A 71,094-nucleotide genomic window follows, 5' to 3' on the forward strand; every position below is an offset into this window, starting at 1 on the left:
AAAATAAATGGAAACATGTCCTCAACTGATAAAAGGAAATGATTATCTCAATCTAAGGTGGTTTTTTATAAGTATTTTTTTATTTTGGACAAAAAGCATTTTTTATTGAGTAAATATTTTTTTGCATTGACAATTAAAACATAATGAGTATCCAATTTTTGTCCCTTCACCTTTTTTGTTATTGAGCCTTTTTCCTTTATACTTAATTGTGTTTCTTTTAATAATTTTTTATTAGTTCTATTAATATTTTTATCAAGTATTGATAAATTTTATTTTTTAATATAATCGATGATAATTATTTTTTTATATTAATGTTTTAGTTAATTTATTTTTCTCCATTTTCTTCGCTTTTTAATTTTTACAAAAATCAAGGGTGAAAGAGATATTTTCATTAAAAAAAAAAAGAGATGAAAGTACACATTTGCTCCATGAAAGTCACGTACATTACACATACTAATGGAAAATATAACAAAGGATTAACGATTGTAACAAAATAAAAGTTGAGAAAATAATGTGTAATAGTTGAAAATTCATGGGTAAATGTGTAATACCCTCAAAGTTCGGGTGGCGTTTTGTACAATTTTTTTTCTAACAATTAGAAATAAAAATACAACATAAATCACAACCAAAGCTAGAGCTGGATTTAAAACAAAAAAAAGCAACATGAAATATTATAGATAACATCAACCTGACAAACTAAAAAGAATAAGATAGTATTTATCCCAATTTCAAATGACTAACACTGAAGTTAGAAGCATGCAATTTAAACAAAATTAAAGGTTCAACAAACTAAATTTTTTATTTAGGAGAGACAAGAAAAGAAGAAACTCGTTCTACAAAAACTTCATAGTACAATGGCTTCACTTTTATCATTGAATTGAAACTTTGATCGTAAGCATGACAAAACAAGAATAGAATTAGACAGAGATCCAAAAGATTGTTAGAGTAAGGGTGCGCATGACAATGTTTCTATGCCGGGGAACTATTTCTACTCAGAAATGGTTCTTTTTTATTCTGTGCCCGGAAACAATTTCTAAGCATTTGAAGGCGTTTGGTAACTGTCCAAAATTTCTATTCCTGGGATAGAAAAGAACAAAAATACGTTTGGTAACTACACAAAATTTCTTTTTATTAATAATATTTTAATAATATTTTAAATTGTTTAATATTTTTTTTCTTTCTATCGTTCCTTCTTTGGTCATGGCCGGTCGCCGGCGACGGCCAAGCTGAGGCGTGGCGTTGCCCTCGCCGCCGCCCGGCCGCGCCTCGTTCGCCGCCTCGCCGGATCCGGGCGAGGCCGACCTCGCCATGACCTAGGCGAGCCGCCTCGCCTAGGTGGTGAGGGTCCGGCCCTCGCCTCGCCGGCAAGGGGACCTCGCCGGCGGCTGGCGGCGAGGGCCATGACGCCCTCGCGGCCCGGCTGTGGCCGGTCGCCGATCGCGGCGCAGCCACACCTCAAGAAGAGCAACAACACAAAAAGAAGAAAACAAAAAAAAAGAAAAAGAAAAAAAACCGATTCTCAAAATTGTACGAGAAACAAGAAGCAACTTTTTTTACTTCTTGTTTCTCTTCCAAAACTGTTTTCGGGAACAAATTTTTGCAAAAATGTGCCCGGAACAAAAATTTACAAACGCATTTCTGTTCCCTAAATTATTTCTGGGAACAAAAGAACATAAATTTTTACTGTTTGGCACGTTACCAAACGGGCCCTAAGCAAACGAACAAGGCGCAATCAATCAAGTGAACATGCACGGCACAAGCTCTTTTCCCAAGGCAACAACCATCATAATTTGTGGCAGCCCTCCTTTAACTTCAAATTAAATTCTTAAACTAATAAACGAGAGCACCCACCTACCAATAGCAGGAGTTCATTAGGCACGAAATACCCATTTCCGACATTATTATATAATCAATTTCATATTGTCTGCTTAAAATACTGTTTGGTTAGCCTTGTTGGTGCAGTGGGAAAATTACAATACATTTAGAACTTTTTTGGTCATTTTGGTTGGTCCAATTGCAAGACATTCTTCACCAAACAAGAGTCAGTGGGCGGCATATCTGCATCATTATTCACCTTAATCATCATGTCTTCTTGTGAGCATGTGTGTCATTAAAATATGGTCAGTGGATCATACCGAATAAAAAAAAAAATGGTCAGTGGAAAAGCCTTTTGCTCTAATCGGCACTCAAAGCAAATTATGTATAGAAACAGTGTCTATTCTTTTCGGCAGACGTAGACAAAAGAAATTTTGGTTTGACAAAGCAATATTGTAGAATTTTTCATACATACTTACCTATTTATTCATATTTCTGTTTAATAAGATATATGATTGAAGCCACAATTTGCAAGGCATGTTTGGCCATTTTTCCGGTTGGAACACTTGCTTGCTTGGGCGTCAAATTAGGAAATAGCGACACATATACGCCGCATTACGTGTTTTTTTGGGAAAAAAATCAAGGATAAGCTATTTGAGTGTTAATAAAGCGAGATGCGGTGATCTAATCCAAAAGTTACATAGCTACTTGGTATCACTACCACATGTCAAAGGGAATATATCAATTTCAAAAGTTTCTCCTAATTCTAGAAAAAGACAAACACACACACACACACACACACACATATATATATATACATATATATAATGTATTCCATTTTCGCTTGTAGGGTTACCATTTTGTACATACAAAAGAGATGGATGGACGGAATAGATGATTCTATAATTGAGGGAAAAGTGCCAATTCAGTCCTAAATCTTTTGTATTGATGCCAATTTAGTCTTAAACCTTTTTTTGGTGCAAATTCAGTCCTAAACCTTTTGCATTGGTGTCAATTTAGTCATAAACTTTTTTTTGGTACCAATTCAGTCCTAAACCTTATGCATTGATGCCAATTTAGTCCTAAACCTTTTGTCTTTGTTTTGGTCGAATTTTGCTAACTTAGGGTGCGCATGGAATGCATTCCGGAATAAAAATTCTGTTCCGGAATGCGTTCCGGAACAGAATGACGTTTGTTAAAAAATTTCCGGAATGCATTCTGGAGCAATTTTTGCATTCTGGAATAAAAATGCGTTTGTTAAAAATACTTGATTCCAGAATGCATTCTTGATTCCGGAATGCATTTTTGATTCCAGGATGAGTTTTTGGCAAGAAAAAGAGAAGCTACTTTTTATAGCTTCTTGATTCCGGAATGCATTCTCCTTATTTTCTCATAATTTTTTTTTTCAGAAAATGCATAAAAATTGAAAAATTCTAGAAAAAATCATAAAAATTTCCAGAAAATAAAAAAAAGTCAGATTTCGGGAAAATATGAAATTTAATGAATTTTTTTTAAAAAAATAAGAAAAAATCAAAAATTTCAAAACTTCACAGAATAGCTTAAAATACTCGTGGCCACCCACTTTGAGTGAAATTTAAATTTTTTGAGGTGCCCAAAAAAAAAAGAAAAATAATAATAAAATAAAAATTTTCAAAACTTCACAAAATGGCTTAAAATACCTGTGGCCACCCACTTTGAGTGAAATTTAAATTTTTTGAGGTGCCCAAAAAATAATAAAAAATTTCAAAACTTCACAGAATGGCTTAGAATACCTGTGGCCACCCACTTTGAGTGAAATTTAAATTTTTTGAGGTGCCCAAAAAAATAAAAAATAATAATAATAAAAAATTCAAAACTTCACAAGATGGCTTAGAATACCTGTGGCCACTCAATTTGAGTGAAATTTAAATTTTTTTAGATGCCCAAAAAAATTTTAAAAAATCAAAAATTTCAAAACTTTACAGAATGGCTTATAATACCTGTGGCCACCTACTTTGAGTAAAATTTAAATTTTTTTAGGTGCAAAAAAAATCAACAAATCAAAACAGATTTCTGTTCCAGAAATCAATTTCTGGAGCAGAATTAGTCATGTTTTACCAAACAGATTTCTCCTCCAGAAATCAATTTCTGGCAAGAATTTCAGAAATCAATTTCTGGCAAGAATTTGATTTCTGGAGCAGAATGGTTACCATTCGCACCCTTAGACGCCGGCCGGCCGGTCACCAGCGCTGACGTGGACAACTTTAATAATATTTAATATTTTTTTGAATTTTTATTTATTTTTTTCTTCTTTTTTTTTCCCTCCCCTCCCTCCTTCCTCTAGACCAGAGGCTAGCACCAGTGAGGTCAACCTCACTGGCCATTGGCGAGGCTCGCCCTCACCAGTAACGACGAAGGCGAGCCTCGCCATGGCTGGGCGAGGCCCGACCTCACCGGATCTGGCGAGGTTATGCCTCGCCCAGCCGCCGACGAGGCTCGACCTCGCCAGATCCAGCGAGGTCGGGTCTCACCTAGCCATGGCGAGGTCGAGCCTCACTGGCGGTTGGGCGAGGCATGACCTCGCTAGATCCGGTAAGGTTGGGCCTCGCCTAGCCATGGCGAGGTTCGCCTTCGCCGTCATTGGCAAGGCTGCCCTCGCCAGTGGCTGGCGAGGGCGAGCCTCGCCGACCTTTGGCCTCTGGTCGGCTGGACCGCCTTGCTGGCCTCTGGCCTCTAGCCGATCGTTGGTCCGTCGACCTGCTGGAGGAAGGAGGGAGGGGAGGGGGAAAAAAAAGAAAAAAAGAAATAAAAATTCAAAAAAATTAAAATATTATTAAAGTTGTCCACATTAGCGCCGGTGACCGGCCGATTGGCGTCCACGTCAGTAAAATCTAGCCAAAATTGGCACAAAAACAAAGGGTTTAGGATTAAATTGGCACAAATATAAAATGTTTAGAACTGAATTGGCACCATAAAAAGGTTTATGACTGAATTGGCACAAATGCAAAAAATTTAGGACTGAATTGGCACCAAAAAAAGATTTAGGACTAAATTGACACTAATACAAAATGTTTAGGGCTTCTTTGATACTTTTCCCCTATAATTGACGTCACGATCATAACTTACTAGGCGCCAAAATTACGTTAGAAATTTGATTCAAAATGAAGTTATATCCGGACAAATCAAGTAAACAATGAAACGTGAAATATACTTTTACATTTTACGAATTTGCACCTCTATTATTTTTTCCAACAACGAAATCCACGTTATTTTCGTTTATTTTGAATGACTGCTACTTAATTTTTAGTTCCTTAAAATTTTACTCTAAAATATAAATTATTATTTAATGCAAAGCATTTTCAACTTTTTATGTCTTTTATAAAAGTGAAATTTAGAAAGTTTCCACAGCTTTGTTGAGGCGGGGGACGAGTGGCCGTCCATCTCCTTATCTTTGGATCTTTCAAATGATCACTTTGGTCAATGTTGACTTTAACATGATTTGTATTGTAGCTGAATCGTTTTTCTTCTTTTGCTCTCCATGTTAGTTAAACCGTTTTCAACCTTACGGTGTTGACGAAGCAATTCATAACTGTTGGTTCCCAGGTGGATGGTGGTGTGTTCGCCGCCCTAAACTGGGAACCCAATCAGTTTGGTCTGATTCCAGAGTTGACCCGACTGCTCACCCCTTGTCGGCAACAAGATTTTCTCCCAATTCCGCTTTATTCAATTGCTTTGTGACTTGCGATCTTTGTGATGTCATATCATTGTCGCGTATGGCTTTTTAATAATAATTTTTCAACGGGGAAAGGAAAAGGCACTCAAGACCGTTTGGTTCGATTTTCAAACGCAATGGGTGAACGCAAATACCTTTAGGTGAAAGCCACTTAGGAAATGCAAGTGGTGTTTGGTAAAAAATTTTGTGAAGCTACTTTGACCTAAGTAGTGTTTGGTAAATTTTTTTTGCAAAGGGCTTTGGCAATTTTTATTCTTAATATTCCGGTTTTGCTTCTATTATCGTTCATCTTCTTCACCGTGAGGGTGGCCGGCGAGGGCGGATCGGGCGGCGAAGGCCGAGGGGCCGACGAGGGGCCGCGAGGTCGCCCGACCTAGGCGATGGCCGCCTGGGGTTGGGCGACTCCCAGCGCGCCGTCGCTGGGTCGGATCTGGCCGGCCGGAGTCGCGCGACCCGGCGGCGGCCGCTGGGTCGCGCGACCAGGTGGCCGTTGCCTAGAGTCGCGCGACCAAGGCGACCGCCGCTTGGGTCACGCGACTCCAGGCGACCGTCGCCTGGGTCACGCGACTCTAGGCGACCACCGACCCAAGCGACGGCGCTGGGCGGTCGCCCGACCCCAGGCGGCCGTCGCCTGGGTCAGGCTATCTCGCCGGCCAGATCCGCCCTCGCCGGCCCTTCGCCGGCCACCCTTGTCAGCCACTCTCACGGTGAAGAAGATGAGCAGTAACAGGGCAAAACCGGAAAATTGAAATTTGAGTGAGGGCAATTTGGGAAGGGAAAAATGGAAACTGGTTTTCATTTGTGGAATGTTTAGCCAAAGGCTGGTCCGGGACACGGCTTTGGGATTCGGCATTCAAGCGGCATTTCAAATGTCGCTGGCTTTCGGCTCCGAAGTCGGGAAAAGCCGAGCTCAAACGATTCAGCATTTTGGGAAGGGGCTTTTGAGGCCGAAAGCCCCTTCCCAAAGCTGAACCAAACGGGGCCTAACTTGTGCAATGGAAGTGGGTGGCTTAGAGAGTCCTTGATTCACACTTGCTTTTGGCCTTGATCACAATTAGACTGATTTCATTGGCGAGCTTAGGGACATACATATAACCAGTCTAGATGTTTAATTAACAGTTTTTACTTAGAAAATGAGGACCCTTCTTTGATAGTTTAGTTGGCAGCAAGAATTCCTAACGATTTCGCTTTATTCGATATGACTTAAAGGGTTTTGGTGATATGATACCATTATCGATTATCATTTAATTATGACAATTCTCCAATAACAAGAAGTAAAAAAAAAAAAATTGAGACCACCTTTTACGACCACGTCGACGTGCTTCATGGCATCGACAAGGCTCTTCATGTCCGAGAACGATAGATGTTACATATAACTTTGCACTAGCAAGATTCATAGTGCTTTTGTCTTTTCAATTTTCGGGCCGAAATAGCAAGAACCATCGTTGATTTCATCCCAAAATTAGCACCATAGCTATTTGTTTGTCACAAGGGCAATTCTCTCAGCCAGCTTTTCACAACTACAGAAATGGCCTTTTTAATTAAAAGGAGCTTGTTCTAAAAGCTCAAAGTAATTTTTCTTTTTCAAATCACTCTGTCAATTATTCCAAGAGGTTAATCGGCGGGCAGTTTCGCACATTATCTGTCGATCGATGCTGCATTGATGATCAAGATGATTGACAAAATCGATGTTTAAAATAGTGTCGCACATTCTGCATCGCGTCAAACTAATGCTAGTAAGATTCTGCATCAAATGACACCTTCAAAGAGCATGGCCATATATATATAAAACAGAACTTCTATTTTTTCATCTTAAAAATCAGTCAAACCGTCACTCTCATTGCTACAGTAAAAAATAAAACTGATGTTCTGCTTCGTGTGAACGAATGGACAATACTACCTTCAATTTCAAAACAAAGCAACCAATCTCACCAGCACCTGACAGTGGCCCCAAGTCTTCCTCCCAAGCTAAACCCAACAAAAGGAAAAACAAAGAAACTCTCGCTTGTATAAATGCCCACTAAAGTTGGCTTCTCTCCCCACCACGAGAGAGAGAGAGAGAGAGAGAGAGAGAGAGAGAGAGAGAGAGAGAGAGAGAGATGGGGAAGATCAAAGTCCTGATAATTGGTGGAACAGGCTACCTGGGAAAGAGATTGGTGGACGCGAGCTTGAAGCTAGGGCACGAGACGTACGTTCTGCACAGGCCGGAGATCAGTGTGGACATAGAGAAAGTGCAGATGCTGCTGTCGTTCAAGGGACGAGGCGCGAAACTTGTTCCGGGCTCTTTCGGCGATTACCGGAGCCTCGTCGACACGGTTAAGCTGGTGGATGTGGTTGTGTGCGCAATCTCCGGCGTGCACATCCGGAGCCACCGCATTCTTCTTCAGCTCAAGCTTGTTGATGCCATCAAAGAGGCCGGAAATGTTATGGTAATACAGCTGCACCATCACTGTTCCAAGAGTGACGGTGCAGTCTCCAGCACACTTTTGGAAATCAAGAATCCCTCTTCTAAGATTACATTCCTATCTTTCTTTTTCCTTTTCTTGTGGCTTTCTATTCCTTTATCTCTTCTTCTCTTTTATTTTCTGCTAGATCCTTTTCTCTTTTTCGTATAGAGCCTCTTATTCGATTTGAGATATGGTGATTTTAGTTGGTCATCTCTAAACCAGCCAAAAGAAATTAATGGGACATTTTCCACTTAAATTCAATCATCCTAGCTTTGGCAAAGAAAATGGTTATTTTTTATTATCCAAAACTGAACCGAATTGGTTTTTTGGTTTAGTTCATATTCGGTTTGAGTCGAGGTTCGGTTAAAAAACTAGACCGAGCCAAACTGTTGGCATCACTAGTAGCTCATATGAAAAAAAGAAGAAGAAAAAATCAAATTTTGTGAATTTACGATGTTAGGATGTTATCTAGTATATATATATATATATATATTACGATATTCTATAAAGATTTATTAAGTTTGACGTAATAAGGTCCATATGATGTCATAAAATGCACTTTTTTTATGTTGCACCACTGTTGACGATTTTTGTCTTTTACCAAGTGCAACATATTATACAGTATGAAAGAATATCATTTTTTTAATATTACGATTATGATAGTATACAAAAAGTTTTGGACGTTACGTCATAAGCGCAAAACTTTATAGAATGGTAATTGTTTCTTATTTAGATCATTACTTAGTTTTATTGTAACTCAGTGAATGTCATAAGTTTCTTGTTTTATTCTTTGAGATATAGAGATTGCGACATTTACCAAGAGTAAAACGTTGTACAGTGTGAATATTCTTATTTTATGAGCGTAATGATGTTTCATAATAACAAAACACTGAGTCATAAAAAAAGAACATCATGCTGCAAAGTCGATCATAGAGGAGAGATGGGATGAAGATTGAGATTCAAGACCAGTAGTTAGAAAGAACAAACAAAGGTTCTTAATATTCATTTTCTTTTCAAGGAGTTGTTTTAATTTTATGAAAAGGATCAAGCATCCTATAAACTTCCAGTAGCCAGTTGTTCTTGGAATGAAAATTGTGGTCAACATGGCCCATTATAAACCCAGTCTAACGGCACCATTATGCTAGCAAGATTCTTACTTAGAACAAGTAGGTTATAAAGGTCGTGACTATGTGTAAATAATAACTCTGAGGAAGAAATTAGGAAAAGATCAGTACGAGAAGTGAAATTATTCTTAGCCCTTTTAAGTAATCAATTGAATTTAGCAGTGAATCTTTGATCAAAATCATTGGACGAAAGTCTTCCTATGGGATGTCAAATGCACAAATTAAAGGTGATCGAGACCCCGGTGCAGCCAATGCATATATACTTTGATGAACTGAACAAGTCCACCAAAACTCCAAAACAGAAACCTCCTGTAGTTCGACGAGTATACATCACATTCGATGAAGAAGGCATACGATCTCATACTCGGAAAAATCTTGCAGAGGTTCTTGCCATCTGAATTCGGAACTGATCCCGCGACAATGGACAATGCAATGGAACCTGGAAGGGTGACATTCGACGACAAAATGGTGGTGAGAAGAGCGATCGAGGACGCCGGGATTCCGCACACGTACGTTTCAGCGAATTGCTTCGCTGGCTACTTCCTCGGCGGTCTATGCCAACCGGGGAAGATCCTCCCATCTACAGACTCTGTGGTGTTGTTAGGAGATGGTGACAAAAAAGGTATCAATCTGTCGCAAAAGTTGCCTATTTCACTGCAATGTTAACCCTTATTGTATAGTTTTCGGGTCTCTGCAATTGCTTATTTTTGACACTCCAATTTAGTTTCAAGGTTACACTGGTAAAGAAAAGTTAGTTCACTATTTTCTGCTAAAGGTTTATGATCAATGTACGTGTGTCGACCGTATGGCGCAGCAATATACGTTGACGAAGACGACATCGCCATGTACACCATGAAAAGCATAGACGACCCTCGGACTCTCAACAAGACTGTGTATCTCAGGCCACCTAAGAACATCCTGTCTCAGCTCGAAGTTGTCGGGATCTGGGAGAAACTCATTGGGAAAGATCTGCAGAAGTCTTCCATCTCAGCTCAAGATTTTCTGGCTTCAATGAAAGGTAAAGTTAACTTCACAGGAGGTCTAGTCTTGCTACAAGCAGCTTGTGGAAAGCTTTCCTTGCACTCTGCATATTTTTTTTTTGTACATAGCAAACGCATGTGCATGTAGATGTACTATGATCGACTCATTAATGGGTGTTTATCTTCTAAATGAAGAGCAAAACTACGCGGAACAAGTCGGGTTGACGCATTACTACCATGTGTGCTACGAGGGATGCCTCACGAATTTCGAGATCGGAGAAGATGGCGTTGAAGCATCCGAGCTCTATCTGGACATAAAATATGTCACGGTCGAAGAGTACATGCGGCGCTATTTGTAGCCGGGAATTCACTGTCATCTGCTGCGTCAGAACTATTCATCGATCATACAATAATCATGTTGATTTACGATACTTGCATTCTTTCTCATGAAAGCAAAATGTAAAATCACATAACTCTGATATAATAAAGTGATTTGTCATGTCTCTTCTAGAAATCAAATTACCCACTTCAAATTTTAATACATGTTTCTTTGGATTCAATACGTATTTAGATGATAAAGATCACGTTGTTTCAAATAACATAAGCGTCATAAATAGGATATTTCGACGTATAAATTCGTTAAATTTGTTTGCGATCGGTCGGAAGAAACCTGATATTAATATGTATGAACAATAATTACCTTATTGTATCTTGAAATTGCTTATTTATGCACATACCCTTATTTTCCTAAGTATATCTTTATGATTTGTATAACGAAATTCAATTCTTATCTTCATATCCGGTATTGAAATGACCAACTTCATGACGTTCGCCTGGACTACTTATTAATAAGCCTCACGACCACTTCCTCCATGCTGGGCCCAGGTGGTCCTGTTGTCACATTTCCGGATGAAATTTCAGACACACGTTCTTGGTTCATCCATGTCGCTTTGGCTTCGATGGGCTGACTTCTCTCTCGTCAAACGTACGTCCTCTCGTTTCGCTGTGTCCTGAGAGTCCAGGAGGAGAGGTCGGAAAATGCCGTTATCCAGTGCTCCTGGAGCTGGAGTTGCATCGCTCTTTCCGCTCCAAAAATCTCATGTTTCAGATAGAGAGGTGAGAGACTCGGTGATCATGGAGTGAACCAGATTTTTTCGTTTGTAGTTATGTCTCTGATTGCAATTCATAGGAAACAGCTTCGGTTCTTGATCCTTTGGCACAGTTGATGCATTGCGCGTCTGGTTTTTGAATAAATTCTTGGGGAGTCTTCTTCTGAGGAAGAGGGTGATTCCCATTTGCAGACTCCTGATCCTTGCTGAATAATTGCATAAAGACCCAAATGGGCCAATGTTTATGGGCGATAGAAATTGTTGTAGATCATTAATTTTGGAACCATTAAGGGCCAAACGTTTGAACAATACTAGAATTATCCGAAGGTCTTACTTCAGCAACCAAGTTCTGATTGAAATTTCTCTACTATGAAGCTCATAGAACCCGCTTTGGTGGGTTGTTCAGTGTTTGAATCACCATTTTTTCCTACCGAATCAGCAAAAACGAGTTATGTCTGGGAAGTTCCAACTTTCTAGGTTTACATGTCTTGGAGAAGAGCTCTGTAGCTGTCCAACATGTCTGCTTCCAAAAGTGTCTGCCTTTTTAATGTCCTGCGCTTCTGGTGTTTATTGGTTAATAATTTCCATGGGGATGTAGCTGGTTAGGTGCTTGAAGTCGTGGAGAAAGAACAGTAAGATTGTTAGAAGGGATTTCAGACCTTTGAGGTGTTCAATATCCGGTGAAAGTCGTTCCTCTGTTGAGGTAGATGTGCCGTTTCCGAGGGACTATGATGAATTGCTTGAACAAGTAAGCATGTTACTGAAATTGTGTCGATCTATGTATTTTTTTCGGTAACTAGCAATGAAGTGTATATGTTATGATGTATTCCTTTTGAATTCTGCTCTTTTATACAGTGTGTTTTAGAAGTCCCTTTATCTTTGCAAGTGTTTGGAATATGTGCTAGCATCGTTTCAACCAACATCGTTTCACTCTGCATGCTTTTGAAGAATGTATGTTTTGATCTTCCTTTGGATGGTTGAAGATGTGATTTTTCTTGTCTGTGGAACATTTGTTGAAGAGCAAACTTCACAACAAATGTTCAACTGTGTGTGTGCACGCGGGGCCTGATGGCCAGTGTTTAGCGGCTACAGCAATATATCTCCACATCTTTTTAAAGAATACCAGTGACATAATTTCTTTTCTTATCAATTGACAGGCTAAAAGGGCGACTGAGTTGGCCGTCAGCGACAACAGACAGTTAATGGTGTGTTTCCTTTGTCATTTTCTTCTGTTATGGCTAGAAGCAGGAAAGAGAAGCTGTAAACCTGAGTTGAGCGTAAATGGATTTTGATTGTAGGAGATTGAATTTCCAACCTCAGGACTAGATTCTGTTCCGGGTTAGCACCTCAGCCTTGAGTTCCCCTTCACTCGTATCTTTGTGTTTGTGCGTGTTTATTTGTTGAAAACTGCTCTTTCTAATTGAAGTCTCTGCCACCGAAGGCAGTTCTTTTCTTTGTTATGCACTACCTAGCATGTAATGACTTGTTAATATCACTCATAATGGGTATTAAGCATTTAGGAGGTGAAAATTTTCAAAGAGAATATCCTCTGTGGTTTAAGGGTGATGACTCTCTCTCTCTCTCTCTCTCTCTCTCTCGTGCATGGGTACGAATACTAAACGAGCAGAAAATGCCTTTTCTGTTTGGCTGAGCGTCCTTGAACACTATATGATCAATGTTTCATTGACTATGGTTTCACTCTATGAGATTATGTCAGGTGATGGTGAAGGAGGAATAGAGATGACAGGAAGCATGCAGTTGATTCGTGAATTTTGCGACCAGTTGGTTGATTCTGAGAAGGTTACACGAACCAGAATTGTGAGTATGTATTTATACTCCTATAACATTCATATAGGGAGATAACAACTTCCTTTCTTCGATTGTTGATTTAGTTTGCTTTGGAGCTTATGTTGGTGAAGGATGGGTCAACATGAAAGACATATATACAAGGAAATACAGTGATGCAATCAAAACAGGGTCATTGATCTTCAAATAGGATTCTTGCTCTATGCCATATGTCTCTTACTCTCATCCTGCTCTTAAAGAGTCTATTGACTTCCAAGTGCCATTTCAACTTTCAGTTTTTTCCTGAGGCCAATGAAGTCAAATTCGCAAGAAAATCAGCTTTCGAAGGAGCTTCATTCAAGTTGGACTACCTAACAAAACCGTCCTTTTTTGAAGATTTCGGCTTTACTGAGAAAGTGAAAATGACAGACCGCGTGAGACCAGAAGACGAGCTATTTCTCGTCGCCTATCCCTATTTTAACGTCAATGGTAGCTCCACATATCCTGTCTTCTTGTTGATATTGGCGTAAGTAAGTTCTATGTCAGGAGATTATTGTCCAATTCAGAAATGCTTGTCGTGGAAGAGCTTTACAGAGAAGCTGTCGTGAACACAGCCAGAAAGCTTATTATATTCAATGGAGAACTTGACCGCATAAGGTCTGGATGTATCCTTTTGCCAGCTTGTTTTTTGCATTTCTTCTACCTTTTCAAATCACACGACTTACAGATGTTCGATCCACTCACAGCGTCCATTTGGACAACTATATTTGCTGAATTCATGACCACCTTTTTGGTTTTGGTTTCGGTTTCTTGAACAGTGTCATTTAGTTACTGAGTTGAACAGTTATCGTGTAGTTACTGATCTAGCTTTAGAGCCGATGACTAGACCATTGGTTACAAATACTTAAATGTGTCCCAACCATTACCGGAGATTAATGTGTTTATCTGGCGTTCTTTGGACCTTCTTAAGGAAGGTGCTATCTCTTCTGCTATCATATGAACAGAGAGCGAACTTTTCACTATGGCCCGTATGTTATGGAAGTTTCGCCCTTGTGCCCTCCCGGATTTTATCCTTAACAGTAGCAAGACTATCCTGCATTTTTCTATCCGAAGCTGGCAGCCCTTACAAAGACCCTTTTCCCAAAAATGGAGACTGTGTACTACATTCACAACTTTAAAGGAACGAAAGGAGGAACACTCTTCAGGTTTGTGAATGCCGATCTATTCATTAAGAATTTTCCTTTTTTATGAAAAAGTTCCATCTCATGGCCCTAACGGCAGTATTTCTCTCTTTTCTTTTCCTTCTCTTTTGTAATGTCATGTAGATGCTATCCTGGCCCATGGAAGGTTCTCAGAAGAGTCGGAAACCGGTACATGACTTTGCACCAGCAGGAAGCGATGCCCTCACTCAAGGAAGTTGCCTTGAACATTCTGCCCTCATCTTGAACACTCAGCACATTGTATGTAACAGATATTACCGATGCTTGAACGCTTGATCCCGAGTCCGAACATGCTAATTGTGTGTTGAGCAGAGTTTGTAAATGTAAGACAGATCTTCTTTGTTCACTGTGCAGTATACTTGGAACAATCCAATTGTATTCCCTATGTAAAGGGTGATGAGCGTGGATCCATATGAACAGGATAGAATTTTACTCCCTTCACAGGTAAAATTCACTTCGCATTCGGTAAAAAAGAAGAAGGAAAAAGGCAAAACCCTCTTCACACATTGGTACAGGAGGAAGCACAAACGCAAGTATTCATCACCCATCAAACTGAACCCTTCAGCTTAGTCTCACATGAAAGCGATTCAGATTTGCAGAGCAAATGTTTGGAGGAGGGTGAATCGGGTGATTCCCCTGCTGTTTTCCTTGCTGTGCAAGTTTAAGGTACAGTTACTGTAACGAGAAGTCCAAACGCGAGTTGAATGTCGACGGACGTCCTCTTCAATACATGCGAGTCATTTGCGTGTCGAACAACCGAGAGAAGGCACGTTGACGCGTCGCATGGATGCTGTGTCCTGCATGTTTGACTCTCCCTTTGATGTGGATGAAAGGAACGAATGCATACTTCCTCATCTTTTGTCAACAACACAACCTACCTAACACAACAAGACGCAACAAACGGTCAAACTCTTCCATGACGGGACCCTCAAAGTCCCTTCCTTTCCCGTTAAGTCTATCTCTCTCCGCCCTTCTTCTTACTTCTTCCTTCTGTAAAGACCACATCTTGCGCACTGAAACCGCAAGAAGACCAAGATCAAGAACCTACCCAAGTCCGAGGGAAGATCTGCAGACATGTCGTCATCGTCGCCGTCGCCGCCGCCTGAGATCCTGGTAGTGCCCTTCTTCGGCCAGGGCCACCTCCTCCCTTGCACGGAGCTCTGCAAGCACCTCGCCGCCCGCAACCTGAAGGCCACCCTCGTCATCTCCTCCAACCTCTCCTCCTCCATCCCCTCCTCCCTCCGCGGCCACCACCCCCTCCTCCGGATCGCCGAGATACCCTCCTCGCCGCCCCCTCCGGCCGAGCCGGGATCCGATCCCATGGAGGCTCACCGGGCTCACCACGCCCAGCTGGCTCAGGGGCTCGAGGACATGCTCGCGCCCCGGCCCGGCGATCCCAGCGCGGCCCGGCCCGCCTGCGCGGTCCTCGACGTCATGATGGGGTGGAGCGGCGAGATCTTCGCCAAGCACCGGATCCCGACGGTCGGGTTCTTCACCTCCGGCGCGTGCTCGTCGGCGATGGAGGTCGCGGTCTGGAAGGCCAAGGTCGAGGATCTCAAGCCGGGCGAGACCCGCCAGCTCCCGGGCCTCCCCGAAGACTTGGCGCTCACGGCGTCAGACTTCAAGCGCCGGCCCCACGGCCCGCCGCACCTCCGCGGCGGCGGCGGCGGCAGAGGCGGCAGAGGGCCTCCGAATCGGGGATCCGGACCCCCCCGCCCGATGGGTGTCCCGGGTCCGAAGTTCATGGGCCCGCCCGGACCGGGCCAGCAGCCACCGTGGGTCGAGGAGTCCGGCGGCTGGATCGCGATGCTGTTCCACACGTGCGCCGAACTCGAGGGCCTATTCCTCGGCTACCTCGCCGGCCAGGTCAGCAAGCCGGTCTGGGGCGTCGGGCCGCTGCTGCCGGAGCAGTACTGGAAGTTGGCCGGCTCGCTCCTGCACGACCGGGAGATCCGGTCGAACCGGCCGTCCACCGTGACCGAGGACGAGGTCATCCAGTGGCTGGACTCCAAGCCGCACGGCTCGGTACTGTACGTCGCGTTCGGGTCCGAGGTGGGGCCCACGGCGGAGGAGTACCCGGAGCTGGCGGCCGCGCTGGAGGAGTCGACCCGGCCTTTCATATGGGCGATCCAATACGGGGCGGGGCGTCGGGGCCCGCCCAAGACGTTCCTGGGCGGGTCGCCCGGCTCGGACGAGGACGAGGACGAGGGCTACTTCCCTCACGGGCTGGACAAGAAGGTTGGAGAGCGGGGCCTGATTGTGCGCGGGTGGGCCCCGCAGCTGCTGATACTCAGCCACCCGTCGACGGGCGGGTTCCTGTCGCACTGCGGGTGGAACTCGACGGTCGAGGCAATCGGGCGCGGCGTCCCGTTCCTGACGTGGCCCATCAGGGGCGACCAGTACTACAACTCCAAGCTCGTGGTGGACCATCTCAAGATCGGGCACGTGGTGTCCGAGGACATGTCGAAGAACTTCGCGAGGGACGACATAGCCAAGGGGATCGAGAGGCTGATGTCCGACGAGGGCGCGCGGGAGAGAGCCGCGCGCATCCGGGCCGTGTTCGAGCACGGCTTCCCGGCCAGCTCGGTGGCCGCTTTGGACGCGTTGAAGGACTTCATCATCAGCAAGACGGCGGCGTCGTCGTGAGCAGCCGCGCGCTTCCCCTAGTCCATTTGAGGAGTGAAGGGGAATTATGTTATGTTGGGCTTGTAATTTCACGATCAGAACAATGTATCACCAGTTGTATACACTCGTCACTGTAGAGAATCTGCGCCTTTACTTACATTGCGCCTTCCATATAACTTGAATTTCTTTTCCCTATTTCACTCGATGATTTTGATTTGAATATAACCTTTTTACGAGCCTCGGTTGAAAATGACATCTTGAATAAGTTAGTAACAAAAAAGAAAATAAAAGATAAGTATATTGAAAGTCTCACAACTTGTCACGAAAGTATAATTGAGTACTAAAATTTTCAAAAAGTGCAATTAAGTCCTAAAATTTATTAAATTAGTCCAATCAAATCTTTTCGTTGATTGTACTTTTTGAAAATTTTAAGACTCGATCGCACTTTCATGACTAATTTTGAGATTTTTAGTGCACTTATCCTTAAAAAATAATAATAAAGTGATAGTTACATATAATCAAGTCAACTAACCTTGCGACATCTCCTCCAAATATAACCTATCCAAAGAAGCATAATCACTACCTAAGCAAGCGTAAGCGATTACGTTCTCATCTCCATTCATTCGATGTATTAGCCTTGATAAAAGTAAAGAACTCCCCGACCTCCTAGTCGAAGAAAGCTCCTGCCATTGCCACGCTCACACCTGTGAGTCAACAGCTTCTCTTGTATATAGGGTGTTCAAATTTTCTATCTTTCGCATAGCACAAGCGATAACAGAGACACCCCCCACCGGAAAATCAATGGCCGGAGGTGAGATTTGGGTCCTCTCGTCTTTCGGGCAAGGCCATCTCTTCCCCTGCATCGAGCTGTGCAAGCTCGTCGCCTCCCAAAACTACAAGGCCACCCTCGTCGTCTTCTCCTATCTCTCTTCCTCTGTCCCCTCCTCCTTCCGCGACCACCCTCTCACGGACGTCCTCGTCGTCCCGGCCCATCCGCCGCGTCCCGGCAGCGACGGGATTCACCAGCAGATGGAACGTAGCAAGGCCCAGCTTGCCGGCTTCCTCGAGGAGCTCCTCACGGCCCGGTCGGGGAGCTCGACCCGGCCCATCTGCGCCATCATTGATGTTCTCTTCATATTGGGCTGGGCGGCTGAAGTGTTCGGCAAGTTTGGAGTTCGGACGGTCGGATTTTTCACCTTCGGAGGTTGCTCCGCCGCGATGGATCTCGCGGCCTGGAAGGGTAGCCCACTGGACATCGGGCTCGGGGAGACCCGTTTGCTTCCTGGGTTACCCGAAGAAATGGGGCTCACGGTTTCGGATCTTAAAAGGCGGATTAGTGTGGCTAGATTGCGGAAGTGGGGCCAGCAGCAGGGGCATGGAGCGGGTTCGGACTCGGGGCTGGGTTCTTCTCGGCCTTCGGGTCCGGGTGGACCGCCGAGGATGCCCGGCGAAAAGCCATACTGGGTGGATCCCACCGAGAGCTCTACCGCGTTGGTGATCAACACTTGTCACGATCTCGAAGGTCCATTCCTCGATTACCTAGCCAATCAAGTCGGCAAACCCGTTTGGGGCGTGGGTCCGCTCCTCCCTGATCAATACTGGACGTCATCTGGTTCTCTTGTCCGAGATCGCGAGATCCGACCTAACAAGCAAAGCAACGTGACCGAGGAGGACATCATCCGATGGCTGGACTCGAAACCGCGCGGCTCCGTGATCTACGTGTCCTTCGGCAGCTCCGTGGGGTTGACGACGGACGAATACGACACGCTGGCCAAAGCGCTGGAAGAGTCCACGTGGCCGTTCGTATGGGCCATCCAACCGGGCTCCGGCGGGTCCGAAGAAGGGTACTACCCTAACGGGCTGGAGGCCAAAGCGCGCGAACGGGCCTTGATAATAACCGGATGGGCACCGCAGCTCCTGATACTGAGCCATCCGTCGACGGGCGGATTCTTATCGCACTGCGGGTGGAACTCGACGGTGGAAGCCCTGGGCCGCGGTGTCCCGTTTTTGGCATGGCCCATCAGGGGAGACCAGTTCTACAATGCCAAGCTTGTGGCGCACCATCTGAAGGTGGGGTACAGGGTATCAGATGATGACTTGGTGATGGTCAAGAAGGAGGAGATAGTGAAGGGAATTGATAAGCTCATGAGTGATGAAGAGGTGAAGGAAAGAGCTGCAAAGGTTAGTGGCATGTTTCAAGGTGGATTCCCTGCCTGTGCACAGGCTGATTTAGATGCTTTTATCAATTTTCTCACCTAAAATCATGTTGACCAGAGATAAATATTACTTTCTCTTGAGTTTGGAGGAACATACGTAACAAGGTGTTACCAAACTATTGGTATTGTCAAAGATAATTGGATCGAGAAAATATGTTATTCGCGGTGCTTTTGCTAATATAGAACAAAGTATCTCATACATCGGTGATCCCGCGCGTCCTACTAACGGGGCATCACCCATTCAGTCGAATTCTTTCGTGTGAAACCCGAAGAGATGTGATTAGAAGGGTAATACTAAGTCGGCAGGATAAGCAGTTATCGGCGTTGCATCGAATGATTTGTCCTGTGTCTAGAGAATGTAAAGTGGCTACAAGGGGCAGAAGGATTTGTGTCCACACGTACAGTCTATGTCAATCTTGCGGATGCGAACACACTGAAAACCTCACATCCACATCGGAACTTGTCGTTGGCAAAGGCATATTCAGTTTGGTTTTGGACTTCCTATGCTGTTCACACTGCACATCTTAATCATAGCATATTAAATTAAATAATTGTTTAGACATGGAAGAGGGGCCCGAGAAATATATAACTCGAGACATTATTTCCTACTTCTCAAGGCGACCTATGTGTGATCGGTGCTATTCTCCTTGAGGCCACTTGTTAACATGATCAATAATCATTTTCAAACTCAGAACAAGTTCTCCTTGTTTAGTTCCAGAAACAAAAAGAAAATGCTCACCTCATGGCGTGAAGATTTATTAATTCGAGGTTTGAAGAATTCCAATCCAATGAATCGATTAGTTCGGCATTGATATGGTAAGCACGGCCATATAGGTTTAATGTAATGTCTTTGCGACGATTATGACTGTGAAGTACGATGATATATTGGCTTCCAAAAAGTTATTTGACGGACGCCCTTGCAACTGCAACATCTCGGAACTATTTTTAGGATATTGCTTTACGTAAGAGATTTGCACTGCAAAGCGTTTTACTATAAATATAAATATATATGTTAAAATAAGAAAAGCAAAAAAACACAATAGAAAACAACATTATGGAGGTATTTCTTGTAGTATTTCTTTTTGTTATCTTTCTTATACATGATACAGATAGACAAACAAAGTAAAGGAGAATAATAAGACTATCAAGAAAGTGCAAATCGGTAGGAATAAAGCTCAAATCTCATCCTTATTGCTCATGAACTGTACAGTAATGTAATAAAGATCGTATATGTGCGTATAATTGTGGATTTAGAATATGGATTGATGGTAGGACAGGTTCTTTCATCCCACGTAAGCAGTGAGGTCATTGCGGGTAAGAGATTGAGAAGAAAGTATAATGATTGGGTGATCTAACGACAGATTAAGCTGCCTATGTTGATTGGGAAATTTGGGATACTGCCGGATTTGTGAGCGGGACAGTCTTGTAGCGTGAATGGGAAATGACCCTTTTTTCACACTATAAGAATCAAGACCAAATGAGCATTTTGACGTAAATTAGTTCTTGGCATCTCATATATAGAAATCAAATATATAAGGATTTATTCGTTTTAAGTCAAAACAAATCCTATTTATTCTTTTCATTGGTCTCACTTTATGAACCCTGCTCTTACACAGATCAACCCCAGCCTCCAACCCAACTAATGATGAGATCTTGGCGGCATTGCCCCATTTGAAATTGAGCACAATTCTTGCAAAGAAATAGCCCACTTGTATCTCGATAGAGATGGGAAATACGCTACAATATCATTGGATCGAATAATTGATCTAGTTAAGATAGACTTCCATCTTATAACAAGTGATATCAACCCCTAGAAAGATGAATTAAGATCTCAAGCCAAGATTAGCTGCTAGTTGAAATATGAAAGATGAAAGAACTCCCCGACCTCTTAGTCGAAGAAAGCTGCCATTGCCACGCTCACACCTGTGAGTCAACAACTTCTCTTTTTTGCTGAATTCGTCGTAACATTAGAGACGAACATAAAAATTCGTCGCCAAATTTTGCCACAAAATTTTTGCGACGAACTTAAAATTTTTTAATTTGCTGAATTTCTAACAAAATTTGGCAACGAACTTAAAATTTTTTAATTTGCTGAATTTTTAATATAATAGAGGGAAAATTCCAATTAAGGACCCCAAGTGGGGTCATTTTCTCAAAATAGGACCCAAAGTGAACATGGTGTCAAATAGGGGCTCGAAGTGCTCAATTCGTCTCAGGTAAGTGCCTGGGTTCGCCGGCCGGTCAAATCTCGCCGGCCGGCTAGCACAGTACTGTTCCGGCAACCGGAACAGTACATTTCCTCTCTGTTTTTTTTTTCTTCTCTTCCCTCCCCTTCGCCGGCCATAGCTGGGGCCGGCGGAGGTCGCCGGCCTCAGGCGGAGGCCGCCCTCGCCCAACGCCGGCGAGGGTTGCCCTCGCCCAACGCCGGCTGGTCAAAAGTGGCCGGATTGACTGAATTGACACAATTATAAAAGGTTTAGGACTGAAATGGCAAAAAAAAAAAGATTTAGGACTGAATTGGTACAATTGCAAAAGGTTTAGGACTTTTTTGGTAATTTTCCCCCGCATATCCTATGAAGGCTGTTTGACAAACTTTGAAATTGCAGAAGATGGAGAAGAAGCTTCCCAGCTTTATCATGAAGTTCAATATACCCGCATGCATGAATACCTGAAGATTTATGCATTATCGTACTAAGAAGCATTTGAACCAATCAGAGTTCACTCTTGCTATCAAAATAAAAAAATCTTGAGCTCTCTATCACGATCTATCATTTTTGTGTGATTAAAATATGGTTTAAGCCGAGATTTTCTATCAGTGATCGTGTTCTTTTCATTCTCGGGAGAAAACAAAGACCAGCTCAGAGTATTCCTACAATGATCCTAGCTAAAGGTTTTCTGGGTTATTCCAAAGCTGCCTTTTGTAATTAGGGAAAGTACGATAACTCAGGCACACGAGGATTCACAAGAAGAACATGCTTGATCATTTCTCAGAACTCGACTTAAAATTTCAGGTATTGCCAATAGGCAATCTTTTTTTTTTTCATAATACAACTCCCAGTCATTTGAGAATATTTCAGTTACAGAGAAGCAACAGTTCACGTATTCCCGGTCTATCATCCCGAGAGTGTTCCCCTATGCATTTGTTAGGAAGCCCTCCTTAGTCCTTCCCTACTTATCGGCATCATGTCATAGTTAATCCGTCTCTAACATATATCAACATACCCGACACTTTCATTCGTTCTATTTTGATTGGTCGGGTCATACAAGACACCCCTTAAAGCCTTTTTGTAGGGCAGTTTCATCGAGGTTCCTCCCAATAAAGACAAGCTTGTTTATTCTCTTCTCATCAGGACCCCATACTTTTCCCGGACAGCCATCCAATGTTGATTGGACCCCCTGAAAGGAAGAGGCAGTTTTTTGAAATAAAATAAGTCGAGGATTTAAACCAAAATGGCTAGAAAGAAGTTCGTAAACACAAGTAGTGGAACCTGGAATACATATCGTTGCTCATAACCAGTCACAGACAGTACACCCTTCATTCTGTACAAGTCCACCCCCTTTTCTTCATTCAGTCTCTCTAACCAATCATCAACCTATTCCATTGACATTGCATATGAGAGACATGCTTAAATAGATATCATCAGAGTTGAGCAAAAGCAAACTGCAAGTGCTAGAATGCAAACAACATATGGGACACAAATTCCCATGCACATTACTAGCCTAGTGAAAAATATCGAGACTTATGCAGATTCCAAGGCCTTGTCACAAACCAAGAGTATTAAGGTTCTATCTCAAGCATAGGTAAGGAAACATGCCTTATCAACCTTTTTAAGACCACTGTCATTATTTGAATTTTTCACATATTTAAGCACCAACCATTAGATGTAAAGTACATTCTTAGCTTTACGGGTAAGCCCACACTTTATTTGAACGACAAATGATCAAGTGTAAAAGTGCTTGCATAAGCCAAGTTAGCCAAGTTGCCAATGTTCATTCAAGTCACCTAGAAATAGTGTAAGTGAGATGCTCATTAGTCCTCCGAAACTCTTCATTGTCTTCATAGATAGTAAAAGGGCACAAATGGGAGACATAGACAACATAGATGAGGAAGAGCTGAAGTATAAACTTAAATTTATACCCAACCCCAAAGTAAACACTTTCAAAACAATTGTCTCCTTTGTCTCCTTACAATGTTTCTCCTTCAGTTCTCTGCTTTTGCTACGTTTGACGACCGCACTAGAATTGATCTGCCAAGGAATTTTAAAAGTATAGCACAGGGGCTATACTAGTGAACACGGATATCAATAGCAGTCATGCAAAAAAAAAAATCCTTAGTACATGTCAAGAAAACTCGTCAAAAACCAATATCATCGTGCGTTCTTAATGGAACTAGTAAGCCTACCGCAGCCACTGGTTGCTTAACACTGCCGAATGACGATGGGCTGGACTGGCATGTTGGCCCATCAGATCATGGTGACAGAATATGAAGCTATGGCCCTCTGTACCGTAACAGATGGGCTGACCAGACCGCACTACCTCATGGCACCCGCAGTTACAAGAAGCACAGGGGCAGTCCATAGACTCTCAAAGTGAATGCCTAAACAAAATCATGGCTTCATTTATTATAGTGAATGCCTAAACAAAATCATGGCTTCATATCTTATAGTGAAACTCGTGTCACTTATATTGTTACTCCTTGACGGGAGCAATATCACAAATAGAATACAAGAAGATGCAACAGTGCATGCATAAATTTCCCGTAGACTCATACATGCACCACACTTAAATGAAAGAGGAGGAAGAGAGGGTCTCAGACGACTATTTACATGCACAAACACGAGACTTCTGCAAACAGTTCCTGGGCCCACCATATCATTCAATTTTCCATAATTAAAAGCCTCCAGGGTGAACAAACTAATACCCAATTGGTACATCTTTCTACCGGGGAACTAGTTGAACCAAAAGATAGCACACAACCCCCATGGGTGACCGCAATTAGAACACCAAGATCTAAAACAGCTAACGGAATTATTACCTCATCGAGATCCAGTTTACCCTCAGAAACAATACCGATGCCCTTTGTGCTCTTCTGCATTACCTACACATGCTGGGAAATTCAGTCATCACAGGTAACAAAACTACATAGAACTAATGGCAATACGATAAGACGAAAGCAAAAGAAATTTTGTACACGTTACCATGCCCATGTTGATGAGCATTACAGGATGAGCCATCTCCATGAACTTCAGAACCGATTCTGCAGAGGCAACTGACAGGTTAGAACATGACACCATGCTGTGCTGCAAAACTTCCATTTAATTTATAACCAGTCAAATATATACTGTTTCCTATATTGTAGAAAAAGGGAAAATTATCAAAAAAGTCCTAAACCTATTGCGTTTTTGCCAAATCAGTCCTAAACCTTTCAACTTTGCCAATTGAGTCCTAAACCTTTTCACTTCTTGCCAATTCAGTCCTAAATCTTTGCACTTCTTGCCAATTGAGTCCATTTAGCCGGTCGGCGCGGACGTGGCAGCCGGCCGTCCGGGCAACGCTGACGTTACAAATTTTTAATATTTTTTTCTAATTTTTTAATATTTTAATAAAATTTATTATTATTATTATTTTATGGCTTTTCTTTTCCCTTTGGCCGGTTCGGCCACTGGCGACCGGTCAGAGGCACGGGCCGGCGAGGTCGACCTCGCCGGCCTCTCGACCTCGCCGGCCTTTGGAGAAGCTCGCCCCTGCTGGCCACTAGAGAGGGCGAGCCTCGCTCGCTGTCGCTGGGTGTTGTGACGGTGAGTTCGGCCTCGCCGTCGCGACACCCCGCAATGGCGAGGTCGACCTCACCATCGCTGGGCGAGGCTCAACCTTGCCTAGATCTGGCAAGGCCGGCCTCGCAGCGGCGGGCGAGGCTCGCCCTCGCTAGTGGCCGGCGGGGGCGAGCTTCGCTAGAGGCCGGCGAGGTCTGTCGGTCGCTAGTGGCTAGACCGACCAGAGGGAAAAGAAAAGCCAGAAAAAAAATATTAAAAAATATTTGAAAATTGCCACGTCAGCGTTGTCTGGACAGCCGGCCACGTCAGCGCTGATCGACTAAATGTACTCAATTGGCAAGAAGTGCAAAGGTTTAGGACTGAATTGGCAAGAAGTGAAAAAGTTTAGGACTCAATTGACAAAGTTGAAAGGTTTAGCACTGATTTGATAAAAACGCAATAGGTTTAGGACTTTTTTGACAATTTTCCCTCAGAAAAAGCACCTGTCCAGATCATAACCTCCCACTCCCAAAACAAAATCCATGTCAACGCTTCCATATTTAGCTAGCTTGATTTGTGCCATGCCATTGATGCGCTGGAAAGTGCCGGTACAGACATAATTAGAAGACACTAAACAAAGATAAAGTCCATTCAAGCTTTTCTAAGAAAACATAACACACTATCAGCAGCTCAATGATGCTGGAGGCAAACATTATTTCAGGAGAAGTTACAGCTTACTACTTGATCAATTTCCACAAATCTTCAGAAATTTAGGTTCCATGTCGCGGTAACTATAGCTGATTAACTGTTGGCATCACCCCAAAACAGATCTAATCCGCCTCAAAGAATCTTTCACTAGTACACATATGTTATCCTTCCTCACCGTGTGTTTGGGGTGACTTATCCATTTAATTGCACTCTTGGTTTTAATATTCGGGAGAACACCCGAAATCTTCAAAAGGAGATTGACTATGGACATCCAAAGCCAGTTGACGTCATGTAAATTTTTTTAATTTTTAAAAAGCCAAAATTACTTTTTTTTTGTTCTAGCAGGAGATTCATTAACTACTTTTTGCCTTTTGATCAATACCCCCAGTCATGCGACAGTACTGATGATCCACTCTATCCAATTAGCTTAGCCAAAGAAAAGTCCAGCTAACCAGAATATGGAGAAAAGTTAACAATGACCTCTGTCCACAAACTCCTATCGGGAAGACCCTTATGCAGTTACTCATTGTGGTGGGAAAGTGAAAGGCGAAAATAATACTTCAAATAACCCATCTCTCATAGATCTGGCTCGTCGGGGGTCGCCCGACCTCGGGCGACGGCCGCCTGTGCTAGATCTAGCTCGCCGGCGTCTGTAGGCTAGCTCCGGCGAAAGGTAGGGTTGGTTTTTTTTATTTAAAAAAAGATAATTTCCAAAGCCCTTTTACAAAAAAAAAATTTATCAAACACTACTTGGGCCAAAATAACTTTACAAATGATTTTTTACCAAATACCATTTGCATTTCCCCAATAGACTTTAACCTAAAGGTATTTGCATTTCCCCAAGTAGCATTTATAAAGTTGAACCAAACGGGCCCAAAGACTAAAGCCTATCTTAAGAACATGTTTTTGGTATTTTTTTTACTAAAATTCGAAATTAAAAATTAATGAGGATTAATTATCTATAGTATGGATAATATCCTAAGATGCAAATTCTAACTAGAATTATCCTATTCTATCTATTAGGCAAGTTTAAACTAGAATCCTATCAAGAACTATTCTATCTTATCAGAAAAATTTAAAACCTAACTTTATCCTAAACTACCACTTTAAATCTTTTTTGGTATTTTCGAATTTAGGAAAAGTATTTATCCTAATGCTATCTATAATATAGATAAACATGCATGGCAATCAAACCAAAATCAGACATCATCCACATCAATCAAATCACATTAAGTATATGAAACTCTGTGCAATCTATTCAAATTTGATAACAGAAAAAACCGGCTAATCGTGATCCCGGACATAGGATCGGATTGTCCGAGCTCGCCAAACCCTCCATTGCCTCTCCAACCAGCCCTCCATCTCCCTCTTCAACACCTCTCACTCCTTCCCTTTCCCATTCCCATTCCCGTCCTCGCTCAACCTCAAGCCCCCTCCGTCTCCGACCCACCTCCACCCGCCGAGGGACACCTTGCACGACGGCTACCTCGAGGTCCTCCACAAGCTCCCCCGCCGCCGACGACTTCTCGGGACCGGTCGAGCAGGTCGCCGACCAGGAATCCCGCCCGAGGATATTCATCCAGGACCCGCCCAGGATATACCCGATATTCCTCAAGAACGTGTACCGGAAGGCGAGGCGGGAGGCGGAGCTGGAGCTGAAGGAGATGGACAGGAGGAAGTATGATTCGCTGAGGAGGCGGCAGATTAGGGCGGAGACGGAGGCGTGGGAGAAGATGGTGGAGGAGTACAGGGAGCTGGAGAGGGAGATGAGGGACCGGAAGCTGGCGCCGAACCTGCCAAGTCTTTGACCTTTTGACTTTATATATGTGCAGCTGGGAACTCGTTTGATAGAATTATTAACTGAAACAGCTTTTGTCCAACCTCCAGTTAAGCAATTAGTGGAAGGTCCACCTGATGTTCGACCAGCATTCAGGCACAAACTAAAAATGGTTAAGAAGGATCCTGGGTAGTACTCTTTCTTCTTTCTGTGGCTTCACGTGAAATGATCTCATGTTATGAGTTGATGCTCCATTTATAGGTAGAAAGAGAAGAATTCCTTTTTTTTGCAGGTTCAAAGATCCATTTTATTAGTTGATAGCTATCAAATTCTGTTCTAGCAATTTATCTTTGTTTGACTTCCTAGAAAATTAAGTTGGTAGCTATACTCAAAAAAGAAAGAATAGAAGTTTGGTCATAGCTTAATTCCAGTTTCGACAAAATCCTCTCTATTTCCTTTTTTCTTTCTGTTGAGATATGTGCTTCGTTATCGCCATGACCTACAGATGTAAATGTTTCAGTAGATTCATAGGTCATAATCCTGTCTCCTTTGGCTTCTCCGTTTAATTTTTGCTTCTCAGGATCATGCAGATTTGTTTTGTTGATGCACTACTACGGGCTATGTAGTCGACTAATGTTTAGTCATGATGACCATAGGCTTATCAGAATGTAACGTTTTCACTTGTATCTGAACTTTTCTAATACTGAGTCTATTATGTTCTTTTTATTGGCTCCGTGATCTTTTACAGCTCCTGTTATTCGATTATAATGTACCTTGCTTATTCTTATGAGCAATTTTTGCTTAACCTATTAAAAACTTTCTTGTAGGAAGAAGATTTCGAAGAGATACGGTGTTATAGAATGTGATCCCTTAATTCTTGAAAAGCTGGATGTTAATGTAAGCTGAAAATCCTCTTTGAGCATGAGCTATGCAATGCACTACTGGATACACCAAATAGATAATTGGTGCCGTGCTATGATCTGATGGCCTTTTGCCCATTTATCTCGTGATTGGTTCAGTTAATGTGAATGGACCAAATCCATATTTTATTATCCATGAAGACGAAATGATATCAGCCATAAAAGAAATTTTATACAGAGAAAGCATCTTCACCTCTTCATGTACATTCCGCCAGAAAATGTAAATGAGTCGGACAATTGGGATGATGGGCCACTTTGGAATATTCCAAACATTGATTTTTCAGATTATGTGCAGCTAAACTTTGCCTGAGACTTGCATGTTGAAATTGTTAACCGTGGTACTCCTTTAGGAACCAATCTTGCGAACAAAAGAATGTGGGAGCTAATATATGAGAAAACTGAGATGAGACTTGCAGGGTTGAAGAATATCTGTCTGGTGTTTGGGGGCTTCCTCTATGAATACGCACTTTATGTAATATGCAGTTATATGTCACAGTTATTTTCATATCAAAGTTTTGCAGAATTGTAAATTGGGCGAAAGGGTCATGATTCTTGTGTAGAACACAGGTGAAGAGTACCATCTTCATAATTGGAGGAACAAATTGTACTATCACGAAAAAATGGAATGGCAACTGATGCAAAGAAAAGTGATTAGTAGACAAGTATTAGGTGATATCTATGGCAGCTACCACATTTTCATACAGTCCCCTTTTGTCAACAGTTAGGGCCTTTGCCATATGCATGTATTTGTGTACTAGCATATTGACATCCTTTCTTTCAAATGCTAAGCTACTGCGTTTTCTTTTAAAATGTTAAGTAATCATTTTCCATTATGGAAGCGTTAAGTTTACAGTCTCTTCTACGATGTAACTCCCCAAAATTAGAACTCTTTATCTATTCTCCTTCCTGCAGGCAAAGCATATGTTAGCTCCATATATGCCTATGCTGGTTCCTCCAAAGAGAGCTCCCATTACTATCCCAAGTATGATCGTATTGGAGGAGGTACTATCCCAAGTATGATCGTATTGGAGGAGGTAACAATTTTACACCTTCAATGTCGCATTAAAATTGCCAGTGAACCGCAAGCAAGGATGCCGCTGCTCCGAATGCTCTCCATGCAAGAGCACAAAAGACATGATCTTCATGCGGATCATTGCAAACACTCCTTAGTCAGATCAATCATAATAATTGCAATTCTGGCTTCCTCTCTTAAGAACTATCTTAGAATGCTACCGCCCACAAACAAGAACAGTGCCAGAACTAAGTGAATCATATCCAACCGCTTCCAGATGCTTCTTCAATAGCCCTTTTCTTGCTTAGCTCTATGCTCCACCCTCCCGCTCTGCCTCCCCTTTCGGCTTGGAGCTTTATCATTTCTTCATCATCATATCCATGGATGTCAAGACCAGTCCCAAGTGGCACTGGCTGCGGGGCCGTGCCTCTTGACCATGGCTGCCCTCCAGCAATTGCGGGAGCGTATTGTCCCGGTGTCCCAACACTCAATCCTGTTTGAGAGTTAAGAACCTGCATGGAGGATAAAGACATGAGAAAGCGAACAGTATGATCTGTAACTAATATTTAATGGCAAAACACACACTTGAAATTAAAAGAAAACCAAAATACCAAAAGAAGGTAATCTAGGTTATTTAGATTATTGACTACCCAATCAGTGGCGTCTGCCATAGTTTGCTAACAAAGGAATTCTAAGAGAATAGGCCAATTATTACAAGAACTTCTCTAGGGACCACATCAAGTGCTTTCTCAAGATTTATAAATACCATGTGCACACCATTTTTGCATCCTCTCTTCATGCCTCGATCAACCACTCAGATAGAGATGTGGATAATCACTTTTGAAGTGTAGCATTCATAGCCTCAACCTGCTCCCTATCATTTCTTCAGATCACTTCAGTCTCTGATTTGGCTTAATGCATATGTACTTGGTGATATTCTTGATCCTCAAGATTAAAATATGTATCCATGTACACATGCATATATGGGTGTACACTGAATCTCATCCAATAGAACTTCTCTTGAAAAATGGAACCAGGAGTGGATGAATAAAACGCCCAAATTATGCACCGACTATCAAGATAAATAAGAACAAGAACAAGAACAATAACCAGAAGGCAATCGCAGTACAATTCATGCTAACTCTAATGGTTCCAACATCTGGCTAAATGGAATCATGATTAAGTGGTCATGCTTCCTCACATGATTTTGTTACACCATCATAAAGAACAAAAAGAAAATCAAAGAACATTGAAAAGGGCCATGGTGATGTCATGCAAAAGTGAGATTCACATGCTTGGGCCGTACTAAAAGCAAACACACTAAAGATGAGGCTTCTCCAACTTTGTAGCCTTTCTATGCCTCTAACTCGTGAGCTTGCAGATTATCATGCCAGGATCACACAACATGCGGTATTTTATGACAATATTAAGTAATTGAATTTGGAAAACTCCTGATTCATGATACTCATAAAGCATCACATCATATTTTCCCTTTAACGACTAAGGAATTATCGACTCATCTGATCATCCCTGACAACTTGGGCATTGTCATTTCTTAAACCACGGCCTCAAGGACAATATGACAAACAAAAGATGTCATCAAGGGAGACCTATTTCGAAACACCCAGGCCACTTTTCCTTAGAGACCGTGTAAATGTAAGTTTTTACATGCCACAGCAAGTGATAGAACCTTTAATTGATAGGTGACTCCGGATTCACAAATATTAAAAAAAAGACAACAATTTTCTAATTAGTGAACATAAAGATAAAGGTTATACATGGAGCAAGTAAAAAATGACATTGGCTAACTTTGGAAAGACTCCACAACAGTAGTAGAATCCAACAATAATCAAGTGATCCATCGATTTTTCGTTTTTCTTACCCCATCTGGATCCGTTTGGGGAGGCAGCCCCTTGCTTGCAGCCAATGCCGCAGCAAACTCTTCAGCCTGTTAAACAATAGCAACAGCGAATTCGTTTGGCCCTATGTTTAAGTTGCCCAATTGCACAGACTTTTCTTTGGCCTTTTTACTTCCTAAATGGATATTTGTTTTATTTTTCTCTTCCATGACAGTCAGAAAATTTCTAACAAAAAATGCAATCAAAGCCTAAGACACAAATAGCACAGGGTATCTAAAAAACCTTGCCTAAGATCAAGAAATTGCCAAGGTAGTAGAAAGAATCACAGTTGGAATTTGCCTTAGCATATAAAGACTCCAAAAATAGAAAAAAGAATGCCTTTGTGTAAGTGATGTCTGAATAATTTGTGCGATGAGTAACAACTACAAGTAGTAATACACTATGGCCCGCATTGTAGCAGTAAAATCTTTTTAACTAGTGCTTGCGGCGCGGATTTTGTGGTAGAATGTATGTTAGGGAGGTGGGAATAGAGAGTGAGAGACTTACACACGCTGGCCATCCTCCTCCTAATGGCCATTTCCCTATTGTGGGGATTAGTGCTAGAAACTACCATTGGTTCGAGTCCTCTCAACCGTCCTTAGCTGGTTCCTATCTAACGATTCACAAGAGCAATGATTCAACTACGTAAAAAGATGAATACACAAATACACGTGCTCGATTATCCGCTCATACCGATATAGCATGACCTCAAGAAGCAGCTGTATTTTTTGTCCACGGAATCGAGAGATTACTCTTTGGAGATACCTACACAAACGACGCATCGGACAGAGTGTTAGACATAAGAATAAGATGCAGGAGACACGGATAGAAAAAAATGAATCTTTTTCAGCAGAAACCACAAGAACTACCAAAAAATGGCATATCCCAGAGATCAGCAATCAAATTAACGAGAGCATCTGCTCTGCTTCGAATATAGTTCTATAACGAGCCACGAAACATTCTTCAAAGCTTCCATTCAATCCGTTGCACGGAGTACCAAAAACACGAATCCTGGAATTAAACTCCTGCCAAATTAATTGGATCAATATCCCATCGTTTATCTTCGGGAAAAGGCCCAGAAAGCACTAGAAGGGAAACTCAAACGAATTCGCTGCTTCTTACACACGTATGGTCATATAAGTAAGTATGGGAAAACTGTTCCTTCCTTATAAAAAAAAAAAAAGAAGAGCCTCTGCCAAAGGGGTAATGCAAGGTGCACCCGTAACTAAAAGCATCGACCCGCGGGACATATTATCAAACACCTAGAGGGCATACCCAACGTTACTACACCCCACATCTCCAAAACCCACTAATAAGAAACACACAGTTCATCACGGTCGCACTTGTGCCCCCCCCCAAAATGATCAAAGTCAAGAGCTCACCCTCGTCTTGATATCACCCAAAATTTTAAAAGGAATGAAGAGAACAACAACGAGAAATCGCACATTCACGATGCATCCGAACAACATAGAAACGGAACGAGGGGCGAAGGAGAAAACGAATGCCAAATGAAGCGTGGAGATGGGCAATGTGGAAACGAAACCAGGGAAAAAAACGCATTTAAGATTTTACTCCAGTGTTGATTTGGAAGACTGGGATTAAGTCAAAAGTCCACTTAATTTTGGTAAGTAAACGGGGGTACTTAATTTGTTTACTGGCAAATTTAACCGGTAGTAACTAGATTTTTACCACTTGTAATGTTAAAGCTTACCAACAATAATCACAGCTTTACATTTACTTTAGTAAGAAACTAATCATATTTGGCGGTGAGTATCAAATTTTTATGGTCAAGTAAAATTTTGCTTCTATTTTCAACCCTGAAAACTCAGTACTTAAATCTTCCGCACTTGTTTTTTTAAGTTTCATCAAACAAGCCCTTAGTCACCACATTAAGGGCATCTTTGATAATTCCAATATTAGTGTACTCAACAGCAGCACGGTGGAGTAAATGAAGGACGTTCGATAATTGTATGACTGGTTTTGACTAATAAGGTAAGATTAAGTAAAATAAATCATTTAATTGTGTACGTTAGGATCGGGTTTACTTTCTAAAATTGAGGAAAATAATTTCCTCCTTTTTCTCGGCTAGGGCTTCTTCTTCTCTCTTCTCACGTCCGCGCGTCCTCGGGCCCGTGGCTACCGCCGATTGTCCGTCGTCGGCTGTAACCACCGCCTACAGCGGCTATTTGTCGTCGCCGAGTCCTTGCTCGTCCCTGTCTTTGGCCGCGATTGCACATTTTTTTCCTGATCGAACGATCCCCATGGCAGGAGCGCACCTGCAACAGCTTGGATTGGTGTGACGGCAAGGGATTATGGCGGACAAAAGAGACGGGGAAGACAGAAAAATCAAGCATAGTGGGGTAATTGACCAACTTGAATTCAGTTCACGTGGACTTATTATAACTAAATGGTAATTCTCCTAGCATCTATATGTAATTTAATTAATATTTTAATATTTTTGTTTAGAGGCCGGAATCGATCCTAATATTCTATGCAAATGATTAGTTACAATTTAGGTGTCAATAGGTGAGAGAATAATGATATTCAGCTATCAATTTTTTTCGATTATCTCTCTTTTCAGCATTTAAAATTATCAACGCTTAAAATTCAGTACTTAAAATTGCAATGGTGGGTGTGTTTGATAACTACATCAATTGGGTCCAGTCGATGCTAGTTAAGGTCATCGAATATGCTTACTCATTAAGTGATAACTTTTCAAATTTCAGCCCTTTTGTTAGCAACTAGAATCTTGCAATAACTAAAACCTATCAACACTTTTCGCTGTTTGAACTTTTGATGAGAGATTAATGGTATTCAACTACTTAGACAGTCAGATATGGACACATGAATCGAAGAATTCAAAATAATTGATTAATTTGTCGAATAGATTTATCCTATTGTGGCTACTGTTCACCAACAAACATGGCGTTTTCCGTTGATGTAACCACTTTGATAAAGCATTTTTTTTATAATTTTTTTACGTTGAGCTAGAGATTTTCCTAATACATTTTTTTTATGGTGAGCATTCTTTGGAGACGAACTTATCTTAATTATATAAGTAAAAGATATAATTTTCCATTTCCTCGGGAAAAAAAATTGAGTACTATTTTTCCTGTTTGTATTAATACGTGTACTTTTTACACAGAGCATACATCTATAAAATATTTATAGTCGACCATCTTACTTACATGAACAACTATAGGAGTCTTATGCTTTCTTCAGAGAAGAATTTTACTTTCAGATAAATGACTTATGTGAACATTACGAGGTTGGCGGACATTTTTAGATAATTCCTTTTTCTCAAATTAGGAGTTATTTAATCTCAGAGAACTGTTCTTGAACAATTATTGTTGAATTTTATTGATTTTAATGCATTTCTATTCATTTTTGTATTGTCGAATTTTATTCTTAATGTATGTTGTAACAACATAGAATTGCTCCGCCAAGTTTGGTAAGCTCTCTGTCTTTTGGCCAATTATTTGTGATATTACACGTACATAGATGTGATGACTCTTCCAAATCATAGAAAAGCCACGGTAATTTGATCGTTTTTTTTAATGGTGTTGGAAAAAGGAGTAAGATTTGCATGATATATAGAAACAAACGTCGTTGTTATGATTGTATAGAACATTTGAACCAACAATGATGTGGCGGATAAATTACTCATTTTGTTTTGCAGCCAAATAAGCAAAAAGGAGATTTGATTATTGCGGAAGTAAAGACAAAGAGGAAAAGAGAGTTGAAAAATCCAAATTTATTTCATCGATCGTGGAATTCGGACTCCATTGAGAGCAGACGTTATCATAATTCGAATCAAAATGAGATCGAAATATGAATTTCCTGACGAGTTTGAGTTCAGTTCTAAAAGACTTCTAAATGACAAATTTAAGGGCTTATATGGAGCAAATTACGTTCTTTCGATTCTTTGATCTACAACCCGTAATGAAGTCACTAATATATTGTCAAACTTCATAGACACCTGAGCGATACTTCGCATCTTCAAAGTTGCTTCGTCGTAGCCGATTGCAAAACTTTAAGTCCGTCCAGTGAACATGCTTAATGCTAGTAAATTTCTTCTTCTCTTTTTTGATGAAATCGATCACCTTAGACAAAATTTAAAGGAAGACCATCTATACTGAAACCCTCTTTTAATACAAGCTAGGATTGCATCCCATATACATTTCGAAGAAAGAAAATACTATTTAGAGCTTACTGGATTTTCAAAAAAGGTTCCGCAACATTTTCGTACTGAAAAAGGAAATACATGAGAACAACTAAACTAAATTAAGAAAAAATAAAAAAGATACCAAAGCGATATACCAGCGCTGTTGGGAAGCTTGCTCCGCCATACTTTTCTTATACCAACATGTTATAGTGGATAATAATATTGTTGTGTGTTTAGAAATCTCACATAGGAAAAATTCGAATATAAGATTGAACGGACCGAAATATGTGAACTTGGTGGGAATGAGAATGGAGAAAAAAGAAAAGGTATCATATTATTTAAAAGAGATATGTTCACTAGAAGTTCTAAAACTTATCGTGAAAGTGCAATTGAGTCCTAAAACTTTCAAAAAAATGCAATCAAGTCCTAAAACTTGTCAAATTGATGCAATCAAGTTCTTCCCTTAATATCGTCAATTTGTCTAACGGAAAATACTGACATGACATTTTTAAATTAATTTCTCTCTCATATGTGACATTTTTAATTACTTTTTATTCAAATCTTATTTAAATTTGTTGTTGGTAAAAGAGAGAATAATATTTTATTGAGATTAAAAGAAGTATTTATAGCCTTAGGGTTAAGCCTTATACAATTACATAAATATCCCCAACTTGCTAACACCATAGAATAATAAGTAATAAACTCGACACTCCCCCTCAAGTTGGGGCGTACATATAAAAACGGACTAACTTGTGGCCAATGTGCGAAACTCGTCCACGTCGAAAGGGTTTCGTGAAAATTTCTGCTAGCTGCTCCTCAAAACGTGTATGCACCGACTGTATATCACCACAATTCACCTTTTCTGGAACAAAATGACAGTCCACTTCTATATACTTTGTTCGCTCATGAAACACCGGATTGCTAGCAATGTGAACAACAGATTGATTATCACAACATAGGTAGTCCAATCTCAGCTAACAACATACAAACCCATCGAACTTCACCTGTAACATTAGCCACAGCACGATACTCAGACTCTGCACTAGATTGGACAACAACGGATTATTTCTTACTTTTCCATGACACAAGATTACCACCAAGAAAGATATAGTATCCAGAAGTAAATCGGGGATCATCGGCCCAATCTGCATTAGAATATGCGGTCACCTCCATAGACTCAGGGTCATAATAACCAGCTATATGAAGATGACCCCGATTATGGAACACAAGTCCTTGACCTAGAGCTCCCTTCAAATAGCGAACAATCTGTAGGATGGCTTGCCAGTGAGTTGTACAGGGAGAGCTCATGAATTGACTCACCACACTAACAGCCAAGGAAATATCTGGACGAGTAATAGTGAGATAATTTAACATGCTTACTAACCGGCGATACTTCTCTGGATCATGAAGAAGCTCTTCGTGTTCATTATCAAGCCTCACCCCAGGGTCCATATGTGTATTACCAGGCCTAGCGTCATGCAAACCGACCTCCTTAATAATGTCAAAGCGTATAATTTCGTTGAGAAAGAGCGATACTGCCATCGGCATATGCAACCTCTATGCCAAGAAAAATATCAAAGATGACCCAAGTCTTTAGTGTTAAATTCCTTCTGTTGAAACTGCTTGAGCCGTTGTGTACCTTCAACATCTCTCCCAGTAACGATAATATCAACAACATAAACAATAAGAATAACGCACCCCTTTGAAGAAGACATACTAAACACGGAGTGATCCATATTACACTGATGCATGTGTTCTCTAAATTAGCAACGCAAGTGTACGTATCGAACAAGTAATAAAGTGATGAATTAAAGTATCGTTCCCACAGAGATTGTAGACAAATTAATCAAATTACTTACTAAAGGTAAACAATTCTCAACTTTATCTAACCAATTAAAGATTTAATAAGGCAATCGAAATTCTAAAGAAAACTAAATTAACCTATTAAGATTGAAATTTTCGAAAGCTAAATTAACCAAAGCAGCAAACCAAAATCGAAAATAGAAATTCACAAACTAAACCTAGAAATTTCGGAAATAAAGAAGCAAGGAGCAAAAGACTTTGATCAAGAATTAAAAACGTTAGAGCATCCGATTTCACTTAAGCAATCAAGATTAATTAACCAAGCTCGTCATGCAATCAAATTGAAATCATAGTGTGATGGTAGAACTTCCTAATTTAAATTACTATCCTTGGTCCGGTATAGTAACCCTACTTAGATTTAGCAACCCACACTTGGTCCATGTGAATTTAAGTAAACCTAAGTGCATTAAAATCTATGAATGTTCCCGAATTCAATAAACCACCCTAGATTTACTTACTACCGAAACCACATAAACAACCTAGTATATCTCTATCTAAGTTAAATTCATGGCTATATATCATAAAGCACTCGCATAGAATCTCCTTTCGGTTTCAGCATGCAACAAAAATCATTCAAGTAGTGATCAAGCACTTAAAAGCATTAAGAACATGATATATAACTCACACATATGAGATCTAGAATTGCATAAACAAGTCTTGAAAATTAATCAATCATAGTTAAGCTACATCGTAGCTCTAACAACAAGTAGTCTAGAACATAATGAACAATAAACTAAAAACAATAACTAAATTAAACATGATGAAGAACTAGAACAGATTCACCAAGAATAATCAAGGTTCGATTTTTTAAGTCGCCTCCTCCTTCTTCTTCTTCTTTTTTTTCCTCTCCCTCTGAAATCACGTTTAATGTCTTTTATATAGACCTCCTCTTGCTTTACAAGAAACCTTAATCACAATAGGATTGCAATTAAAGGTTCTTCCAAATTAGGACTCCTCCAAAAAATAAAATTCCTTTTTTAGCTTGGACTTTGATTTTCTTCCCAAAATAGGCTTGATTCTTCTTGATTTCAGATCTGCATGGCTTTGATCTCCAATTTGGGAAGCTTCTAGATAGTTTAGGAACAATTATATTGTTTCGGATACTTTCGCGCGTAGAAAGCCGGCAAATTACAGAATTAGTCTCTAAGCTCCCTTTAACTTCAATTACCTACAAAAATTAATTAAAATAAATAAAGTAGACATCAAATTCAATTAAAACTAAGCAAATATTAAGTCTAAAATAATAAATAAACTCTATATAAAATAAAGTTATCAGCATGCCAAAAGTAATAACCACATCACTAAAGCGGCCAAACCAAGCATAAGGAGATTGTTTATGTCTATAAAGGGCTTTTCGCAGCCAGCACACCTTCTCCCCCTAGCAACAAAGTAGGGTAATTGCTCCATATACACATCCTTGTGAAGATCGCCATGAAGGAATGCATTTTTGACATCAAGTTGATGAATAGTTCACTTAAATCGGGCAGCCAAAGAAATAACAATACAAACAAAAGGAATTTTGGCCACCGGAGAAAAAAGTCTCATCATAGTCGATACCATAAATCTACGTATAGCCATTCACAACAGGACGCACCTTTAAGCGCTCAACTGAACCATCAGGACGGTGTTTAATGACAAAGACCCAGCAACAACCCACTAATTGTTTATCAGGAGGCAAAGGGACCAGTTCCCAAGTCTTATTATGATATGATGCAGCCATCTCCTCCTCCATAGCATGGGCTAAACCTGGATGGGCCAAAGCCTCCTGCACACTACCAGACACAGAAATAGATGCAAAGGATCACACAAAGAGAGACATATGAGGGGTTAATTTATGATAAGTCATAAAATGAGAAAGTGGATACTAAGACAGAATACGGTGAGCAATAGGAGAATTGACAGGAGCTAGTGGAAAAGGATCAGAAGCCGGGGCCGAAGGTGGTGGTAGGATGTCTGCTGGTGGAGAGGCATGACCCCAAACAGGGCGAGGACCACGTGTATAAACCTGAAGAGGAGCCGGTATAGGTGATCTTGAATCGGGTGAAGCATCAGTAGAAGGAACATGCAGTGGCTCTAGCTGAGAAATAGTGGGAGATACAATCAGAGTCAGCGTCAACGACTGATAAGGTGCGGAAGGTGGCAGAAGATCCATTGTCAATGGCCAAAATATGCTTGATCATCAAAGAATGTCACATAAGCAGAAATATACTACCGACGACGAGTAGGACTATGACGACGAGTAGGACTATAACAGACATAACCCTTTTGAGTACGGGAGTAACCGACAAATACACATTTTTTGGAACACGGTAATAATTTGTCTAACCCAGGAGATAAAGAATGGACAAAATAGACACACCCAAATATACGAGGACGAACAGACCATAAAGGACGATCAGGATGAAACAGAGCATAAGGGATAGCTCCCTTCAACACTGAGGATGGAAGACGATTAATAAGATGACATGCTCTAAGAAGAGCATAGCTCTACAATGACTTAGGCATATGGATGTGGAGAAGTAGACAACGAGCAACATTTAACAAATGACAATTCTTTCGCTCAGCAACCCCATGTTGTTGCATTGTGTGAGCACAAAAACTCCGATGTAAAATACCATGCGATGCAAGAAATGGAATAAAGGTAGAAGAAGAAAAATTTTCTTAAGCATTGTTGTATGAAAGAACTTAACAGGACGGCCATATCGAGTACGAACTTCATTATAAAAATGGCGGAAAGAATGAAATACTCCAATACAATCTTTTATTAAAATATAACTAAGTTGTACGACTGCAATCAGCAATAAAAGTGATAAAATAGCAGAAACCAAATGAAGACTCTTGACTAGGACCCCAAATATCGGAGTGGACTAACTCAAATGACTGAGACGCACGACTCAAAACACGAGGGGGAAAGGACAAATGATGGTGCTTACCCAACTGACATGTTTCACAATCGAATTGAAGACTAGAATTAGATGTAAAGGGAAAATGTCGGAGTACATCTGCTAAGGGGTGACCGAGGCAATAATATAATGGATAAGAGTCATCCACAGTCTTCTTCTGAACGGCAACGACAACAGCAATAATCTCAGGGTTCAGAGGATATAATCCACCAGCCTCATGCCCACCACCCATTCGGCATCTAGTCTTTCGATCCTTAAAAACACACAAAGAGGAAGAAAAGATACTATTACAGTCAAGATCACGGGTAATAAAATTGACAAATAATAGATTACGAAGAAAGCGTGGAATATGGAAAACAATCAGTAAGGACAAGGGAGAACTCAATGATACACAACCCAAACCTGCCACTTTGGACTGAGAACCATCTGCCAAAGTGACTGAAGTGTACAAAACAGACGAGGTAGAGCTAAGAAGACGCGGGTCACTAGTCATATGATGAATGGCACCCGAATCAATAACCAAAGGACGACGAATAGCTGCAGTGGACAAGAGACAGGTAGGATCATTGTGCTGTGCCAAAGTAGCAATGGGACCCGAAGAAACATCAAGCTGTCGTGCTCTTATTAGCTCATCATATTCTGCACGAGTTAAAATCACCATACTCTATCCGAAAAGAGGTCCAGATGAAGGAGACCAAGGCTCAGTATTAATAGAAGCATGTAGACCCCACAGTTTAGGATGGAGGTCATAGCAATAATCAACACTATGTCCTGTAAGCTGGTAATGACTACAAAAGTGACCCCCACGAGCTCCTCTCGAACTACTATTACCACCACCACCACGAGGGGCACTTCGGTCCTGAACACTATGGCCATGATCATATATGAGTTCAAATTTCCACGACCATTATCACGATTACAAGCTCCCTGACCACCACGAGCCACCATAGCACTACTGTATAATATGGTTGAAGTTTTGGAACTAAGAGCATAACGAGCAGCCCAAGAGTACACTTCTTCTATGGAAGGTAGAGAGTTAAGAGAAGTAATCTTTTGCCGAAGAGCACCGTGACATGAACCAAGACCTCGGAGGAAGAGGACTACCACTATGACCACTTCTTGTTGCTGCATCTAAGTTACCGTGGTAGCCAGTGGAAAGTAGGATTTGAGACACTGATACAAAGATGAAAAACGAGCATAATACTTTGCCAACCTGGCATCACCAATTTTAGCTTCAAATAAAGTCTCCCACACATCGCAAACTCGACTCATATTATTCTGTCCAGAATAGAGTAAAGAACATCACCTCACACGCTGTCGCACAATCCATGAAAAGATGGTGGACAGATTTAGCCATACTTCCCCATAAAAGAGTATGCAATGCAGCATCAGTAATCTTCCATTCTTCTTGATTAGCTGGATATGCAGGTAGTTCTTCTTCAACCCATCTAGACTGGCGATTAACATAAATAAATGTTGAAATAGCCATTGACCAAGTAGGAATTGGTACCATCCAATTTAACCAAGGTAGTGTAAGCATGTCATACCATGAGTACCACTATGATAGGTACCAAAAGATCCTGAATTAGAAGTACCCTTAAGGGGATTCACCCCCGAAACAATAGACGGAAAGTATGCAGGATCAGTAGCCATATCCACAAACCAAGAATAAAACACCGCACGCTACCACAACACCACTGAGAGAACTAGAGGGTGAGATTCAAAGAAATTTTTGCTTTTCAAGACTTACTGTTAGTCGACTATCTAAAACCTAGCTGACTAATCGGGAACCACAACGACAACGCCACGAACATACGCGAATCTCACCCATACCACCATAACTTTGTGATCTAATTATCACATCACCACAAACAACTCAACACCAATCAAAACACACCGTCTGGCTGAAAACGTGGGCATAGACGTCAATTGAACAGCACAGGACAACAGCGATTTACGATGTTGATGTTAATGGGACACCAGATTCGTTATGGTGCAGCAACAAAAGCAGGGCTGCTCAACTGGATGTGTCATCGGATCAGCAGGAGAAGAAAAATGACACCTTGGACATCAAGCATAAAAAACGACGTCTTTGCACGACTCACTAGGAGAACCAAAGCTTGTTGTCTTCTTCACGTAGCAATGTCAAGCTCTGATACTATTTTGTTGGTAAAAGAGAGAATAATATTTTATTGAGATTAAAAGAAGTATTTATAGGCTTAGAGTAAAGCCTTGTACAATTATATAAATACCCCCAACTTGCTAACACTATAGAAAAATAAGTAATAAACTCGACAAATTAAAAATTTCAAAAAAAAGCTAAAATTTTATTTTAAAAAACAAAATTGAAAAGAGAGAGAATGAGCCTTGCCAGTGGGCACTGTTGCCACCACCGCCCTTTGCCGGAGGGGCCGGCGACTCGAGCGAGGCCTTGCCGACCCCAGGTGAGGGCCAGCATCGCCCAAATATGGGCGCCCTCGCCTAGGCCGGCAACCCTTGCCTGCCTTAGGCGAGGCCTCACCGGCCCTCACTTGAGGCTAGCAAGGCTCACCCATATTTAGGTTGAGGGCACCCACATTTGGGCGATGCCCAACCTTCACCTGGGGCCGGTGAGCCTTGCTATTCCCAGGTAAGGCCTTGTTGGCCTAGGCGAAGGCCGACAACCCTTGCTAGGCTTGGGCAAGCACCAACATCGCCCAAATTTGGGTGGCCTCGCTCAGGCCTTGCGAGGGTCGCCAACCCTCGCCCGGGGCTGGCAAGGGTTGGCCACCCTCGCCTAGGGCCAGCAACCCTTGCTAGGCTTGGGCGAGCACCGGTGTCGCCCAGATCTAGGCGGCCTAGTGAGGGTCACTGGGCCTCATCCGAGGCTGGTAAGGCCAGTGACCTCCGCCGACCCCTCCAACGATGGGCAGCAGCGACAACGCCCACCGACGAGGCCCTCACATAATTTATTTTTAATTCAGTTTTGCTTTGTAAAATAAATTTTTTTGTTTTTGAATTAAAAATCAATTTTAATAAGATTTGAATAAGAAAATAAAAAAACTGCCACGTAGGAAAAAAATTAATTTAAAAATGCCACGTCAACAATTTCTGTTAAACAAATTGGTGGTGTTAACGAAAGGACTTAATTGCACAAATTTGACAGGTTTTAGGACTTATTGCACTTTTTGAAAGTTTTAGGACCCAATTGTACTTTCACGACAAGTTTTAAACTTCTAGTGAATATATCCCTATTTAAAATTAAAGATTGACACTTTGGAAATTGTTGAAGTGTACGTGTGGGAATGTTGGCGAGAGAAGTCTTACATAGGAGATGTCATGCAAAATGTAGCAACTAATACATTATAATTGGCCCGTAACTCATTGGTCTAAACTTTTGATTGAAGTGGGTCCAACTCGATATGTTAATGGGCTCGGAGTTGAGTATTCTCCTAATTATCTTTCCAGTTGAGCATTGATCCAACAAGTGGTGTCAGAGTTGATCAAACATGTGTATATCAACATTTGGTAATTGATCTCCAAGGAAGAAATCTCATATGTGACTTCCTAATCAAGTTTACAGATGGTGTCCCCCGGCTTCCCATCAAGCTTGGCTAGGTCAAGGCGATTGAGGTAGAGTCTGAAGTGCATTTATTGTTTCTCTCCAATATCCTGCCAAACTTGGCACAGGCAAGGCGAAAATTCGAGTTGAGATAATATTGGTGCGAAAGGATACCTAGATTAAGAAGGAGCAGTCCTAACATAACAGTCGCACATGAGGCAGAGATTTGTTGAGGTACACATGTAAGGATGTCAGGCAAAAGAAATCAAACACCGGGCATGTGGTGTAAAGTGTAGTAGTTAACATATCCCCATAAATCATTTGTTTTAAACTTTTATGTGAATGTGAGTTTAATTTGATATATCCACAGGCTCAAACTTAAACTCCCTCCAAATGATCTCATCAGATTAAGGTATCGAGTTTTTATTGCACGTTCCAATAAAAATTATAGATAATAATTTCTTGATGAATTGTTTTTCTCGATTTATGTTTTACGTTTTTTTGTAAATAACTCTAAAAGGATATGATCGAATGTCGATTTGACATTTTTGGATTGATCCTATATAATTTATTCAAGTGATTGTATGACAACGTTTTTTCCTCTCTCTTAAAATTTGTTTGTCTTCCCCTTTACCATTTCTTAGGAGAAGTTATTGAAAGAAGTTTCGGAAATTGATGCTTGATCTTTTATGATTCTGTTAAGGGCGAAGCTCCTCATTTGACAGTCGAAGTCCCATGTCGCATGGGGTGAGATCTGGCGATATTATTCATAAATAAGATTTACCTCTAGAAGGTCATCATCTTATGTGCTCACTGCAAGTACTCTTTTCGGAGGCTTGATTCAGGCTCTATTGACCGAGGTATATACATATGGACTCCCTTCAATAGATATGTGGTTCGTAGAAAGGCTAGACCGACACCCGGCTAGTTAAATAAATTGAGGTTACTAATAATGTATATATTGTGAGAGTTAATTAGTGCGTTTGGTTATTTTGGTTATTATCCAATTTCTCCCATTAAAGACGGTTATGATTGACATAAATTAAGGGCAGTAATTACTGTTGTTTGAGCAACTATCAAATGATCAGATTGAGCCTACCAATCCAATGGCCCAGGCTTTAGCTAGTGTCCATGAAACTTCCCCTGCACGCCTAGCACGAATCTTGGAGCGAGGCAGAATATGGCATGATGAGTGTCGGTTACATCAATATCCAATGGCCAAGATTTAATCTACTAGATCCAATGGCCCAGAATGTAAGGCTTCGTAGTCCCCTTGAATACCCTGCATTAATACTTGGAGCAAAAGTGGAAGGTATATAGTACCCATCTACTCTCGCCCCATCTATTTCACTGTATCGAATCGAGAGTAGGCAAGTGACAACGAATGAAGGCGGCGAGACAGAGAAGGATAAAAGAGAGGAAGTGGGAAATTGTGAGTTGGACCACAAAAAGTGAGAGAAATATCCGGGCCCCAAACATCATCGTAAGAGTGAGACTCAATTACTCATATCAGTTTCAACTTCCAACGCCACCTTGAATGAAACTCATTTGTTTCAATGCGGTCAAGGAATGAGATCTAACTTCCTACATTTGTCACGTTTAAAGAAAAATCAAAAGGTGGAATGCAAATTTTCTCAAAAAGTGTGGAATTATATTACCTAATAAAATGGAGAAAATATAATGTACTGCATGAACAGCAGATGGAGGTGCATTTGAAATCTCCATGTCCAAAACTAATCAGCCAACAAGACTGAAAGGGCCGATAATGGCTGTGTCTTTAGCAGGCACATTTTCAAATTCATATTCAAGGAAGGAATTCGACAGCATGTTCACTTATAATCCCATCACTATGATTCTATCCACTAAACATTTCATAGGATGATCACAACATGCTGTCCACCTGTTTTTGCTTAAACAAAGTAGTAACAATCTGCAATCTCCTAATGGTAAGTGCATGATATATTGTAAGGACCAATTAAAATGAAGCTGATTTTGAGAGCTGGTGCTACTGTGCTGTGACACCTCCACAGTGATTCAGATTGAGGATTTCAAATCCTAAAGTAAGTTATTCCCTTCGTATCATTAAGTATAACAGAGCTTGATGGAGGAGCTTTTACCGCCCCTCTTCATCCGAATCAACCCCCACATGAAAAGCCGGCAACAACTTCTTAAACTTATCCAGAAGGGTGCCAACAATTTAAAAGTTATCTAGGTATATGCTGATACCCCTGTATTTTTAAAGCTGCTGTCGCCGGCCATGAACACGAAATGGTTTCGCAGATTGTTGTATAAGGATTTTTAAATATACTATAAACAAAAACTCATTTTGGCAAGATATAAATTGAGTGAAGTACAGTGATTTACGACATTAGAAAAACATTAAATATGTAAATCACATTAATAGCTTTCCTTGGCACATCGATTACAATTCACCTCATTTGTATAGCAAATGTGTGGACGCATGCCCTTAGACAACAGTCCTTGTCCTACTTGGTCTATTTCTCACTTGATTGGGAAGGGCAACAAATCTACTTTATTAGAGATTAGAGCCTAGAAATTTGCTTGAAGGTAGACATATAAAATCTCCGTGTTAGTGTCACTGAATGACGTTTCTATTAGCATGAAGCCATGGAAGAATCAACGAAGAACACAATGAAAATTTTAAGGGTTAATACCACGAAAAACCCTAAACTGATACACTTGTGACAAATTTACCCAAAACTATTTTTTTGACCACAAAAAATCCAAAACTGGTACACCTGTGACAATTTTACCCCGAATTATTTTTTTGACTACTAAAAACCCCAAACTGGTACACTTGTGATAATTTTACCTCGAACTAATTTTTTAATATTATTTTTTACTTTTTCAAATTTTTTTTATTTTTTCTTTTCTTTTCTTTTTCCTTTCCTTTTCTTTTCTTTTTTCCTTCATCTTCTTTATCTTCAACCTATGGCTGGTCGCCGATCCGGCGACCGGCTAGAGGTAGGAGCCGGCGAGGTCGGCCCCACCGGCAGCTGGCAAGGTTGACCTCGCCAGCAATTGGCAAGGTCGACCTTGCCCACCCCTGGCGAGGTTCGACCTCGCCAGTTGCCGGCGAGGGGTCGTCCTCGTTGTCGCTGGCGAAGCTCGGCCCCGCTGGCAACTAGCGAGGTTGGCCTCGCCCAGAAGCGGCGAGGACGACCCCTCGCCAGCAACCAGCGGGGTCGAGGCTCCCCAGCGACGGCGAGGACGACCTCTCGCCAGGGGTAGGCAAGGCCGACCTCGCCGTCGCTGGCGAGGCTCAACCTCGCCGCTTCTGGGCGAGGTTGACCTCGCCAGTTGCTGGCGGGGCCGAGCCTCGCCAGCGACGGTGAGGACGACCCTTCGCCAGCAACTAGAGAGGTCGAACCTCGCCAGGGGTGGGCAAGGCCAACCTCGCCAGTTGCCGGTGAGGTCGGCCTCGCCAGCTGTCGGCGGGGCCGACCTCGCCGGCCCTGCCTCTGGCCGATCGCCGGACCGGCGACTGGCCATAGGTTGAAGATAAAGAAGATGAAGGAAAAAAAAAGGAAAGGAAAAAGAAAAGAAAAGAAAAAATAAAAAAATTCGAAAAAGTAAAAAATATTATTAAAAAATTAGTTCAAGGTAAAATTGTCACAGATGTACCAGTTTAGGGTTTTTGGTGGTCAAAAAAATAGTTCGGGGTAAAATTATCACATGTATACCAGTTTGGGGTTTTTTTTGATCAAAAAAATAGTTTCGGGTAAATTTGTCACAGATGTACCAGTTTAGGGTTTTTCGTGGTATTAACCCAAATTTTAAGTACCATGACCCCAGTTGTTGATCTAGTCATAGTCAGGTGAAACTAATCTCCACCTTCTCAGCAGTATTGAACGTTGGTAGCATCTCAGCAACGAGTCACTAAATCTTCTTACCTCCACCTACTGTCCATACATTACATTATATGTGCAAGTTTTAGTTTCAGTCTCAATTTAGTGTACATTCACATCAAGCAGTGAAGATACCGTTTGACCAAGTTCAAGATCAATAGATCCACTCATCCGTAATGCAACCACATGAATAGAATTTTCAGTCTACTTGACATCCGTAAACATGAACAAAGAAAAACCCTTGATTTGATTCAAACATGATCCTACTAAGATATCATAATTCCCAGCGAGAGAGCAGTTGAAAAACCCATATTCAAACATGTATACTAGAAGTTATCCATGGCAAAATCTCTGATACAAGACCCAAGCTACGAACAAAAACCCCCTAGAACTCCTGAGAGGCAGATCCAATGTCCCCCTTCCCTTTGCCCATCTTCTTCGGCAACAGAGTTTGGTGAATGTTGGGCAACACTCCTCCATTAGCAATGGTCACAGAACCCGGGAGCTTGCTCAATTCCTCACAGTTCCTCACTGCAAGTTGGATGTGCCTCGGGACAATCTTGGCAAACATTTAGGTGCTATTTTAATTGCATTGAATACCATTTGTAAGTAACCCAAGGAAAATGACAGGTATATGAAGCTATAGGTACTAAGGAAACAAGAACAACTACTACTACCGGTGCGTATGTTTGACTGAAAACTTCACGATAAAGGTTTTTAAATAACATAGTTAGTTTTCCTTTGCTTTGGTGATTATGAAAAGTGATTTCCTTCTTGGTAGAAGGTTAAGTAGTTTTCCTCCAATCAAAGCTTGTTGTTTTAGTCCATGAAAACTGTCTTCCGTAGATCGATTAATTTTCCATCGTCCAAACACCAGAAAATTATAAAATAATTTCCCGAATACAATTTTCCTTAAAATAAACGGGCTCCAAAAGCTCAAGAAGTAGCAAAAGTAAAAAAAACCACATATGCAGTTGATGTGGGATACATTTCAAGAGGCACTTCCATGACATTCTGTTTCTTCAAAGGCGAAATATCAAGTGTTCCAACCTTGACCTCAGAGTGGGCTGGGAATTCTCTCATTAATCAAATCTAAACAACTGCTGAATAAGACATTATTGGACAAATGGAATAGGTATAACTTTTTTTGCAGTGACATGGGTTACCTGGAACATGGGTTACCTGGAGCATGGGTTACCTGGAGCCTTTGAGGGAATTATTTAGGCTGCGTTTGGTCGTCCGGATTTCTAAATAGGATATGACTGGATAGGATAGGATAAGAAATCCTGGGATTTCTTCATATCCTATCCACTATTTGGTGGACTACGGATTTAAAGTCGGATAGGATAATTTTTTTTTTTTATTCACGGGTCCGGAGGAGTCGGTGAAGGAAAAAAAGTCGAGAATTTTTTTTGGTGAAAGCGCACAAGGTGTGGGGATGAAGATGACGACGAGTGGAGCGTAGGGCTTCTGAAAAAATAAGCATTAGAAATCCTATCCGGGTCTATCCCACCTCCCTCCCTCGGATTTTTTTATCCGGGCTATATCCGGTCTATATCCGACCTTATCTTATCCTGGACCACCACCAAACACAGGATAGGATAAAACATATCCTATCCTAGCTTTTATGCGATCGACCAAACGCAGCCTAAGAATATAGGAGGCTGCCAAAGGTATCCTGCACGGTTGCTTATGCGATTTAGGACTTCCTTTACAGCCCCATCTTCCCAGACTTTACATTCCAACTTCACGCGCACGAGAACTTCTTCATTGCCCTTGATGGATTGCTGTACGGCTGCCTTGAATTCATCGAGCATATCATAAAATTCAAGGCACTTCAAACTTCTGCAACATCTGAAAAATTGTGGAACTGTTGCTAATGATTTGCATCGAGCAAGAAATAATTTTTCTAGAGTCGGTAGTGCTTCTTCTTCAACTTGTATAGCTGCAAGATTGTCAAACATATCCAGGCCTAAAAAGCGAAGTTGTTGAAATCCCCTGCCTCAATCGTCATCTCACGTACATCAAAAGCTTGTTGCAGTTCTAGATGCTTCAGACACTGTAACTCCCTCAAATGTTGGAGTGGATCTACATTCAATTGACTCCTCTTGAGGACCAATTTGGACAAACTAGTCGAAGTGAGTATCCAGTCAGGAAGAGTTGCCAAACGTCCTGTCAAGTGAACCCGCTGAAGCAATGGGGATGTTTTTCTCTTATCTACATTTGAAAGATTTAGTATCTCTCCATCTGTGGCGGCAATTAAATGTAATGCTTCTAGTTTTTTCAACTTCTCAATGGATGAACAAAGAAGGCCAACATCTTCACTTCTCAGATTTGAAATACCTAGCCTCTGTAAATTTTCCAGTTTCACAAGCTATGCTAGCAAGTATACTCTTTCTCCATGAATGATTCCCGAAAATGTACGCCGCTTGACTTGGTTTAGCTCTATCAAGCATAACTTTTGCAATGATGTCAAGACTCCTAATCGTGATGGAGCCTTAACACCATACTTTTGGTGATTACCGTAGTTAGACTTCTGTTGGATCTGTATACTAATAGGTTGCGAAGTGCTTTTAGCCTCAATATACATCAGGTAGTTCAGCCACAGGGGTATATTTAAGATCTAGGGTCTCCAGATGTACAAAATCTCCTATGCCATTCGGAATTTTAACTACCTTGGTATCCCTCAAACTTAGGTACCTAAGATATAATAAACTGAGAATCTCTTTAGGAAAAGAATTCAAAGAAGAAGCTTGAAGATCTAGAACATTTGGCCTCTTAACCTGCCCCAGCAGCTCTTTTATCCATTTTGGGCACACCCTTTTGGAGACATGTAGGGACCGAAGTCGTTTGATGCTTGTGTGACTATTTATACTGTCCATTTGGCTCCGTAAGGACAGGCGCCATATAGTCTCAGACCATTTTTCTACCAGGTCAGCAACAATCATCGTGAACTCATCATCTTTCAACTTGGCGATAATAATTTGATGCAAAAGGTTGTGAACACGGCAGGTTCTGACCCTACCATAACTTGTTTTCTCCACCTCCTGAACTATATTATGATCTACTAGCTTTTCAAGGTTTTCATCTGAGATTATTTGGACAGTGTTTCTATCGTTCTTCTCAACAAATCTTTCTGCCATCCACAGCCGCATCAATGTGGAGCACCTTATGGGATAATTCAATGGAAAGATGCTCAAGTAAAATTGACAAAGCATGGACATCATGAAGTTGGTCCATGGGCAGGCTTATCATCCTTCCAATTAGGCCACTTGTGTCCCCTTTGGATAGCAGTGCTTCTTCAAGCCCGCCATTCAACTTTTGCCATTCAACACTTTGAAGAGTGCCCCTAATATCACCCCGAATACCAATCAAAAGGTTAGACGTGGCAAGAATCGCAAGTGGCAATCCTCCGCATTTTTCTAAGATGCCGTGAGAAACTTCTGTTAGAAAAGGTGGACAGGTATTATTGGGGAACATCTTCCGGCAAAATAGTGTAACGACCAGGTTCGACGAGGGCGGGGAGTGGTCGCCGGGGCTAAACGGGCCTGAACAAGGAGCGGCTTCCGGCAGGCTTCTAGGATGGCAAGGGGGGCATGTCTCCTTTCCCACATCGCCTAAGGAGGGAGTCTTGGGCTTGATTATAAAGGCTTGGGAAATCTTAACTTGTAAGAGGTCTTTTCTGGGGGTAGTATGGGCTGCCCTCGGAGGAACAAAATCGCGAGGACTTAGTCTCCAAAGCGGACAATATCTTACGAGTGGGACCCAGGTCGTTACAAATAGAGTGCGAGAATCATCCATGGAGAGGTAAACATGCTTAAAGTGGTGGAATCCATACAAGCGTTTAGGGAGTTTAGGAGGAGCACTACTGGATTGTGCTCATAGAGAATCCAGGAGAGCCATGGCTTTTGTTGCTAAGCTGCTGACGCGAGACGTGACGAGCACGCTTGGACGAGTTTGATCTAAATGACTCCGGAGAGACTCGAACACATGCTCTCTGCCTGCGTCATCCAAGACAAGCACCCATCTATAGTTGTTGTTCCTCAAGTCATAATCGTTCCTCATGCGTTTCAAAACCTCTTCGAGCTCAACTTGGATTCCTTGGTCGTTATTCTTGGTCAAATCCCACATCTTTGCCTTTGCCTTCATGAGCACGGCCACTTTGTCTTTGACCAACTCCAAGGATCTTAAATCCATGATCCATACATAGTATTTGAAATGACTTCTCACTCTTTGGTCGCGAAGCACGGCGCCCACTAGACTAGTCTTCCCTACTCCTTGCGCGCCGTGCACGAAAATCACTTTCGACATCGAATCGTTCTCTGTTAGCCACTGAACCAGCTGCTTTCTTGCCTCTCCAATGCCCACCAACCCATCATCGTTCACCTCAGAAAAGGCGATGGACGATGACCAATGGTAGGCCGAGCTGGAACTGGTATGATCTGCAGATAATTGAGGTGAATTCTGCATAGCAGCGGCCATATCCAGTGTAGTTTCGTAATTCTGCAACACCCTTCTCACATCACGTGATTCGAAAACCACAGTTCGGCGATTATAGTGTTCTAAAAAGTAGGTAACAAGACCTTCCAACTCACAGTTTGATTCTCGTCGCATAAAGTCATCGATAGCATCTTCAGCCACAGGGGTATCTTTATGATCCTGGGTCTCCACACGTACAAAATCTCCTATGCCATTCGGAATTTTAACTACCTTGGTATCCCTCAAACTTAGGTACCTAAGATATAATAAACTGAGAATCTCTTTAGGAAAAGAATTCAAAGAAGAAGCTTGAAGATCTAGAACATTTAGCCTCTTAACCTGCCCCAGCAGCTCTTTTATCCATTTCAGGCACACCCTTTTAGAGACATGTAGGGACCGAAGTCGTTTGATGCTTGTGTGACTATTTATACTGTCCATTTGGCTCCGTAAGGACAGGCGCCATATAGTCTCAGACCATTTTTCTACCAGGTCAGCAACAATCATCGCGAACTCATCATCTTTCAACTTGGCGATAATAATTTGATGCAAAAGGTTGTGAACACGGCAGGTTTTGACCCTACCATAACTTGTTTTCTCTACCTCCTGAACTATATTATGATCTACTAGCTTTTCAAGGTTTTCATCTGAGATTATTTGGACCGTGTTTCTATCATTCTTCTCAACAAATCTTTCTGCCATCCACAGCCGCATCAATGTGGAGCACCTTATGGGATAATTCAATGGAAAGATGCTCAAGTAAAATTGACAAAGCATGGACATCATGAAGTTGGTCCATGGGCAGGCTTATCATCCTTCCAATTAGGCCACTTGTGTCCCCTTTGAATAGCAGTGCTTCTCCAAGCCTGCCACTCAACTTTTGCCATTCAACACTTTGAGAAGTGCCCCTAATATCACCCCAAATACCAATCAAAAGGTTAAACGTGGCAAGAATCGCAAGTGGCAATCCTCCGCATTTTTCGAAGATGCCGTGAGAAACTTCTTTTAGAAAAGGTGGACAGGTATTATTGGGGAACATCTTCCGGCAAAATAGTGTAACGACCAGGTTCGACGAGGGCGGAGAGTGGTCGCCGAGGCCAAAAGGGCCTGAACAAGGAGCGGCTTCCGGCAGGCTTCTAGGATGGCAAGGGGGGGCATGTCTCCTTTCCCACATCGCCTAAGGAGGGAGTCTTGGGCTTGATTATAAAGGCTTGGGAAACCTTAACTTGTAAGAGGCCTTTTCTGGGGGTAGTATGGGCTGCCCTCGGAGGAACAAAATCGCGAGAACTTAGTCTCCAAAGCGGACAATATTTTACGAGTGGGACCAGGTCGTTACAAATAGAGTGCGAGAATCATCCATGGAGAGGTAAACATGCTTAAAGTGGTGTAATCCATACGAGCGTTTAGGGAGTTTAGGAGGAGCACTACTGGATTGTGCCCATAGAGAATCCAGGAGAGCCCTGGCTTTTGTTGCTAAGCTGCTGACGCGAGACGTGACGAGCACGCTTGGACGAGTTTGATCTAAATGACTCCGGAGAGACTCGAACACATGCTCTCTGCCTGCGTTATCCAAGACAAGCACCCATCTATAGTTGTTGTTCCTCAAGTCACAATCGTTCCTCATGCGTTTGAAAACCTCTTCGAGCTCAACTTGGATTCCTTGGTCGTTATTCTTGGTCAAATCCCACATCTTTGCCTTTGCCTTCATGAGCACGGCCACTTTGTCTTTGACCAACTCCAAGGATCTTAAATCCATGATCCATACATAGTATTTGAAATGACTCCTCACTCTTTGGTCGCGAAGCACGGCGCCCACTAGACTAGTCTTCCCTACTCCTTGCGCGCCGTGCACGAAAATCACTTCCGACATCGAATCGTTCTCTGTTAGCCACTGAACCAGCTGCTCCCTTGCCTCTTCAATGCCCACCAACCCATCATCGTTCACCTCAGAAAAGGCGATGGACGATGACCAATGGTAGGCCGAGCTGGAACTGGTATGATCTACAGATAATTGAGGTGAATTCTGCATTAGCAGCTGCTATATCCAGTGTAGTTTCGTAATTCTGCAACACCCTTCTCACATCCCGTGATTCGGAAACCATAGTTCGTCGATTGTAGTGTTCTAAAAGGTAGGTAACAAGACCTTCCAACTCACAGATTGATTCTCGTCGCATGAAGTCATCGATAGCATCTTCAACCACAGGGGTATCTTTAAGATCCAGGTTCTCCAGATTTACAAAATCTCCTATGCCATTCGGAATTTTAACTACCTTGGTATCCCTCAAACTTAGGTACCCAAGATATAATAAACTGAGAATCTCTTTAGGAAAAGAATTCAAAGAAGAAGATTGAAGATCTAGAACATTTAGCCTCTTAACCTGCCCCAGCAGCTCTTTTATCCAATTCGGGCACACCCTTTTGGAGATAAGTAGGGAGCGAAGTCGTTTGATGCTTGTGTGACTATTTATACTGTCCATTTGGCTCTGTAAGGACAGGCGCCATATAGTCTCAGACCATTTTTCTACCAGGTCGGCAACAATCATCGCGAACTCATCATCTTTCAACTTGGCGATAATAATTTGATGCAAAAGGTTGTGAACACGGCAGGTTCTGACCCTACCATAACTTGTTTTCTCCACCTCCTGAACTATATTATGATCTACTAGCTTTTCAAGGTTTTCATCTGAGATTATTTGGACAGTGTTTCTATCGTTCTTCTCAACAAATCTTTCTGCCATCCACAGCCGCATCAATGTGGAGCACCTTATGGGATAATTCAATGGAAAGATGCTCAAGTAAAATTGACAAAGCATGGACATCATGAAGTTGGTCCATGGGCAGGCTTATCATCCTTCCAATTAGGCCACTTGTGTCCCCTTTGGATAGCAGTGCTTCTTCAAGCCCGCCACTCAACTTTTTCCATTCAACACTTTGAGGAGTGCCCCTAATATCACCCCGAATACCAATCAAAAGGTTAGACGTGGCAAGAATCGCAAGTGGCAATCCTCCGCATTTTTCTAAGATAACGTGAGAAACTTCTTTTAGAAAAGGTGGACAGGTATTATTGGGGAACATCTTCCGGCAAAATAGTGTAACGACCCGGTCCGACGAGGGCGGGGAGTGGTCGCCGGGGCCAAAAGGGCCTGGACAAAGAGCGGCTTCCGGCATGCTTCTAGGATGGCAAGGGGGGCATGTCTCCTGTCCCACATCGCTTAGGGAGGGAGTCTTGGGCTTAATTATAAAGGCTTGGGAAACCTTAACTTGTAAGAGGCCTTTTCTTGGGGTAGTATGGGCTGCCCTCGGAGGAACAAAACCGTGAGGACTTAGTGTCCAAAGCGGACAATATCTTGCGAGTGGGACCCAGGTCGTTACAAATAGAGTGCGAGAATCATCCACGGAGAGGTAAACATGCTTAAAGTGGTGGAATCCATACGATCGTTTAGGGAGTTTAGGAGGAGCACTACTGGATTGTGCCCATAGAGAATCTAGGAGAGCCCTGGCTTTTGTTGCTAAGCTGCTGACGCGAGACGTGACGAGCACGCTTGGACGAGTTTGATCTAAATGACTCCGGAGAGACTCAAACAAATTCTCTTTGCCTGCGTCATCCAAGACAAGCACCCATCTGTAGTTGTTATTCCTCAAGTCATAATCGTTCCTCATGCGTTTGAAAACCTCTTCGAGCTCAACTTGGATTCCTTGGTCGTTATTCTTGGTAAAATCCTACATCTTTGCCTTTTGCCTTCATGAGCACGGCCACTTTGTCTTTGACCAACTCCAAGGATCTTAAATCCATGATCCATACATAGTATTTGAAATGACTTCTCACTCTTTGGTCGCGAAGCACGGCGCCCACTAGACTAGTCTTCCTTACTCCTTGCTCACCGTGCACGAAAATCACTTTCGACGTCGAATCGTTCTCTGTTAGCCACTGAACCAGCTGCTCCCTTGCCTCTCCAATGCCCACCAACCCATCATCGTTCTCCTCAGAAAAGGCGATGGACGATGACCAATGGTAGGCCGAGCTGGAACTGGTATGATCTACAGATAATTGAGGTTAATTCTGCATTAGCAGCTGCTATATCCAGTGTAGTTTCGTAATTCTGCAGCACCCTTCTCACATCTCGTGATTCGGAAACCACAGTTCGTCGATTGTAGTGTTCTAAAAGGTAGGTAACAAGACCTTCCAACTCACAGATTGATTCTCGTCGCATGAAGTCATCGATAGCATCTTTAGCCACAGGGGTATCTTTAAGATCCAGGGTCTCCAGATGTACAAAATCTCCTATGCCATTCGGAATTTTAACTACCTTGGTATCCCTCAAACTTAGGTACTCAAGATATAATAAACTGAGAATCCCTTTAGGAAAAGAATTCAAAGAAGAAGATTGAAGATCTAGAACATTTAGCCTCTTAACCTGCCCCAGCAGCTCTTTTATCTATTTTGGGCACACCCTTTTGGAGACAAGTAGGGAGCGAAGTCGTTTGATGCTTGTGTGACTATTTATACTTTCCATTTGGCTCTGTAAGGACAGGCGCCATATAGTCTCAGACCATTTTTCTACCAGGTCGACAACAATCATCGCGAACTCATCATCTTTCAACTCGGCGATAATAATTTGATGCAAAAGGTTGTGAACACGGCGGGTTCTGACCCTGCCATAACTTGTTTTCTCCACCTCCTGAACTATATTATGATCTACTAGCTTTTCAAGATTTTCCTCTTAGATTATTTGGACCGTGTTTCTATCATTCTGCTCAATAAATCTTTCTGCCATCCACAGCCGCATCAATGTGGAGCACCTTATGGGACAATTCAATGGAAAGATGCTCAAGTAAAATTGACAAAGCATGGACATCATGAAGTTGGTCCATGGGCAGGCTTATCATCCTTCCAATTAGGCCACTTGTGTCCCCTTTGAATAGCAGTGCTTCTCCAAGCCCACCACTCAACTTTTGCCATTCAACACTTTGAGGAGTGCCCCTAATATCACCCCGAATACCAATCAAAAGGTTAGACATGGCAAGAATCGCAGGTGGCAATCCTCCGCATTTTTCTAATATGTCGTGAGAAACTTCTTTTAGAAAAGGTGGACAGGTATTATTGGGGAACATCTTCCGGCAAAATAGTGTAACGACCCGGTCCGACGAGGGCGGGGAGTGGTCGCCGCGGCCAAAAGGGCCTGGACAAGGAGCGGCTTCCGGCAGGCTTCTAGGATGGCAAGGGGGGCATGTCTCCTGTCCCACATCGTTTAGGGAGAGAGTCTTGGGCTTGATTATAAAGGCTTGGGAAACTTTAACTTGTAAGTGGCCTTTTCTGGTGGTAGTATGGGCTGCCCTCGGAGGAACAAAACCGAGAGGACTTAGTGTCCAAAGCGGATAATATCTTGCGAGTGGGACCCAGGTCGTTACAAATAGAGTGCGAGAATCATCCATGGAGAGGTAAACATGCTTAAAGTGGTGGAATCCATACGATTGTTTAGGGAGTTTAGGAGGAGCACTACTGGATTGTGCCCATAGAGAATCCAGGAGAGCCCTGGCTTTTGTAGCTAAGCTGCTGACGCGAGACGTGACGAGCACGCTTGGACGAGTTTGATCTAAATGACTCCGGAGAGACTCGAACACATGCTCTCTGCTTGCGTCATCCAAGACAAGCACCCATCTATAGTTGGTATTCCTCAAGTCATAATCGTTCCTCATGCGTTTGAAAACCTCTTCGAGCTCAACTTGGATTCCTTGGTCATTATTCTTGGTCAAATCCCACATCTTTGCTTTTGCCTTCATGAGCACAGCCACTTTGTCTTTGACCAACTCCAAGGATCTTAAATCCATGATCCATACATAGTATTTGAAATGACTCCTCACTCTTTGGTCGCGAAGCACGGCGCCCACTAGACTAGTCTTCCTTACTCCTTGCGCACCGTGCACGAAAATCACTTTCGACGTCGAATCGTTCTCTGTTAGCCACTGAACCAGCTGCTCCCTTGCCTCTCCAATGCCCACCAACCCATCATCGTTCTCCTCGGAAAAGGCGATGGACGATGACCAATGGTAGGCCGAGCTGGAACTGGTATGATCTACAGATAATTGAGGTGAATTCTGCATTAGCAGCTGCTATATCCAGTGTAGTTTCGTAATTCTGCAACACCCTTCTCACATCCCGTGATTCGGAAACCATAGTTCGTCGATTGTAGTGTTCTAAAAGGTAGGTAACAAGACCTTCCAACTCACAGATTGATTCTCGTCGCATGAAGTCATCGATAGCATCTTCAGCCACAGGGGTATCTTTAAGATCCATGTTCTCCAGATTTACAAAATCTCCTATGCCATTCGGAATTTTAACTACCTTGGTATCCCTCAAACTTAGGTACCCAAGATATAATAAACTGAGAATCTCTTTAGGAAAAGAATTCAAAGAAGAAGATTGAAGATCTAGAACATTTAGCCTCTTAACCTGCCCCAGCAGCTCTTTTATCCATTTCGGGCACACCCTTTTGGAGATAAGTAGGGAGCGAAGTCGTTTGATGCTTGTGTGACTATTTATACTGTCCATTTGGCTCTGTAAGAACAGGCGCCATATAGTCTCAGACCATTTTTCTACCAGGTCGGCAACAATCATCGCGAACTCATCATCTTTCAACTCGGCGATAATAATTTGATGCAAAAGGTTGTGAACACGGCGGGTTCTGACCCTGCCATAACTTGTTTTCTCCACCTCCTGAACTATATTATGATCTACTAGCTTTTCAAGATTTTCCTCTTAGATTATTTGGACCGTCTTTCTATCATTCTGCTCAATAAATCTTTTTGCCATGCACAGCCGCATCAATGTGAAGCACCTTATGGGACAATTCAATGGAAAAATGCTCAAGTAAAATTGACAAAGCATGGACATCATGAAGTTGGTCCATGGGCAGGCTTATCATCCTTCCAATTAGGCCACTTGTGTCCCCTTTGAATAGCAGTGCTTTTCCAAGCCCACCACTCAACTTTTTCCATTCAACACTTTGAGGAGTGCCCCTAATATCACCCCGAATACCAATCAAAAGGTTAGACATGGCAAGAATCGCAAGTGGCAATCCTCTGCATTTTTCTAAGATACCGTGAGAAACTTCTTTTAGAAAATGTGGACAGGTATTATTGGGGAACATCTTCCGGCAAAATAGTGTAACGACCCGGTCCGACGAGGGCGGGGAGTGGTCGCCAGGACTAAAAGGGCCTGGACAAAGAGCGGCTTCCGGCAGGCTTCTAGGATGGCAAGGGGGGGCATGTCTCCTGTCCCACATCGTTTAGGGAGGGAGTCTTGGGCTTGATTATAAAGGCTTGGGAAACCTTAACTTGTAAGTGGCCTTTTCTGGTGGTAGTATGGGCTGCCCTCGGAGGAACAAAACCGAGAGGACTTAGTGTCCAAAGCGGACAATATCTTGCGAGTGGGACCTAGGTCGTTACAAATAGAGTGCGAGAATCATCCATGGAGAGGTAAACATGCTTAAAGTGGTGGAATCCATACGATCGTTTAGGGAGTTTAGGAGGAGCACTACTGGATTGTGCCCATAGAGAATCCAGGAGACACCTGGCTTTTGTTGCTAAGCTGCTGACGCGAGACGTGACGAGCACTCTTGGACGAGTTTGATCTAAATGACTCCGGAGAGACTCGAACACATGCTCTCTGCCTGCGTCATCCAAGACAAGCACCCATCTATAGTTGTTGTTCCTCAAGTCATAATCGTTCCTCATGCGTTTGAAAACCTCTTCGAGCTCCACTTGGATTACTTGGTCGTTATTCTTGGTCAAATCCTACATCTTTGCCTTTGCCTTCATGAGCACGGCCACTTTGTCTTTGACCAACTCCAAGGATCTTAAATCCATTATCCATACATAGTATTTGAAATGACTCCTCACTCTTTGGTCGCGAAGCACGGCGCCCACTAGACTAGTCTTCCTCACTCCTTGCGCGCCGTGCACGAAAATCACTTTCGACGTCGAATCGTTCTCTGTTAGCCACTGAACCAGCTGCTCCCTTGCCTCTCCAATGCCCACCAACCCATCATCGTTCTCCTCAGAAAAGGCGATGGACGATGACCAATGGTAGGCCGAGCTGGAACTGGTATAATCTACAGATAATTGAGGTGAATTCTGCATTAGCAGCTGCTATATCCAGTGTAGTTTCGTAATTCTGCAGCACCCTTCTCACATCCCGTGATTCGGAAACCACAGTTCGTCGATTGTAGTGTTCTAAAAGGTAGGTAACAAGACCTTCCAACTCACAGATTGGTTCTCGTCGCTCGAAGTCATCGATAGAATCTTCAGCCACAGGGGTATCTTTAAGATCCAGGGTCTCCAGATGTACAAAATCTCCTATGCCATTCGGAATTTTAACTACCTTGGTATCCCTCAAACTTAGGTACCCAAGATATAATAAACTGAGAATCTCTTTAGGAAAAGAATTCAAAGAAGAAGATTGAAGATCTAGAACATTTAGCCTCTTAACCTGCCCCAGCAGCTCTTTTATCCATTTTGGGCACACCCTTTTGGAGACAAGTAGGGAGCGAAGTCGTTTGATGCTTGTGTGACTATTTATACTCTCCATTTGGCTCTATAAGGACAGGCGCCATATAGTCTCAGACCATTTTTCTACCAGGTCGGCAACAATCATCGTGAACTCATCATCTTTCAACTCGGCGATAATAATTTGATGCAAAAGGTTGTGAACACGGTTGGTGCTGATCCTGCCATAACTTGTTTTCTCCACCTCCTGAACTATATTATGATCTACTAGCTTTTCAAGATTTTCCTCTTAGATTATTTGGACCGTGTTTCTATCATTCTGCTCAATAAATCTTTCTGCCATCCACAGCCGCATCAATGTGGAGCACCTTATGGGACAATTCAATGGAAAGATGCTCAAGTAAAATTGACAAAGCATGGACATCATGAAGTTGGTCCATGGGCAGGCTTATCATCCTTCCAATTAGGCCACTTGTGTCCCCTTTGAATAGCAGTGCTTCTCCATGCCCACCACTCAACTTTTGCCATTTAACACTTTGAGGAGTGCCCCTAATATCACCCCGAATACCAATCAAAAGGTTAGACATGGCAAGAATCGCAAGTGGCAATCCTCTGCATTTTTCTAAGATGCCGTGAGAAACTTCTTTTAGAAAATGTGGACAGGTATTATTGGGGAACATCTTCTGGCAAATTAGTGTAACGACCCGGTCCGACGAGGGCGGGGAGTGATCGCCGGGGCCAAAAGGGCTTGGACAAGGAGCGGCTTCCGGCAGGCTTCTAGGATGGCAAAGGGGGGCATGTCTCCTGTCCCACATCGTTTAGGGAGGGAGTCTTGGGCTTGATTATAAAGGCTTGGGAAACCTTAACTTGTAAGTGGCCTTTTTTGGGGGTAGTATGGGCTGCCTTGGGAGGAACAAAATCGGGAGGACTTAGTGTTCAAAGCGGACAATATCTTGCGAGTGGGACCCAGGTCGTTACAAATAGAGTGCGAGAATCATCCATGGAGAGGTAAACATGCTTAAAGTGGTGGAATCCATACGATCGTTTAGGGAGTTTAGGAGGAGCACTACTGGATTGTGCCCATAGAGAATCCAGCAGAGCCCTGGCTTTTGTTGCTAAGCTGCTGACGCGAGAGGTGACGAGCACGCTTGGACGAGTTTGATCTAAATGACTCCGGAGAGACTCGAACACATGCTCTCTGCCTACGTCATCCAAGACAAGCACCCATCTATAGTTGTTGTTCCTCAAGTCATAATCGTTCCTCATGCGTTTGAAAACCTCTTCGAGCTCAACTTGGATTCCTTGGTCGTTATTCTTGGTCAAATCCCACATCTTTGCCTTTGCCTTCATGAGCACGGCCACTTTGTCTTTGACCAACTCCAAAGATCTTAAATCCATGATCCATACATAGTATTTGAAATGACTACTCACTCTTTGGTCGCGAAGCACGGCGCCCACTAGACTAGTCTTCCTTACTCCTTGCGCACCGTGCACGAAAATCACTTTCGACGTCGAATCGTTCTCTGTTAGCCACTGAACCAGCTGCTCCCTTGCCTCTCCAATGCCCACCAACCCATCATCGTTCTCCTCAGAAAAGGCGATGGACGATGACCAATGGTAGGCCGAGCTGGAACTGGTATGATCTACAGATAATTGAGGTGAATTCTGCGTTAGCAGCTGCTATATCCAGTGTAGTTTCGTAATTCTGCAACACCCTTCTCACATCCCGTGATTCGAAAACCATAGTTCGTTGATTGTAGTGTTCTAAAAGGTAGGTAACAAGACCTTCCAACTCACAGATTGATTCTCGTCGCAAGAAGTCATCGATAGCATCTTCGGCCACAAGGGGTATCTTTAAGATCCAAGTTCTCATTTACAAAATCTCCTATGCCATTCGGAATTTTAACTACCTTGGTATCCTCAAACTTAGGTACCCAAGAGATAATAAACTGAGAATCTCTTTAGGAAAAGAATTCAAAGAAGAAGATTGAAGATCTAGAACATTTAGCCTCTTAACCTGCCCCAGCAGCTCTTTTATCCATTTCGGGCACACCCTTTTGGAGATAAGTAGGGAGCGAAGTCGTTTGATGCTTGTGTGACTATTTATACTGTCCATTTGGCTCTGTAAGAACAGGCGCCATATAGTCTCAGACCATTTTTCTACCAGGTCGGCAACAATCATCGCGAACTCATCATCTTTCAACTCGGCGATAATAATTTGATGCAAAAGGTTGTGAACACGGCGGGTTCTGACCCTGCCATAACTTGTTTTCTCCACCTCCTGAACTATATTATGATCTACTAGCTTTTCAAGATTTTCCTCTTAGATTATTTGGACCGTGTTTCTATCATTCTGCTCAATAAATCTTTTTGCCATGCACAGCCGCATCAATGTGAAGCACCTTATGGGACAATTTAATGGAAAAATGCTCAAGTAAAATTGACAAAGCATGGACATCATGAAGTTGGTCCATGGGCAGGCTTATCATCCTTCCAATTAGGCCACTTGTGTCCCCTTTGAATAGCAGTGCTTTTCCAAGCCCACCACTCAACTTTTTCCATTCAACACTTTGAGGAGTGCCCCTAATATCACCCCGAATACCAATCAAAAGGTTAGACATGGCAAGAATCGCAAGTGGCAATCCTCCGCATTTTTCTAAGATACCGTGAGAAACTTCTTTTAGAAAATGTGGACAGGTATTATTGGGGAACATCTTCCGGCAAAATAGTGTAACGACCCGGTCCGACGAGGGCGGGGAGTGGTCGCCAGGACCAAAAGGGCCTGGACAAAGAGCGGCTTCCGGCAGGCTTCTAGGATGGCAAGGGGGGGCATGTCTCCTGTCCCACATCGTTTAGGGAGGGAGTCTTGGGCTTGATTATAAAGGCTTGGGAAACCTTAACTTGTAAGTGGCCTTTTCTGGTGGTAGTATGGGCTGCCCTCGGAGGAACAAAACCGAGAGGACTTAGTGTCCAAAGCGGACAATATCTTGCGAGTGGGACCTAGGTCGTTACAAATAGAGTGGGAGAATCATCCATGGAGAGGTAAACATGCTTAAAGTGGTGGAATCCATACGATCGTTTAGGGAGTTTAGGAGGAGCACTACTGGATTGTGCCCATAGAGAATCCAGGAGACACCTGGCTTTTGTTGCTAAGCTGCTGACGCGAGACGTGACGAGCACTCTTGGACGAGTTTGATCTAAATGACTCCGGAGAGACTCGAACACATGCTGTCTGCTGCATCATCCAAGACAAGCACCCATTTATAGTTGTTGTTCCTCAAGTCATAATCGTTCCTCGTGCGTTTGAAAACCTCTTCGAGCTCAACTTGGATTACTTGGTCGTTATTCTTGGTCAAATCCTACATCTTTGCCTTTGCCTTCATGAGCACGGCCACTTTGTCTTTGACCAACTCCAAGGATCTTAAATCCATTATCCATACATAGTATTTGAAATGACTCCTCACTCTTTGGTCGCGAAGCACGGCGCCCACTAGACTAGTCTTCCTCACTCCTTGCGCGCCGTGCACGAAAATCACTTTCGACGTCGAATCGTTCTCTGTTAGCCACTGAACCAGCTGCTCCCTTGCCTCTCCAATGCCCACCAACCCATCATCGTTCTCCTCAGAAAAGGCGATGGACGATGACCATTGGTAGGCCGAGCTGGAACTGGTATAATCCACAGATAATTGAGGTGAATTCTACATTAGCAGCTGCTATATCCAGTGTAGTTTCGTAATTCTGCAGCACCCTTCTCACATCTCGTGATTCGAAAACCACAGTTCGTCGATTGTAGTGTTCTAAAAGGTAGGTAACAAGACCTTCCAACTCACAGATTGATTCTCGTCGCACGAAGTCATCGATAGAATCTTCAGCCACAGGGGTATCTTTAAGATCCAGGGTCTCCCAGATGTACAAAATCTCCTATGCCATTCGGAATTTTAACTACCTTGGTATCCCTCAAACTTAGGTACCCATGATATAATAAACTGAGAATCTCTTTAGGAAAAGAATTCAAAGAAGAAGATTGAAGATCTAGAACATTTAGCCTCTTAACCTGCTCCAGCAGCTCTTTTATCCATTTTGGGCACACCCTTTTGGAGACAAGTAGGGAGCGAAGTCGTTTGATGCTTGTGTGACTATTTATACTGTCCATTTGGCTCTATAAGGGACAGGCGCCATATAGTCTCAGACCATTTTTCTACCAGGTCGGCAACAATCATCGTGAACTCATCATCTTTCAACTCGGCGATAATAATTTGATGCAAAAGGTTGTGAACACGGTTGGTGCTGATCCTGCCATAACTTGTTTTCTCCACCTCCTGAACTATATTATGATCTACTAGCTTTTCAAGATTTTCCTCTTAGATTATTTGGACCGTGTTTCTATCATTCTGCTCAATAAATCTTTCTGCCATCCACAGCCGCATCAATGTGGAGCACCTTATGGGACAATTCAATGGAAAGATGCTCAAGTAAAATTGACAAAGCATGGACATCATGAAGTTGGTCCATGGGCAGGCTTATCATCCTTCCAATTAGGCCACTTGTGTCCCCTTTGAATAGCAGTGCTTCTCCATGCCCACCACTCAACTTTTGCCATTTAACACTTTGAGGAGTGCCCCTAATATCACCCCGAATACCAATCAAAAGGTTAGACATGGCAAGAATCTTAAGTGGCAATCCTCTGCATTTTTCTAAGATGCCGTGAGAAACTTCTTTTAGAAAATGTGGACAGGTATTATTGGGGAACATCTTCCGGCAAATTAGTGTAACGACCCGGTCCGACGAGGGCGGGGAGTGGTCGCCGGGGCCAAAAGGGCTTGGACAAGGAGCGGCTTCCGGCAGGCTTCTAGGATGGCAAGGGGGGGCATGTCTCCTGTCCCACATCGTTTAGGGAGGGAGTCTTGGGCTTGATTATAAAGGCTTGGGAAACCTTAACTTGTAAGTGGCCTTTTTTGGGGGTAGTATGGGCTGCCTTCGGAGGAATAAAACCGGGAGGACTTAGTGTCCAAAGCGGATAATATCTTGCGAGTGGGACCCAGGTCGTTACAAATAGAGTGCGAGAATCATCCATGGAGAGGTAAACATGCTTAAAGTGGTGGAATCCATACGATCGTTTAGGGAGTTTAGGAGGAGCACTACTGGATTGTGCCCATAGAGAATCCAGCAGAGCCCTAGCTTTTGTTGCTAAGCTGCTGACGCGAGAGGTGACGAGCACGCTTGGACGAGTTTGATCTAAATGACTCCGGAGAGACTCGAACACATGCTCTCTGCCTACGTCATCCAAGACAAGCACCCATTTATAGTTGTTGTTCCTCAAGTCATAATCGTTCCTCATGCGTTTGAAAACCTCTTCGAGCTCAACTTGGATTCCTTGGTCGTTATTCTTGGTCAAATCCCACATCTTTGCCTTTGCCTTCATGAGCACGGCCACTTTGTCTTTGACCAACTCCAAAGATCTTAAATCCATGATCCATACATAGTATTTGAAATGACTACTCACTCTTTGGTCGCGAAGCACGGCGCCCACTAGACTAGTCTTCCTTACTCCTTGCGCACCGTGCACGAAAATCACTTTCGACGTCGAATCGTTCTCTGTTAGCCACTGAACCAGCTGCTCCCTTGCCTCTCCAATGCCCACCAACCCATCATCGTTCTCCTCGGAAAAGGCGATGGACGATGACCAATGGTAGGCCGAGCTGGAACTGGTATGATCTACAGATAATTGAGGTGAATTCTGCGTTAGCAGCTGCTATATCCAGTGTAGTTTCGTAATTCTGCAACACCCTTCTCACATCCCGTGATTCGAAAACCATAGTTCGTTGATTGTAGTGTTCTAAAAGGTAGGTAACAAGACCTTCCAACTCACAGATTGATTCTCGTCGCAAGAAGTCATCGATAGCATCTTCAGCCACAGGGGTATCTTTAAGATCCAAGTTCTCCAGATTTACAAAATCTCCTATGCCATTCGGAATTTTAACTACCTTGGTATCCCTCAAACTTAGGTACCCAAGAGATAATAAACTGAGAATCTCTTTAGGAAAAGAATTCAAAGAAGAAGATTGAAGATCTAGAACATTTAGCCTCTTAACCTGCCCCAGCAGCTCTTTTATCCATTTCGGGCACACCCTTTTGGAGATAAGTAGGGAGCGAAGTCGTTTGATGCTTGTGTGACTATTTATACTGTCCATTTGGCTCTGTAAGAACAGGCGCCATATAGTCTCAGACCATTTTTCTACCAGGTCGGCAACAATCATCGCGAACTCATCATCTTTCAACTCGGCGATAATAATTTGATGCAAAAGGTTGTGAACACGGCGGGTTCTGACCCTGCCATAACTTGTTTTCTCCACCTCCTGAACTATATTATGATCTACTAGCTTTTCAAGATTTTCCTCTTAGATTATTTGGACCGTGTTTCTATCATTCTGCTCAATAAATCTTTTTGCCATGCACAACCGCATCAATGTGAAGCACCTTATGGGACAATTTAATGGAAAAATGCTCAAGTAAAATTGACAAAGCATGGACATCATGAAGTTGGTCCATGGGCAGGCTTATCATCCTTCCAATTAGGCCACTTGTGTCCCCTTTGAATAGCAGTGCTTTTCCAAGCCCACCACTCAACTTTTTCCATTCAACACTTTGAGGAGTGCCCCTAATATCACCCCGAATACCAATCAAAAGGTTAGACATGGCAAGAATCGCAAGTGGCAATCCTCCGCATTTTTCTAAGATACCGTGAGAAACTTCTTTTAGAAAATGTGGACAGGTATTATTGGGGAACATCTTCCGGCAAAATAGTGTAACGACCCGGTCCGACGAGGGCGGGGAGTGGTCGCCAGGACCAAAAGGGCCTGGACAAAGAGCGGCTTCCGGCAGGCTTCTAGGATGGCAAGGGGGGGCATGTCTCCTGTCCCACATCGTTTAGGGAGGGAGTCTTGGGCTTGATTATAAAGGCTTGGGAAACCTTAACTTGTAAGTGGCCTTTTCTGGTGGTAGTATGGGCTGCCCTCGGAGGAACAAAACCGAGAGGACTTAGTGTCCAAAGCGGACAATATCTTGCGAGTGGGACCTAGGTCGTTACAAATAGAGTGGGAGAATCATCCATGGAGAGGTAAACATGCTTAAAGTGGTGGAATCCATACGATCGTTTAGGGAGTTTAGGAGGAGCACTACTGGATTGTGCCCATAGAGAATCCAGGAGACACCTGGCTTTTGTTGCTAAGCTGCTGACGCGAGACGTGACGAGCACTCTTGGACGAGTTTGATCTAAATGACTCCGGAGAGACTCGAACACATGCTCTCTGCCTGCATCATCCAAGACAAGCACCCATTTATAGTTGTTGTTCCTCAAGTCATAATCGTTCCTCGTGCGTTTGAAAACCTCTTCGAGCTCAACTTGGATTACTTGGTCGTTATTCTTGGTCAAATCCTACATCTTTGCCTTTGCCTTCATGAGCACGGCCACTTTGTCTTTGACCAACTCCAAGGATCTTAAATCCATTATCCATACATAGTATTTGAAATGACTCCTCACTCTTTGGTCGCGAAGCACGGCGCCCACTAGACTAGTCTTCCTCACTCCTTGCGCGCCGTGCACGAAAATCACTTTCGACGTCGAATCGTTCTCTGTTAGCCACTGAACCAGCTGCTCCCTTGCCTCTCCAATGCCCACCAACCCATCATCGTTCTCCTCGAAAAGGCGATGGACGATGACCATTGGTAGGCCGAGCTGAACCGGTATAATCCACGAATAATTGAGGTGAATTCTACATTAGCAAACTGCTATATCCAGTGTAGTTTCGTATCTGCGACACCCTTCTCACATCTCGTGATTCGAAAACCACGGTTAGTCGATTGTAGTGTTCTAAAAGGTAGGTAACAAGACCTTCCAACTCACAGATTGATTCTCGTCGCACGAAGTCATCGATAGAATCTTCAGCCACGAGGGTATCTTTAAGATCCGGGGTCTCCCGGATGTACAAAATCTCCTATGCCATTCGGAATTTTAACTACCTTGGTATCCCTCAAACTTAGGTACCCATGATATAATAAACTGAGAATCTCTTTAGGAAAAGAATTCAAAGAAGAAGATTGAAGATCTAGAACATTTAGCCTCTTAACCTGCTCCAGCAGCTCTTTTATCCATTTTGGGCACACCCTTTTGGAGACAAGTAGGGAGCGAAGTCGTTTGATGCTTGTGTGACTATTTATACTGTCCATTTGGCTCTATAAGGACAGGCGCCATATAGTCTCAGACCATTTTTCTACCAGGTCGGCAACAATCATCGTGAACTCATCATCTTTCAACTCGGCGATAATAATTTGATGCAAAAGGTTGTGAACACGGTTGGTGCTGATCCTGCCATAACTTGTTTTCTCCACCTCCTGAACTATATTATGATCTACTAGCTTTTCAAGATTTTCCTCTTAGATTATTTGGACCGTGTTTCTATCATTCCGCATCAATGTGGAGCACCTTATGGGACAATTCAATGGAAAGATGCTCAAGTAAAATTGACAAAGCATGGACATCATGAAGTTGGTCCATGGGCAGGCTTATCATCCTTCCAATTAGGCCACTTGTGTCCCCTTTGAATAGCAGTGCTTCTCCATGCCCACCACTCAACTTTTGCCATTTAACACTTTGAGGAGTGCCCCTAATATCACCCCGAATACCAATCAAAAGGTTAGACATGGCAAGAATCTTAAGTGGCAATCCTCTGCATTTTTCTAAGATGCCGTGAGAAACTTCTTTTAGAAAATGTGGACAGGTATTATTGGGGAACATCTTCCGGCAAATTAGTGTAACGACCCGGTCCGACGAGGGCGGGGAGTGGTCGCCGGGGCCAAAAGGGCTTGGACAAGGAGCGGCTTCCGGCAGGCTTCTAGGATGGCAAGGGGGGGCATGTCTCCTGTCCCACATCGTTTAGGGAGGGAGTCTTGGGCTTGATTATAAAGGCTTGGGAAACCTTAACTTGTAAGTGGCCTTTTTTGGGGGTAGTATGGGCTGCCTTCGGAGGAATAAAACCGGGAGGACTTAGTGTCCAAAGCGGATAATATCTTGCGAGTGGGACCCAGGTCGTTACAAATAGAGTGCGAGAATCATCCATGGAGAGGTAAACATGCTTAAAGTGGTGGAATCCATACGATCGTTTAGGGAGTTTAGGAGGAGCACTACTGGATTGTGCCCATAGAGAATCCAGCAGAGCCCTAGCTTTTGTTGCTAAGCTGCTGACGCGAGAGGTGACGAGCACGCTTGGACGAGTTTGATCTAAATGACTCCGGAGAGACTCGAACACATGCTCTCTGCCTACGTCATCCAAGACAAGCACCCATTTATAGTTGTTGTTCCTCAAGTCATAATCGTTCCTCATGCGTTTGAAAACCTCTTCGAGCTCAACTTGGATTCCTTGGTCGTTATTCTTGGTCAAATCCCACATCTTTGCCTTTGCCTTCATGAGCACGGCCACTTTGTCTTTGACCAACTCCAAAGATCTTAAATCCATGATCCATACATAGTATTTGAAATGACTACTCACTCTTTGGTCGCGAAGCACGGCGCCCACTAGACTAGTCTTCCTTACTCCTTGCGCACCGTGCACGAAAATCACTTTCGACGTCGAATCGTTCTCTGTTAGCCACTGAACCAGCTGCTCCCTTGCCTCTCCAATGCCCACCAACCCATCATCGTTCTCCTCGGAAAAGGCGATGGACGATGACCAATGGTAGGCCGAGCTGGAACTGGTATGATCTACAGATAATTGAGGTGAATTCTGCGTTAGCAGCTGCTATATCCAGTGTAGTTTCGTAATTCTGCAACACCCTTCTCACATCCCGTGATTCGAAAACCATAGTTCGTTGATTGTAGTGTTCTAAAAGGTAGGTAACAAGACCTTCCAACTCACAGATTGATTCTCGTCGCAAGAAGTCATCGATAGCATCTTCAGCCACAGGGGTATCTTTAAGATCCAAGTTCTCCAGATTTACAAAATCTCCTATGCCATTCGGAATTTTAACTACCTTGGTATCCCTCAAACTTAGGTACCCAAGAGATAATAAACTGAGAATCTCTTTAGGAAAAGAATTCAAAGAAGAAGATTGAAGATCTAGAACATTTAGCCTCTTAACCTGCCCCAGCAGCTCTTTTATCCATTTCGGGCACACCCTTTTGGAGATAAGTAGGGAGCGAAGTCGTTTGATGCTTGTGTGACTATTTATACTGTCCATTTGGCTCTGTAAGAACAGGCGCCATATAGTCTCAGACCATTTTTCTACCAGGTCGGCAACAATCATCGCGAACTCATCATCTTTCAACTCGGCGATAATAATTTGATGCAAAAGGTTGTGAACACGGCGGGTTCTGACCCTGCCATAACTTGTTTTCTCCACCTCCTGAACTATATTATGATCTACTAGCTTTTCAAGATTTTCCTCTTAGATTATTTGGACCGTGTTTCTATCATTCTGCTCAATAAATCTTTTTGCCATGCACAGCCGCATCAATGTGAAGCACCTTATGGGACAATTTAATGGAAAAATGCTCAAGTAAAATTGACAAAGCATGGACATCATGAAGTTGGTCCATGGGCAGGCTTATCATCCTTCCAATTAGGCCACTTGTGTCCCCTTTGAATAGCAGTGCTTTTCCAAGCCCACCACTCAACT

The 71,094-nt window shown here is 42.6% G+C and overlaps 5 protein-coding genes and 2 pseudogenes across 6 annotated transcripts; 4 read left to right on the top strand and 3 right to left on the bottom strand.

Annotated features, from left to right (window-relative positions):
• The first annotated feature begins 7,579 nt into the window (after positions 1–7,579).
• LOC115662460 (bifunctional pinoresinol-lariciresinol reductase 2-like) lies at positions 7,580–10,597 on the top strand. The gene is made up of 4 exons (XM_030584604.2): positions 7,580–7,956; positions 9,480–9,720; positions 9,913–10,116; positions 10,274–10,597. The coding sequence occupies exons 1-4, from the start codon at positions 7,627–7,629 to the stop codon at positions 10,435–10,437; spliced, it is 939 nt and encodes a 312-aa protein (XP_030440464.2). The 5' UTR covers positions 7,580–7,626; the 3' UTR covers positions 10,438–10,597.
• Positions 10,598–10,978: 381 nt separating this feature from the next.
• Positions 10,979–14,538, top strand: LOC115662471 (protein LPA3). Of its 2 annotated transcripts, XM_030584611.2 has the most exons (9): positions 10,983–11,194; positions 11,786–11,935; positions 12,345–12,392; positions 12,486–12,525; positions 12,905–13,005; positions 13,269–13,461; positions 13,539–13,637; positions 14,060–14,177; positions 14,298–14,538. In XM_030584611.2, exons 1-9 carry the CDS (start codon positions 11,117–11,119, stop codon positions 14,416–14,418), a joined length of 948 nt encoding a protein of 315 aa, XP_030440471.2. In that variant the 5' UTR covers positions 10,983–11,116; the 3' UTR covers positions 14,419–14,538. The 2 variants fall into 2 exon arrangements, with proteins under 2 accessions (XP_056173594.1, XP_030440471.2); XM_056317619.1 differs by lacking the exon at positions 11,786–11,935 and having other exon boundaries at positions 10,979–11,194.
• A 626-nt stretch (positions 14,539–15,164) lies between these two features.
• Positions 15,165–17,012, top strand: LOC115662456 (scopoletin glucosyltransferase-like). Its single transcript, XM_030584600.2, has one exon. It carries the CDS (start codon positions 15,267–15,269, stop codon positions 16,836–16,838), a length of 1,572 nt encoding a protein of 523 aa, XP_030440460.2. The 5' UTR covers positions 15,165–15,266; the 3' UTR covers positions 16,839–17,012.
• Positions 17,013–17,510: 498 nt separating this feature from the next.
• Positions 17,511–19,122, top strand: LOC115662470 (probable UDP-glucosyl transferase 73B6). Its single transcript, XM_030584610.2, has one exon. The coding sequence runs from the start codon at positions 17,619–17,621 to the stop codon at positions 19,074–19,076; it is 1,458 nt and encodes a 485-aa protein (XP_030440470.2). The 5' UTR covers positions 17,511–17,618; the 3' UTR covers positions 19,077–19,122.
• A 3,049-nt stretch (positions 19,123–22,171) lies between these two features.
• Positions 22,172–25,380, bottom strand: LOC115662462 (uncharacterized). The gene is made up of 5 exons (XM_056318059.1): positions 25,290–25,380; positions 24,227–24,290; positions 24,069–24,110; positions 22,522–22,626; positions 22,172–22,429 (listed from the first exon to the last, which is right to left on the bottom strand). Exons 1-5 carry the CDS (start codon positions 25,367–25,369, stop codon positions 22,292–22,294), a joined length of 429 nt encoding a protein of 142 aa, XP_056174034.1. The 5' UTR covers positions 25,370–25,380; the 3' UTR covers positions 22,172–22,291.
• A 22,447-nt stretch (positions 25,381–47,827) lies between these two features.
• LOC115691856 (uncharacterized) lies at positions 47,828–54,656 on the bottom strand (annotated as a pseudogene).
• Positions 54,657–55,901: 1,245 nt separating this feature from the next.
• Positions 55,902–58,534, bottom strand: LOC130139951 (disease resistance protein RPM1-like; annotated as a pseudogene).
• Positions 58,535–71,094: the final 12,560 nt, after the last annotated feature.

Source organism: Syzygium oleosum, unplaced genomic scaffold, assembly GCF_021117445.2.
Source record: "Syzygium oleosum isolate NSW1041296 unplaced genomic scaffold, Sole_v2.1 Sole_v2.14, whole genome shotgun sequence".
NCBI lineage: Eukaryota > Viridiplantae > Streptophyta > Magnoliopsida > Myrtales > Myrtaceae > Syzygium > Syzygium oleosum.

Excerpts from the sequence above, each read along its gene's own strand:
- LOC115662460 (XM_030584604.2), top strand. The coding sequence starts at position 7,627 with ATGGGGAAGATCAAAGTCCTGATAATTGGTGGAACAGGCTACCTGGGA. Across the intron at positions 7,957-9,479 it reads AAGAGGCCGGAAATGTTATG|AGGTTCTTGCCATCTGAATT; the intron begins GTAATACAGCTG and ends AAAATCTTGCAG. Across the intron at positions 10,117-10,273 it reads TTTTCTGGCTTCAATGAAAG|AGCAAAACTACGCGGAACAA; the intron begins GTAAAGTTAACT and ends TTCTAAATGAAG.
- LOC115662471 (XM_030584611.2), top strand. The coding sequence starts at position 11,117 with ATGCCGTTATCCAGTGCTCCTGGAGCTGGAGTTGCATCGCTCTTTCCG. Across the intron at positions 11,195-11,785 it reads CTCATGTTTCAGATAGAGAG|CTGGTTAGGTGCTTGAAGTC; the intron begins GTGAGAGACTCG and ends ATGGGGATGTAG. Across the intron at positions 13,638-14,059 it reads TGACCGCATAAGGTCTGGAT|ACTATCCTGCATTTTTCTAT; the intron begins GTATCCTTTTGC and ends AACAGTAGCAAG.
- LOC115662456 (XM_030584600.2), top strand. The coding sequence starts at position 15,267 with ATGTCGTCATCGTCGCCGTCGCCGCCGCCTGAGATCCTGGTAGTGCCC.
- LOC115662470 (XM_030584610.2), top strand. The coding sequence starts at position 17,619 with ATGGCCGGAGGTGAGATTTGGGTCCTCTCGTCTTTCGGGCAAGGCCAT.
- LOC115662462 (XM_056318059.1), bottom strand. The coding sequence starts at position 25,369 with ATGGCACAAATCAAGCTAGCTAAATATGGAAGCGTTGACATGGATTTT. Across the intron at positions 24,291-25,289 it reads GGAGGTTATGATCTGGACAG|AATCGGTTCTGAAGTTCATG; the intron begins GTGCTTTTTCTG and ends TTGCCTCTGCAG. Across the intron at positions 22,627-24,068 it reads GTAAACTGGATCTCGATGAG|GTTGATGATTGGTTAGAGAG; the intron begins GTAATAATTCCG and ends TCAATGGAATAG.